The sequence below is a fragment of the Hordeum vulgare genome, chromosome 3H (assembly GCF_904849725.1).
Source record: "Hordeum vulgare subsp. vulgare chromosome 3H, MorexV3_pseudomolecules_assembly, whole genome shotgun sequence".
NCBI lineage: Eukaryota > Viridiplantae > Streptophyta > Magnoliopsida > Poales > Poaceae > Hordeum > Hordeum vulgare.
In genome coordinates this window covers 457,425,440-457,496,037 of record NC_058520.1, presented here as the reverse complement: position 1 = coordinate 457,496,037, position 70,598 = coordinate 457,425,440, and the positions used below count along the sequence as shown (strand labels likewise).

The 70,598-nt window shown below is 48.0% G+C and overlaps 4 protein-coding genes across 5 annotated transcripts; 2 read left to right on the top strand and 2 right to left on the bottom strand.

The window, feature by feature from the left end:
* The first annotated feature begins 15,911 nt into the window (after nucleotides 1-15,911).
* LOC123444241 (probable cytokinin riboside 5'-monophosphate phosphoribohydrolase LOGL1) lies at nucleotides 15,912-18,604 on the top strand. The gene is made up of 7 exons (XM_045120904.1): nucleotides 15,912-16,215; nucleotides 16,306-16,403; nucleotides 16,512-16,542; nucleotides 17,521-17,620; nucleotides 17,765-17,835; nucleotides 18,013-18,156; nucleotides 18,287-18,604. The coding sequence occupies exons 1-7, from the start codon at nucleotides 16,093-16,095 to the stop codon at nucleotides 18,392-18,394; spliced, it is 675 nt and encodes a 224-aa protein (XP_044976839.1). The 5' UTR covers nucleotides 15,912-16,092; the 3' UTR covers nucleotides 18,395-18,604.
* Nucleotides 18,605-19,823: 1,219 nt separating this feature from the next.
* LOC123444240 (casein kinase 1-like protein 2) lies at nucleotides 19,824-24,893 on the bottom strand. 2 transcript variants are annotated; one of them, XM_045120902.1, is made up of 15 exons: nucleotides 24,457-24,893; nucleotides 24,312-24,352; nucleotides 23,571-23,640; nucleotides 23,344-23,492; nucleotides 22,941-23,036; nucleotides 22,772-22,842; nucleotides 22,489-22,550; nucleotides 22,268-22,331; nucleotides 22,020-22,104; nucleotides 21,810-21,936; nucleotides 21,544-21,626; nucleotides 21,390-21,450; nucleotides 21,094-21,230; nucleotides 20,326-20,575; nucleotides 19,824-20,180 (listed from the first exon to the last, which is right to left on the bottom strand). In XM_045120902.1, exons 1-15 carry the CDS (start codon nucleotides 24,530-24,532, stop codon nucleotides 20,158-20,160), a joined length of 1,395 nt encoding a protein of 464 aa, XP_044976837.1. In that variant the 5' UTR covers nucleotides 24,533-24,893; the 3' UTR covers nucleotides 19,824-20,157. The 2 variants fall into 2 exon arrangements, with proteins under 2 accessions (XP_044976837.1, XP_044976836.1); XM_045120901.1 differs by having other exon boundaries at nucleotides 19,824-20,575.
* A 13,778-nt stretch (nucleotides 24,894-38,671) lies between these two features.
* On the bottom strand, nucleotides 38,672-44,751 carry LOC123444239 (probable magnesium transporter NIPA9). The gene is made up of 9 exons (XM_045120900.1): nucleotides 44,430-44,751; nucleotides 44,215-44,313; nucleotides 43,971-44,100; nucleotides 43,743-43,831; nucleotides 43,257-43,313; nucleotides 43,129-43,187; nucleotides 42,750-42,870; nucleotides 40,462-40,610; nucleotides 38,672-39,167 (listed from the first exon to the last, which is right to left on the bottom strand). Exons 1-9 carry the CDS (start codon nucleotides 44,538-44,540, stop codon nucleotides 38,951-38,953), a joined length of 1,032 nt encoding a protein of 343 aa, XP_044976835.1. The 5' UTR covers nucleotides 44,541-44,751; the 3' UTR covers nucleotides 38,672-38,950.
* Nucleotides 44,752-44,960: 209 nt separating this feature from the next.
* Nucleotides 44,961-47,640, top strand: LOC123440160 (acyl transferase 5-like). The gene is made up of 2 exons (XM_045116732.1): nucleotides 44,961-45,413; nucleotides 46,616-47,640. The coding sequence occupies exons 1-2, from the start codon at nucleotides 44,979-44,981 to the stop codon at nucleotides 47,453-47,455; spliced, it is 1,275 nt and encodes a 424-aa protein (XP_044972667.1). The 5' UTR covers nucleotides 44,961-44,978; the 3' UTR covers nucleotides 47,456-47,640.
* The last annotated feature ends 22,958 nt before the right edge of the window (nucleotides 47,641-70,598 follow it).

Below are 70,598 nucleotides of genomic sequence, written 5' to 3'. Positions count from 1 at the left end.
CGGCAAGCCTGTTGCCAATCCAATGAAGAAACCCAAAGCTGGACCTAAGCCTGAAACAGAGTGTTACTATTGCAAGGGTATGGGTCACTGGAAGCGCAATTGCCGCAAGTATCTGGCTGATAAGAAGGCGGCCAAAGAAAAATCAGGTATATTCGATATACATGTTATTGATGTGTACTTAACCGTATCTCGTAGTAGTGCCTGGGTATTCGATACCGGTTCTGTTGCTCATATTTGCAACTCGAAACAGGAACTGCGGAATAGACGAAGGCTGGCGAAAGATGAAGTGACGATGCGCGTAGGAAATGGTTCCAAGGTTGATGCAATCGCCGTCGGCACAGTTTCACTTCAGTTACCATTAGGATTAGTTATGAACTTGAATCATTGTTATTTAGTGCCTGCGTTGAGCATGAACATTATATCTGGATCTTGTTTATTGCGAGACGGTTACTCTTTCAAGTGAGAGAATAATGGTTGTTCTATTTCTATGAGTAACAACTTTTATGGGCATGCACCCAATGTGAGAGGATTGTTCATATTGAATCTTGATAGCGATACACACATACATAACATTGAGACCAAAAGAGTTAGAGTTAACAATGATAGCGCCATATTTTTGTGGCACTGCCGCTTAGGTCATATTGGTGTAAAGCGCATGAAGAAACTCCATGCCGATGGACTTTTGGAGTCACTTGACTTCCATTCACTTGACACGTGCGAACCATGCCTCATGGGCAAGATGACTAAAACTCCGTTCTCCGGAACAATGGAGCGTGCAAGTGACTTGTTGGAAATCATACATACTGATGTGTGTGGTCCGATGAGCGTAGAGGCACGCGGCGGATATCGTTATTTTCTCACCTTCACTGACGATTTGAGTAGATATGGTTATGTCTACTTAATGAAGCACAAGTCTGAAACATTTGAAAAGTTCAAGCAATTTCAGAGTGAAGTTGAAAATCATCATAACAAGAAGATCAAGTTCCTACGGTCTGATCATGGGGGTGAATATCTGAGTTTCGAGTTTGGTGCTCACTTAAGACAATGTGGAATTGTTTCACAGTTGACACCGCCTGGAACACCACAGCGTAATGGTGTGTCTGAACGTCGTAATCATACTTTATTGGAGATGGTGCGATCTATAATGTCTCTTACCGATTTGCCGTTATCGTTTTGGGGTTATGCATTAGAAACAGCTGCATTCACTTTAAATAGGGCACCATCAAAATCCGTTGAGACAACACCATACGAACTGTGGTATGGCAAAAGGCCAAAGTTGTCGTTTCTTAAAGTTTGGGGATGTGATGCTTATGTCAAAAAGCTTCAGCCTGAAAAGCTGGAACCCAAAGCGGAAAAGTGCATCTTCATAGGTTACCCAAAAGAGACAGTTGGGTACACCTTCTATCTCAAATCCGAGGGAAAAGTGTTTGTTGCTAAAAACGGAGCTTTTCTCGAGGAGTTTCTCTCGAAAGAATTGAGTGGGAGGAAGATAGAACTTGACGAGGTTGTCGAACCTCTCATCCCTCTGGATGGTGGCGCAGGGCAAGGGGAAACCTCTGTCGTTGCGACGCCAGTTGAGGAGGAAGTTAATGATGATGATCATGAAACTCCGGTTCAAGTTTCTGTCGAACCACGTAGGTCGACGAGACCACGTGCTGCTCCAGAGTGGTACGGTAATCCCGTCTTGTCAATCATGTTGTTAGAAAACAATGAACCTACAAATTATGAAGAAGCAATGGTGGGCCCAGATTCCAACAAATGGCTAGAAGCCATGAAGTCCGAGATAGGATCCATGTATGAGAACAAAGTGTGGACCTTGGAAGTACTACCTGAGGGCCGCAAGGCTATTTAGAGCAAATGGATTTTTAAGAGGAAGACGAACGCTGACGGCAATGTGACCGTTTATAAAGCTCGACTTGTGGCAAAGGGTTTTTCACAAGTTCAAGGAGTTGACTACGATGAGACATTCTCACCCGTAGCGATGCTTAAGTCCGTCAGAATCATGTTAGCAATAGCTGCATTTTTCGATTATGAAATCTAGCAGATGGATGTCAAAACGGCGTTCCTTAATGGTTTCCTTAAGGAAGAGTTGTATATGATGCAACCCGAAGGTTTTGTCAATCCTAAGAATGCTAACAAGATGTCCAAGCTCCAGCGATCCATTTATGGACTGGTGCAAGCATCTCGGAGTTGGAACAAACGCTTTGATGAGGTGATCAAAGCATTTGGGTTTATACAAGTGGTTGGAGAATCTTGTATTTACAAGAAAGTGAGTGGGAGCTGTGTGGCGTTTCTAATATTATATGTGGATGACATATTGCTGATTGGAAACAACGTAGAGTTTTTGGAGAGCATAAAGGATTACTTGAATAAAAGTTTCTCTATGAAGGACCTAGGAGAAGCTACTTACATTCTAGGCATTAAGATCTACAGGGATAGATCAAAACACCTGATAGGACTTTCACAAAGCACATACCTTGATAAAGTTTTGAAGAGGTTCAAAATGAAACAGTCCAAGAAAAGGTTCTTGCCAGTTTTACAAGGTACGAGATTGAGTAAGACTCAGTGCCCAGCAACTGATGAGGATAGAGAGCATATGCGCACCGTCCCCTATGCTTCAGCCATAGGTTCTATCATGTATGTAATGTTGTGCACTAGACCGGACGTTAGCCTGGGCATTATGGCAGGTAGGTTCCAGAGTAATCCAGGAGTGGATCACTGGACGGCATTCAAGAATATCCTGAAGTACCTCAAAAGGACTAAGGAGATGTTTCTCGTGTATGGAGGTGACGAAGAGCTCGCCGTAAAAGGTTACGTCGATGCAAGCTTTGACACAGATCCGGACGACTCTAAGTCGCGAACCGGATATGTATTTATTTTTAATGGGGGTGCGGTAAGCTGGTGCAGTTCCAAGCAAAGCGTCGTAGAAGATTCTACATGTGAAGCGGAGTACATGGCTGCCTCGGAGGCGGCTAAGGAGGGTTTGGAGGTAGTCCCACGATCTAGTGCCGAACGGACGGCACCTCCGCGGTCAGCACACGTACAGCTCGACGATGATCTCGGCCTTCTTGATCCAGCAAGAGAGACGGAGAGGTAGAAGAGTTCTCTGGCAGCATGACGGCGCTCCGGAGGTTGGTGATGATCTTGTCTCAGCAGGGCTCCGCCCGAGCTCCGCAGAAACGCGATCTAGAGGAAAAACCGTGGAGGTATGTGGTCGGGCTGCCGTGGAAAAGTCGTCTCAAATCAGCCCTAAAACCTCCGTATATATAGGGGGAAGAGGGGGAGCCTTGCCTTGGGGTCCAAGGACCCCTAAGGGTTTCGGCCGAGCCAAGGGGGGAAGGTCTCCCCTTCCAAAACGAATCCAACTTGGTTTGGAAGGTGGAGTCCTTCTTCCCTTTCCCACCTCCTCCTTTTTTTTCTTTTCTCTTTGATTTTCTTCCTATGGCGCATAGGGCCTTCTTGGGCTGTCCCACCAGCCCACTAAGGGCTGGTGTGCCACCCCCAAGGCCTATGGGCTTCCCCGGAGTGGGTTGCCCCCCGGTGAACTCCCGGAACCCATTCGTCATTCCCGGTACATTCCCGGTAACTCCGAAAACCTTCCGGTAACCAAATGAGGTCATCCTATATATCAATCCTCGTTTCCGGACCATTCCGGAAACCCTCGTGACGTCCGTGATCTCATCCGGGACTCCGAACAACATTCGGTAACCAACCATATAACTCAAATACGCATAAAACAACGTCGAACCTTAAGTGTGCAGACCCTGCGGGTTCGAGAACTATGTAGACATGACCCGAGAGACTCCTCGGTCAATATCCAATAGCGGGACCTGGATGCCCATATTGGATCCTACATATTCTACGAAGATCTTATCGTTTGAACCTCAGTGCCATGGATTCGTATAATCCCGTATGTCATTCCCTTTGTCCTTCGGTATGTTACTTGCCCGAGATTCGATCGTCGGTATCCGCATACCTATTTCAATCTCGTTTACCGGCAAGTCTCTTTACTCGTTCCGTAACACAAGATCCCGCAACTTACACTAAGTTACATTGCTTGCAAGGCTTGTGTGTGATGTTGTATTACCGAGTGGGCCCCGAGATACCTCTCCGTCATACGGAGTGACAAATCCCAGTCTTGATCCATACTAACTCAACTAACACCTTCGGAGATACCTGTAGAGCATCTTTATAGTCACCCAGTTACGTTGCGACGTTTGATACACACAAAGCATTCCTCCGGTGTCAGTGAGTTATATGATCTCATGGTCATAGGAATAAATACTTGACACGCAGAAAACAGTAGCAACAAAATGACACGATCAACATGCTACGTCTATTAGTTTGGGTCTAGTCCATCACGTGATTCTCCTAATGACGTGATCCAGTTATCAAGCAACAACACCTTGTTCATAATCAGAAGACACTGACTATCATCGATCAACTGGCTAGCCAACTAGAGGCATGCTAGGGACGGTGTTTTGTCTATGTATCCACACATGTAAATGAGTCTTCATTCAATACAATTATAGCATGGATAATAAACTATTATCTTGATACAGGAATTATAATAATAACTATACATTTATTATTGCCTCTAGGGCATAATTCCAACAAGAAATTCATATTCTTTGAGGATCTTAAATGGCTGAGATACAGAATGAAGCACAAATACATTGATCAATTCCCACCTTGGGTAGAAGCAACTATATAATTTCAGCTTAGTCTAGATTAAGGTTTTTCCATTCTTCTTCTCTTTATTTCTTTCTTTTCTCTGATTTTTTTGTTCTTTTGTTTAGTAGTTTTTTCTTTATTTTCTAGACTCTGTTCTTTTTTAATTAATAAAAAATGCAGTGGGGGTTTTACCCTACTGTTTATAGTCAAAAAAATCCTATCACCCAAATTCCCTCTCTTGGCGCTCACATTGGGGGAATGCGGATGAGTGCTGCTAACAGTTTTAGTGCGGTTGCTCCGATTTGAACAGTCGATCTTGGCAGCACCATTGGCAGCGCCACCATGACGACGGTCACCACAGAGCACTTGCCTAAGTTCATTAGGAGGTCGATGTACTACAGATGCAAGTTATCTTGTCAGGTCCCAATCATTCCTCATCTTTTTAGCATATCCAAAGCAAGCAGCTCACTCAATCCGTCCTAAATTGGACCCCCCCCCCTCTTAGGAAAGCGATCAAATGTTGGATCAGGAGTATGACTCCAGCAAACTCCCACAACATGAGTTTGATTTCGCGTTTTGCGCCATCGAGAAGTACCAAAAGTGAGTCGTGTGCATGGACACACTCCCGCTCGACATGTATGCACGGAGGGATTCGTCCTTGGCAGACGGATTTCTCCGTTGCCCCTTAGAGGTTAGTTATAAGTTCACCCTTTAAGTCTAGTTAATGCCCCTACTCATCTTGATAATTTAACATTCACACGGATATGAGGCATGTGCCTTTGGTAAATAGTTGGATGGAGAATGGCATGGCAGGGATCAGCGTGTTATCAGTATGATTAAGTAAGATTAAGTAAGAAGAAACTGACCCATTTAGAGTGTACAATCAGTATGATTAAGTAAGAAAGAATCAATAATAGGCAACATGTGAAAGCAAGAGACAAGAATAACTAGCATGTGTAGGTGTAGTTGTCGCATTAGCCATCTTCTATGTGTCGTTCGCAATGATTATTAGGAGTTTTATTTGATTATTACTCGCTACATCAAGAAGCAGAGCTCATCTATTGCTTGTTTCACACACGTAGTGTTTCATATAAGCATGTGCGCAGTTAAATAAAGCATCTAGCAAACCGTGTGAATTTCTAAAATGTACCATGTGAAACAGTTGGCATATTGCACATATTTGAATGCTCAAACCTGTGTGCGTAATTATCACATTGAGAACTGTGCAATAGTGGGAATTTAGAGGGATGTGGTACTCATAATTGCGGTTGATTATCTAGTGATTCTAAGCGCCTGCCAAGGTGCCAATATAATCAATCAATCCCCCACTTCAATTGACATTCCTTTTTTCTTCATACCATGCTTCGGTCGCCACCATGTTCATCATCCCGATCGGCCGCTCTACACACTTGAACACACACTGCAATCTCGCTTTCTTGCCGTTCATTTATGTAGCGCAGCCATGTCGAGCGACAACAAGGATGACAGCTCTGCCAGTTTGGTGCCTGATATAGGGTCAACCATGAAATCATCACGCTTGTATTCCATGAGTCCGTCGTCGAGCCTGGCCTCCATTTTATCCAGCTCATGGAAGGGTCGTCGCTGCCCGACTCGTTGACGACAACCAGCCGGGCGAGGATCCGTTAAAAGAATACGAAGATGGCGACTATGAGGATGAGGGGAGCCGCCGAAGGACGGCGACTAGATGGACGAGGAGTTGTCGAAGGACGAAGAAGACAACGTCAATGAGGAGGAGGAGTGATACTCGTAAAATGCGTTGGGATTTTCCCCGAAGAGGAGGGGATGATCGAGCACAATAGACGTGAGTTTTTCCCTCGGTGAGAACCAAGTTTATCAAACCAATAGGAGGACCACGCAATTTCCCGTCTTGAGCGCCTTCATGCAAAAGAGCACACACTTGCACCCAAAGCGGGCAAGAGGGTTGTCAATCCCCTTGAACTTGTTACTTGCAAACGATAAGTAGTGATAGGTAGATAGTTTCATAAATATAAATAGAAAATAAAAAAGGAAATAAATAATAACAGCAAGGTATTTTTAGTTTTTGGAATTTAATTTGTAGAGACCCGGGGGGGCATAGTTTTTGCTAGAGGCTTCTCTCTCGTAGAAAGCATATGGAGGCTTCTCGCCGTCACGCTGCCGGAGAACTCATCTACTTCCCCGTCTCTCTTGCTGGATCAAGAAGGCGGAGATCGTCATCGAGCTGTATGTGTGCTGAACGCGGAGTTGTCGGGCGTTCGGTACTAGATCGGGATGGAGTTCGTGGGACGCTTGCGATTCAGATCGTGAAGACGTTTGACTACATCAACCGCATTTCTTAACGCTTCCTGCTTAGCGATCTACAAGGGTATGTGGATCCGATCTCCCCTCTCGTAGATGATCATCACCATGATAGGTTTTGCGTGTGTGTAGGAAATTTTTTGTTTCCCATGCAACATTCCCCAACACCTTTTTGTATAAAATTTCATCTATCACAAGAGTTTCACAACTCATATCATAATGCTCAAAGATCTCTCGTGCTTCACGTACTATATAGTCAAATTCTTGCATGGGGACAAGCGTGGCCATTTTATTTACTCTAGGTTCTTTTATGACCAGTAAACCATATAAAATCCTTTGCAAAGTAGGGTGAGTGCGCATAAATCTTCGTTCAAGTTTAGAACAAGAGCGGAAATAGCATCGGCATAACTCTTGGTTCGTTTAAGGATTGGAGTATCCTTGCAAGCTAAAGCACCCGTACAATTGAAAAATTCTTGGATAATGCTTATCCCCATGATATTTCCTTTTCCTACAACGAAAACATTCATGTCTCGCTATGGGGGAGTTTCCTCGATGGGGAACTTACTCTCATCATCCTTTTCAATGATAAAGTCACACATGGTAGCAATGTTCAAGCAAACTAGACAGCAAAGATGCAATCTAGTGAAAAGATGAACAAGCAAAGATAAATATGTTTGTGTTTTATTTTATGAGAAAAACTAAATATACCAGCAAATAAAAAGAGGAACAAGTGAATGAAATTTTGTGTGGAGTTACTTGATAGTTGGTGATGATATTCCCCGGCAACGGGCCAGAAATCTTTCTTGACACTTGTGATCTGCATTGGGTTTTCCTGAAGAGGAACGAGTTATCACAGCACAATGCAGGTAAGTATTTCCCTCAGTTATGAAACCAAGGTTTATCGAACCAGTAGGAATATCGACCACAACCGTCTTCAGCGAATGCACACAAAAGAACAATCAGCTTGCACTCAACGCAGGCAAGAGGGTTGTCAATCCCCTTGGTCTCGTTATTTTCAAGCAAATGAGGTGTGTAGATAATTGTAAAATGCAAAATAAAATAAAATAAATGGCAGCAAGGTATTGGAGGTTTTAGCAATATCTTGTGAATAGACCCTGGGGCCATAGTTTTCCCTAATGGCATCTCTCATGAACATAACACACGGTGAGTAAACGAATTAATGTTGGGCAATTGATAGAAGAGCGGATAGTTATGTGATCTTCACTGCAATGATCATGTAAATATAGGCATCATGACCACAAACAAATAGGTTGACTCCTGCATGCACCTATTACTATTAGTTCACTTCAACAACGCTTCTATGCTTGCCTCTCTGCGTATTAAGTTCATGACAAATGAAGTAATGCTTGGAGAAAGATGACATGACATAGACAAAGTAAACTCAAAAAATATGAATAAACCCCATCGTTTTAACCTTAGTAGCAGCAACACAAAGACGCAACTTGTCCTCTTTTGTCACTTGGATATAGAAACTCGCCAGGTTGAACCTACTACGACACTCCTCTCATCAAAGAAATATCAATCTAGTTGGCCAAACTATCTCAATAGATCGGAGAGAATTATGAAGATATCATAATCATGCACGTAAGAATCGTATTATATATCAAGGAGACTAAAATATTTATCATGAATAATTTGAACATAAACCCACAATTCATCGGATCCCAACAAACACTTCATACAAAAGAGTTACATCATATGGATCAAAGTGAAGATGCGACGATCATTGTATTGAAGATCAAAGAGAGAGAGAGATTGTCATCTAGGTACTCGCTATGGACCCGTAGATCTGTGGTTAACTACTCACACATCATCATGAGGGCCGCAAGGTTGATGAAGAAGCCCTCCATGACCGATCCCCCCTCTAGCAGATTGCCAAAACGGAGCTCTAGATGGCCTCCCGTCCGAACAATGTATTGCGGGGGTGTAAAAAGTGTTTCAGGACCTCCCTCGAAGTTTTTAGGGTAGATGGGAACTTATAGGCCACAGAACGGAGTCGGGAGAGCCACGAGGGGGGCACAAGCCATCAGGGCGCCCCCCCCCCACCCCCAGGGTGCGCCCTGTTGGCTTGTGGGGCCCTCGTGCACCCTCATGTCTCCTTTTGATGCTCCATGGCCTTGTTTTGGTTCCAAAAAATCACAAAAAGTTTCAGGTCAATTAGACTTCATTTGGTACTAAAAGCCTGAAAAGTGGAAAAACACACAAAAAAACAACAACTAGCACTCGACACTGGGTCAATAGGTTAGTGCTCAAAATAATGTAAATTGGTTGATAAGTACATAAAAAGTGTTCTAAATGATAACATAATAGCATGGAACAATAAAATATTATAGATACGCTGGAGACGTATCACCATAGTATGAGGAGTTCATGTATTCACTATGTGTTAATGCTTTGTTCCGGTTCTCTATTAAAAGGAGGCCTTAATATCCCTAAGTTTCCAATAGGACCCAGCTGCCACGTGAGGGTAGTACAAAAGATGTCATGTAAGTTCTTATCACAAGCACGTATGACTATATTCGGAATATATGCCTACATTATATTGATAAATTGGAGCTAGTTATGTGTCGCTCTAGTGTGTAACTCTTACATGATTGATGTCATCCATATATTTCCATCGCTGATCCATGTGCCTACGCTTTTACATATATTGAATATTGCTAAGTTACTATTGTTGTTGTTATTGTCACACTTGTTACTCAATCGTTGTTTTTACTGTTGTTACCAAAATTGTAACTCCCCCCGTCCGGAATGACTTGTTATAGAAATGGATGTATCTAGATGTATTTTAATTCTAGATACATCCATTCCTTTTCATTTTGGCGACGGGTAATTTCATATAGAGGGAGTATCATTGTTACTACTACTACTATCATTTGCCGTGCTACTAAACCTTTGTTGCAGAGAGATATCTCACGTGTTGTTGAATTGACAACTGAAATGTCAAGGCCTATAAATATTCTTTGGCTCCCCTTGTTGAACCAATAAATTGGGGTGAAATACTACCCGTGAAGACTGTCGCGATCCCCTATACTTGCGGGTTATCAGTGCCCTATCAAGCACACAATTCAAAACTACAAATAATATGTGTTGTCCAAAATTATCGCTCACAATTTTAATTGCCAACATGTTTGTAGGGTATCACACACACCTTGTTACGCTAAACCGTTTGTGCTCTTTCGGATCAACGCAAACAGTTCATCTGAGCGACATATATTTCGTACATCGCACACACCCGTGTTTTTTAACCGTTTGTGTTATTTTCCACATCAGAGACAGTTTGCAAATGTCATATGTTTGCCATGTATGACACACGCATGTCTTATATGAACCGTGGTTGATGCATCAACCATCACACACAGTTTGCTTCATTTGCGACAAACCTTGAACTGTACCATTTGTGATTCATGCATCGCACACAGTTTCGTCGAAGAGTCTTCGATACAAGTGTCGTGTTAGGACCTTCTTGCAATAGTGTATCTAGCTTGGGTATGCAACCAAACCTCCTTCGACGTCTTTCTAACATAGGATTAGGTCAACTAGTCAATGACTAGATGGTTAGAAGGGCAATGGCACTTCAACCCACCAGAGATCAAACTCCAAATTTGATGTGTTTCGTGTCTCACTAATGCAGATTATTTATTTGGTGGGAGGTGACATTTCCATTGGTAACGAGCGGTCATGATGACTTCATGAAAGTGCGGAAAAAAATTGTGTGTTGTTATTGAGGAATTTTAATCCCAAAACTTCAAGACGAGGACACTAATTGGTCATGTGTGTGTGCGTGTCTATATATATATATAGGTTCACGATGCATTTCCGGGTGAAATCAATATATTGGAATTGGATTAGTCAATCAATTCATAACTGCCTTTTGAGCACAACTAATATATATTAGAACCCCCCCCCTTTACTTGTCGAAGCATTTCTTGGATTTGTCAATTATGCTATGGTCGGAGTCCTACTCATGGTGATCTTGTCGAATTGGGAGAAGCCGTAGGTTCCTAGCCTACCAAGCAAAGTCGATGGCTTCTTGGTCACGACGAGCTAAAACGAAAGTTCCATTAAAGAGTGTTTCCACGTGGCAGAGCCTCCTCAGGGAATATAAGATTTTCATGAGGTTGATCCTCGGCTTCCATCCACACACGAATACCCTCGTTTAAAAGAATATTTTTTGTGTCAAAAGTCTCATATTCAGGATCTTCCGCTGCACAGATTTCCTAGGAAACAAAGTCATAGGCACATAAGTTCAGTGCCAAGCCAATTACGCCAATAGCACTCATCCATAAACCGGTGATGGGTACAAATAGCATAAAGAAATGTGACCAACGTTTACTGGAAAAGCAACACCAAAGATTTGGGACCAAAGGCGGTTAGCAGTGACCATTGAATAAGTTTCTTCAGCTTGAGTTGGGTTAAAAGCATGAAAGGTATTTGCACCATCATCATCCTAAAATAGAGTGTTTTCTAGGTTGCTCCATGAATAGCGCATAGAAGACTCATGCCTAATACTCCGGCAAATCCCATCATATGAAATGGGTACAACTCCCATTATGAAATCCTTGGAAGAAAAGGATGAATCAAAGTATCATTGTTGCGCCAAAACTCAGCGCAAAGAACTAACCAGATTGCCCCAGTGGACAAATAAGGAATACAGAAGCAAAAGTAACAATTGGACCAGAGAATGAGATTGCATTATAAGGTTGCAATTGAACAGACCGAGCAAGTTCAAATTGGTGTAACATGAAACCTATTAGTGTAAAAGCCCTTTGAAGGTTGCGACTTCATCGAGCTCGAGTAATGTGATATCTCACACCGAGTTCAAAGATACTTAACACTTCCTCCTCTTACTAATACCATAGAATGTTCTTGTATGCACAATACCTCGTATAAGTAGTGATTCCAAATCCAGAAGTGAATCGTACTAATTTCCTTTACGTAAGGCAGAATTGGGTTTGGGGGTTTCTAGTGGAAAAGTCAACACAGAAGGATGAGTATGTCCTTGTTTAAATAGGTCCACCAGACCTTAGCTACTTAATTTCATGGTATTTAGCACGGACGATAGAAGATTGGAATGATGGTATCAATGTGCCGCATTGAAATGAGAGTGGCTATATCACCATTAATCAAGGTGGGATAGATCAGCCATCTCCACACATTGCTAGTTTGCTGAAAACAATCTAGCTTCTGCCAAAAGAAAGCCAAACTCTCATCCAAATGCATCTCGATTCACATTTCTATATGATAATATGCACGACTGATTCTCGTATCTGTTGATACAAGAAATTCTTTCAAAAGAAAACCCTTACCCCTAACCCCTGGGTGTGAGAAAGATGGAGACAAGTTGTTGATGCACAAGAGTGAGCAGCAGTCCAGTCAGCCCTTGCTTTCTCAACATGAGCAGGAAACTTCCAACCAAATAGGAGGGAGGGGCACTCTCAAGTAGGAATGTAAACATAAAATGTGTGCTCTTAAATGTCAATTCCTCTTCTAACCAAAATGACTAACAAGCATCCCTTCTATCTGGATACTGAATAATAAGAGAATCGTGGATGTTATCGGAATCGGGGGCTAGAGTCTTTGGCGGAACATCCAAATATGATCGATTCCCTGGGCTAGCAAGTATTGAATTGGAGTGGGGATTAGTTGGCTCGCCCTATGGTATAGATCGATAGATATATTTGATACGTCCTTTAACATGGAGAGTTGATGCCTGACGCCACTTTTTTGTCCTCCAGGGAGGACTACACCATTTTCCCAAGCAAAATGGTGCCATTGCTTCTTTTTTTGAAGAAAACAACCCGCTTTATTTCATATCATAATGTTTTGGGGGATACAAAAGGTTGTATGTAGGACTATTAAACCAAAGATGACGAGATGTAGCTAAGGTAGTGGCCATCCTCGCTAGGTTATGTGCCTCCCTATTACTATCACGCTGCTCATGAACAAACTCGCAGCTCAAGAAGCTCGAACTCCTCTCTTGTATATCTTTTAAGATCATGCAATATTCTCCTCGGTTCCTTTGGCTTTTCAGATCATTGATAACTCTCAAACAGTCGGATGCTATACGCACTTTCATAATGACCATATCTTCTGCCAAAGCGATCGCCTCTCTGCATGCATGGGCCTCCAGCGTTGCAGGATCAGTGACTCCCTGGAAAACCAGCGTCGAAGCCCCAAGAAACAGCCCCTCATCGCTGCGACAGATCATGCCCACAGCCCCAATGTCTGAGGACTTCGCCACAGCCCCGTCAACATTTAGTTTGGACTCACCCGGTGTAGGCGGTAACCATCGTGGCACTGGTATTTTAAAACCTCCCATAGGGTTCTTGATCTTACTCTCCTTGGCTGGCAATTCTCTCAGCTCATGCAAGTAGCGTTCAATGAACAAATGTGTAGACAAGGGGCTCTGGAATTCCTGCTTGTGAATCGCCTTGCGGCGCGCCTACGGTGTAGTTAGAACAGTGAAAAACCTGCCTTCGCTCAAAGTGTTACACAGACCATGTAGCCAGAGCTTCGGGTCGGTTGTCTCATCTCCATATACTGGCAGAATCGAATCATCATCATCGTCTCAGAGAGACCACACACTCTTTGACATGTTACACTCTAGGAGGGCATGTCTCTAGGAATCACACGCGGCTTGGCAGATCAGGCAGCCAGCCTCCCCCGTCATGTGGCGACGCTGCCTTTCTTGACCCGTCGGCAGGGACGCCCGGGCTAGACGCCATGCAAAAAATGTGAAGCTTTGCTGGGACCTGCACACCCCATACTCCCATAGCTTCTTCCAGTTGCTCTCATGTTGGGATGTGTTTGACGGGTCAATTTCTCCATCGAGCCACTTATCCCGCCTCGTTTTCGTTTCCATGACCATCCTGTAATAAGAGCGAACAGAGAACACTCCAGTTTTCTCATAATGCCAGGCATAGAAGTCCGCTTGATTCGTATGGCTGAGTGGAATTTGGCGCACAATTTCAGCATCCATCGGCAGCAGGTGTTCAGTCAAGGCTAGCTCATCCCAGCTTCTGTCCACATGTGATATAAGATATGTGACTTTGTCTGGGGGATTGGAAGACATTACATTGTATGGGCGCATACCGTAATCCCTTGGTAACCAATTATCGTTCCAGATGTTTGTATTCTCACCATCTCCAATGCGCTTGATCAGCCCCGTGAGCAAAATATCCCTTCCTTCGCAGAGAGACCGCCAGATTTGTGATGGGTGGGAACCCACTTGGGATGACAAAATATTGGAATCAGGGAAAAACACCGCCTTAAGTATTCTCGCACTAAGGGTATTAGGATCACAGAGAATCCTCCATACCTGCTTGGCAAGAAGTGACAAGTTAAAAATCTCCATATCTCGAAAACCAAGGCCCCTTTGTATTTCGGCATGCACATTGATTCCCATGAAACCCATGCTACTTTCCTTTCTCATGCCTTGCTACCCCACCAGAATTTTTGTATCAAAGAGGTAATATGCTGACATAATCCCCTAGGTAACTTAAAGAGAGCCATGGAGTATGTGGGTATAGCCTGCACCACTTACTTAATAAGCACCTCTTTGTCACTCCCAGCTAGGCACATTTCCATCCAACCCTGAATATTCTCCCATACTCTGTCCTTAAGATAAGAGAACACACCATTCTTCGCTCGTCCCACATTAGATGGCAGCCCCAAGTATCGCTCACATATGGTCTCTTTTTTGGACTTCAAGAATTCCTTTGATTATCTGCCTCTGCGCCATCAAACATCCCTTTCCAAAGTAAATGGACGATTTATCATGGTTCATACGCTCCCTAGAAGCTTGGCAGTACGAGCTTAGAATCTCTTTCAGTTTCAAAGCATTCTCTGTAGTATTTTTGCTAAAAAGCAAACAGTCATTCGCAAACAAAAGATGGTTGACCTTTTGGGCGGTAGGAGCGATTTGGATACCTTCAAACAGCCCCTCAGAACTTGCTTGCTTTAGCATGCATGAAAGACCCTCAACCGCCAGTAGGAAAAGATAGGGGGAGATGGGATCCCCTTGCCGAATACCTCTAGAGGGTTTGAATTCACTGCTTTGCATTCCATTGAATAGAAGGGAGAACGATACTGAAGTAACACCTCTCATCACCTGGCGCACAAACAGCTCGCAGAAGCCCAGCTTTTTCATGATGGCCTCCAAATATACCCATTCAACACGATCATATGCTTTCATCATATCAAGCTTGACATCACAATGCCCATTCTTCTTGCTCCTGTTACTTTTCACAAAATGTAGACACTCGTATGAAGTGATAACATTATCAGTGATTAGACGACCGGGCACAAAGGCCGATTGCTCCTCTGAGATAATATCCGGAAAAATCTGCTTCACGCGGTTAGCAAGTACTTTGGATGCGATTTTAAAAATCACATTGCACAAGCTAATAGGCCGAAACTGAGACAGTAAAGTGGGGTTTTGTATCTTAGGAATAATGACAATGAACATCCTATTGATCTCCTCACGGGAGTCTTCTCCCTTCAAAACTCGACTCACAACCTTGGTCACCTCTTCACCGCATAAATACTAGTACTTCTGGAAAAAAAATGGATCGGGAAACCATCCGGTCCCGGTGCCTTATTAGGGAACATTTGAAACAGAGCACTCTTCACATCCTCCCCTGTTATCTCCTTTGATAACATGTCATTCATTGAACTCGTAACCTTACAAGGTATATGAGATAACACCTCTTCCATCCCAATGACCCCTTCCGATTCATACAAATTTTCATAAAACTCCACCGCCATTTGTTACAAGGGCGCCATTGCTATACGACGCAAACTGTGAGGGCCAAACCGCGGAAAGAAAGCTGCCTGAGACTTGGGCTCTCCTGGTGCAATATGGGCCGCATGACCCACCAGATAAATCACGACATAATAAAAGGACAGCCGCGTCAGAACTCCTTAACGCCGCCTTCATTTGAAGCTTCTCCCCAAGATACGATCCGAGAGAGAGATAACACACGGCACGGGGGCTAGAAGAACGAACCGAACCCAAACACCTCCCACTCCTCCTCCACGACGACCCCTTAACCCCATCCTCCCGCGCCCGAGCCCGCGAGGAGACAAGCCAAAGCCATGGGCGACACCACCGCGCCCTCGCCGCCGAGGAGGTTCGGCAGGATCTGCGTCTTCTGCGGCAGCAACTCCGGCAACCGCGCCGTGTTCGGCGACGCCGCGCTCGAGCTCGGCCAGGGCCTGGTGAGTGTGTACCAATGCGTCCGAATGCCGAGGCCGCGCCCGCGCGCGCCGAAATTCGACGCTCACGGTGGCGATTTCGCGGCCTTGCAGGTGACGAGGGGGGTCGATCTGGTCTACGGCGGCGGCAGCATCGGGCTGATGGGCCTGATCGCGCAGACGGTTCTCGACGGCGGCTGCCGCGTCCTCGGGTACCTCGCCGCCCCTGCTTATTCCCAAATATAGTACAAAGCCGTGCTCCGCAGCCTTCCTAATGCGGCACCATCTCTCTCTCTCTCTCTGTTTGATTGTTTTTGCAGGGTGATTCCAAGAGCACTCATGCCCCTCGAGGTGCGCACCAAATCCCTCTCTTTCTTCCTCCTCGTGCGTAGAAACGCCGATTGCTAGCTACTCCTACGTCATTGCCGATTGCCTGATTGGTCCGTTCGTTATCGTTAGAGCGAAAGCAAGAAGTTTCTGCCACGCAGTGAAGTGGCAGCACGACTCAGCTCTCTGCCTAAAGCGAAACTTGCTACGGAATTCCGAAGCCGTTCCTGACGGACGGGCCATCTCAATCCTACCATATCCTTTCGCCTGGCCCCGCATGTCGGTGTCGCGGCTTTCCACGATCGCCTATACTAGTGCTATCTATCTCGACTGGTTACCCACTCACCATTTGATTCCCGTTTTCTGTTGGGTCCGGACCGATTCACCTTTGCTTGTGGGGTTACAAATGGGTGGGGTGATCATTGAGGAATTGGACTAGAATATGTAGCGCTGAAACTGCAGGCCGTCCGTTTCAGACCCGTTTCCATACACACAAAAATGGACCGTCAGCTCGGTGGACTTTTGGGCGGTACAACTTGGAGTTATAAAGTCGCCCGCTCGGTGGATGTAATAATAGTGTTCGATTTGCCTGTGCCATGAGGTCGGTCGTCACAAGTTGAGTGAGAAAAGTAAGCAAGCAGTAGGGTTTGAATTGCACCATTATACATATGTTATATTGAGGTGATGTGCAAGTGCTACTGTCCAAATATCTCTGAACTTTGTAGGATGGTGATAGCTAGGGGAAATCTGAAAATGATGTTCCTGCAACTATATACATACTCCCTCCGCTTCCTGAATACAAGTCTTTTTAGGGATTCCATAAAAGGACTATATATGGAGCAAAATGAATGAATCTACACTCAAAAATATGTATATATACATCTGTATGTATGTAATTCTTTGGTGGAACCTCTAAAAAGGCTTATATTAAGGAACGGAGGGAGTATATAGATAGCTTAGGTACTTGGTTGCCCTAACGAAATACCGAAAATCCTCTTTCAGATATCCGGTGCAAGTGTTGGAGAAGTAAAGATTGTCTCCGACATGCATGAGAGGAAAGCTGAGATGGCGCGACAAGCCGATGCATTCATTGCTCTTCCGGGTACGCACGACACGATTCTACACGTTCTTCCTTAATCCTTCTGAATCTGAATGGTCTAATGTTTTACAGTACTACATGGTATGGACAGAATAATGAATGTTCAAACCAACAATGCTTACATGGTTATTACTTTGTGGACACCAGGTGGGTATGGAACAATGGAAGAGCTGTTAGAGATGATCACTTGGTCGCAGCTTGGAATCCATGACAAACCGGTGAGTATTACGATGGCTCCCTTCGATCCATTTTAATTGTCGCTGATTTAGTACAAAGTTGTACATTGTGGATCAGAGGGAGTAGTACATTGTGGGCTATTGCAAGTGACAAATGATTCTGCTACGATCAAGGGCTTTGTAAACTAATCCTGGCACACTGATCATTGACTTGAACAGGTCGGGTTGCTAAACGTCGATGGGTACTATGATCCGTTACTCGCGCTGTTCGACAAGGGCGCGGCGGAAGGGTTTATTAAGGCCGATTGCAGGCAGATAATCGTGTCGGCACCAACTGCCCACGAACTGCTGACAAAAATGGAGGTGAGCTGACCACTTTTAATACATATACGCGTCCTTGTTGAGTTTAAAAACGCCGGGTCTCGTTGACGAGCAGAAGGCGACCTATCATTGTTATTGTTTCTGATTGAATGATTCTCTTGGTTGTGGTCAGCAATACACCCGTTCACACCGGGAGGTGGCCTCGCGGACGAGCTGGGAGATGACCGAGATGGGCTACGGGAAAGCACCGGAGCCGGAGGAGGAGGCGGCGGCATCGTAGCAATGCCTCGCCGATGCGTGTCGTTGTCATCGTCATCGATATCCCTTGGTGCTCAACTGGCCGCTGGGATTGCAATTGCAATAATCTTACGTAGTGCTCTCTTGTGATTTCTTCGTTGTTGGTTGCCTTTCATGTAACCCCGTAGTACGTTGGATTGTGACTTTGATCTGGCGAAGAAGCCTAAGGTATTGTGTGCCTAGTTATTATCTACCCCCGTGAGCAAATGTCGACTGATAACCACCAACGTCGGTCCTCAGGTGAAGTGGACCAATCGGGCAGTCGTTTTCCTGGGTGTGAATGAATTATTGTGCATGCATCTTGCTGGCATCGGTGCCCCTAGGGATGACATTATGGAACTGACACAACAGCGTTAATCTACAAGTTCCTTTCATAACCATCTTGTCAACAATGGCATGTTCAACCATCGCCCGATGGCCGCCTCCTCAAGAAAAAGGGAGGAAAAAACCGCCTCGGCTGGGCTTGCCGCGTAGGCTCGATGCGGCCCAGTGGGGCACCCCAGTCTAGCGGTAGGAAAAAAACATCTTTCAAAACGAAGGCATAAGATTTGTCTCATACATTAATTAAGTAAAGAATAGAGTTTGAGAGTTCTACAATAACCCCAAGAGCACGACATGCCAATTACTTACACCTGACGATATTCCCTAATTGCTTAGTACCCGCGGTAACCTAAAGATTTGCCTCGTCGCGAATCACCCTCAACAGAATTAGTGGTAGAGCGGCAGGAAACTTATTCACATGAACGTGATCCATCCTGCCGCCAAACAAATTGACTGTAACTTGTATAACCCTATCACGAGCATCCCTACCACCAAACAAGTTGATGGTAACTTGTACAACCCTATCGTCAAGGTATCCGACGATAGATGCATACAAGCATTGTATCATATAACTAGATTTTTTTTACGGTATTGACATGTATTCCTATCGTTAAAGGCCTCGACGGTAGACTGGTATACCCTACCGCCGTGAACCCCGGCAATAGGAAAAGGATCAGATTTCAAAAAGTCCTTGAACAAGGCAGATCCAGCCAAACTTTCAAAAAAGGGTCAAAACACCAAATTTTGCCTCCCACCACCTATTAGGCATGCATTTCGTGACACCCAATTTTTCCCCCACCAAATTTGGTCAATTAGGACACATCACGTCAATGCTAAATAAAGGGCATGGTTTGCAATACAACAGTTTCCAAAGAATATATCTAGACTCATGCAAGAACATCAACCAAAAAAATTCTCCATCCCAAACAAGCCAAAAAAAAACATGCATACTAATGCCATGCAATTTGCAAATGCTACAACATGAGAACAATGACAAGAAAATATGGGCTTGCATGTGCAAAAAATATGCACAGCACAGACGTTAAAAGAAATTTCACCTTATGAACACATCTCTAGAAACCCACAAGACATTTTTCGTCCGAAGGCACATTAATAATCAGAGAATGCTAACGGCCAAATTTTGTTCAATGAACCGATGAAAAAGTTCTACATGGTCAAGTTCCAGTTTCCAAAGACAAGTCCTACAAGCTGCACCTGGCTGTGCCAAGACATGGTAACCGGAAGGAATATAAATAATACAACAAACTCGACAAGTGCCACATAATGAATTATAAAGACATTTACAGAACCACCACAACCGCATCACATTAAATTATGAGAGCTACATTCATTCCTTGTGCCTCGGGCTGGCCGCTTATTTACCGTGTCCAGGAGAAGACCATCATCATCTGGCAGTAGCACTCCTCACATCCTCCTCGTGACATCTCCTGTGATCCAAAACTCAACAGGAAATGCTGTGCTTATCTCCAGATTATGATTTTATACAGAGCACATGTAGAAGTAGATTTTTTTTTCTTCGGTGCTACTAGTACTGAGCCCTCTCATCGCCGTCAAAGTTAAGACCTTCAATACCTTTCAGAGCAGACTCGTAGTTCTTCGGGTTAGATGAGTGCCGGGCCGAAGAGGAACGCTGTGCTTCTGCAGAATCAACCGGTGGGCTCCTCTGAGGACCCGAGGTCCTACGGAATGCCCCAGGGCTTGCATCAGTCGTGCGTGATCGTGAAGGCTCAAAAGTGTCACTTGCCACAGCATCCCGGCTGCTTGAAACAGCAGCTCTCCTTGACGACCCGCTTGACCGCCCCAAAAAATTCGAGCCGGATATCTAAACAATAACAACAGCCAGAGTAAGAAGCTTAAAAAACGAGAAATGTTTCTGGGGTTCAAATTCATACTGCAGATTATGAATCATGATGTCATAAAAAACTATGATTGGGAGTCATCAATGAGGAAAACGCAACACTCCCAACCAAATGAGAAACAATAGATACTATGATTACAGAGTGATATTACAAGTTTACAAATAAACACCAGCACTTGCACAATGCTGGAAAGTACACATGACACACTGATCAGGACGCATCAAGTATTCAGCACTATTGATGTGCAGGGTTGCACAACAAGGAAATGGCAGGTTATGATGACCTATGTGGGTCATTTTGTTAATAAGAGCAAGTCAAGGACGCTATTAAGAAAAAATGACTACTGCACACACTGTTCCTATCTTGCACTAGAAACTGAAAAACTGCCCCCCCCCCCCCCCCACACACACACACGCACCCTCTTCCAATCACAATATCAAGTCATATACGACGAACAAAGGGAAATGGGGAGAGTACACACCGCAGGGTCTTTAGAAATAGGAGCATCATTTCCTACAGGGGCTTTCTGCTTATTTAAAGTCCCCACGCTTGCAATAGGGGGTGGGGCACGGCGCCGGTCCATTGCTGACCAACCACTAATCCTCCCTTCAACGACACCTACATCATAACAAAAGGACAAATGAACATGGCTAAGGTCAGCCAATAAATTGTTCAAATATAGAAATCCTATCTAGTTCAATTTAGCCATAGAAGCAAAGGATCAAAATATTGCCTGAAAAACAGTAATACTCATAAGGATCAAAATAAACCAATTACCGGATTGACTATCATTCTGCAATGCAGGTGGTGTCAAACCAGAAGGTCCTGCACCATGGCCCTGTAAAACATATGTAAGGCGTCACAATTTCACATGGATGTCTACGTAAAAATACATATGTTTGGTTGGTGAGTGAATGAGGGAAAGACATACCGCAACACGAGGCGGAGCACTAGCAATTTGAGATTGCTGGTACTTCAGTATTGTCCAGTCAAATACATAGTCAAACTGAAAACCTGAAAGGCATTATTCTGATATGAGCCACACGCCTGTAACCTTAGAAACGTACTACAATAATACACAGAATGCAACAGGTTTCCATCAAGCATGGATGAAGGAAGTTAATATCTTCTGGACTTAAGTATGAGAAGGAAAACAACATTTCTTGATCCTCTTCAAGAATGAAAACAGAATCAAACCTTCACGGATAAAGAGGTCACGGAACAGTCGCTTAAGGTAGGAATAATCAGGCTTGTCATCAAACCGAAGCGAGCGGCAGTAATGGAAATATGATGTGAACTCAGTAGGATACCCACGACACAGAGCCTGAAATAGAATGACAGCATTATAACCAACATGATATACAGAGCGGAGTGCCAACAACCAGTAGCCATTATAACTACAAGTACCTCAATTGATGTTGCAACTTTTTTCTCACTGATTTTTTCATACTTTTGCTTCTTCGTTCCTGCTTTCAGACCTTGCCAGGGAAGGCTGAAAAGAAAACAATGTTACATCCGATTCATTAATACTCCCTCTGTAAACTATTGTACGGCATTTTTGCAGTTCAAAGTGAACTGCAAAACCGTCTTATATTTAGTCACAGAAGTAGTATCTCTTATGCGGCACACAGTAAGAATCCAGAAAATAAACCAACCTTCCCCGTAGGAAGTACATAAGTACATATCCAAGAGATTCCAAGTCATCTCTCCGACTTTGTTCTGATCAACCAAAAAAAAAAAGAATAGAAGTAAATAGTCAGAAAAGAAGATCTGCAGGGCAAGGATTATACGTTCAACTGACAATAGATTGAAGTCCAAACAGGTGGAAATTACAATTAAAAAACAATTATGAACTGGTAGAGTATCATTTTCTCACCAATGCCAAGATGAGTGTTCACGCTTGCATATCTTGCTGTCCCAGTCAAGTTTTTGTTCTCTCTGCAGTATTACCACCAAGTAAGAACAGAAGGCAGAGCCAATGTGGATCAAAAAGAAAAACTGACATAAAAAGGGTGCTCCAACTAAAATGACATCTTCAAGAACAGAACTATTAAAACATAATCTAAATAATCTGGCAGTGTCATTTCCGTATGATGTATGGAAGTAACTTAAGCCGCTATCATACTCTCTAGATACCTTAGTATGTTTATGCGTCATACCTGTATGGGATGTGTTGATGAGTTGAGGTATCCCTGTACTTTTTGGCAAGACCAAAGTCTATAACATAGACCTGAAAAATATAAGAGCACGAATAAAGTGGTAAGAATGAAGACAAGAAGATAAAACAGCAGATCTGAATTAATTACTAAACACTGCATTGCTACCCACCTGATTAGCCCGCCTACCAAGACCCATGAGAAAATTATCTGGCTTAATGTCTCGATGCAGAAATGACTTGGAGTGGACAAATTCCACTCGATTTATCTACAAGTGGGAGAGTGCAGATTACATACAGCTCATAAGCTAGAAAAAAAAACGTACACATAGGACAAATATTAGAAGAGCAAAATCCTAATTCATGTATCACAAAAAAGCAAATGAAGGAATAGTAAAAAATGTGTCTTGTGCAAAAAAGCAAGTGTTGGTGTGGCCAGCAACAATGGAGCTGAGGTCCATGAAAATTAATCAAGGACAGGCACAGAGTTAATTGCTTGCTGATTGCTATATACAAAAAGATTGATGGAGGCGACAAGACGGAATGGCATCAAATGATTGGTGTATGTGTGCGCACCATCTGATCGGCAAGCATAAGTACAGTCTTGAGAGACAATTTTCTGCTGCAAAAATTAAATAGATCCTCCAGACTTGGGCCCAGCAAATCCATAACCAAGACGTTGTAGTCTCCTTCTACACCAAACCACCTGACATTGGGGATTCCAGCTGCCACAACAAAAAATTGTCAAACCACTTGTTCTATCACAGTCGTACAAAATTATGAACCATGTAAAGCTTCCATACTTCCTCCTTGCAAGATCCTGTAAATCTTTGATTCGTAGAGCAACTGAGGATGTTTTGTCTTCACATTTTCCTGCATGAGCAAGAAAGGATAAATGTCCACTTCAAAAATATGTTACAGGCGCTCAAGATGAATAGCCAGCATACTAAATTTAATGATGGTATATAGAAGCGACATGCTAGTACAATACATAATTATGGGCAATGCCCTCTATATCTGCCTGTCAGTCCGGGCTACAGAGTATGTAGCAATATGTTTCACAAGTTACTGCTTCTCATTCCTCTCCTGGATTATTTATTGTATCTGCCGTTCATTTTTTTTATTACCATACATCATCCAATACTCAGTAGCTTTAGCTTAGTTGTCAATCTGCATAGATTAACCGAAAGCACGTAAAAAAGCTAAAGTCCAACCAAGTCAACCACACCGGTCAATTCCCAGGAACATTGACCAATCAACTAGTCCAAATTGTTCATCCATGGAGAACTAAATCTGCCAACGAGGGCAGAGCAGCCATCCAGAGCCGACTCAAAAGCCTGAATTTTGCTTTGAGTCTGAAGAGCAGCATACTAGGAATTATTCTAGAGAAACCCACGCAATCTGACCGACGACGACCGGTACCAGGCATGAGGCGTTCCTCATTCCTCAACTAGTACGGTGTCCAAAGCAGACTAACGCAGCACCAGCAGTGGGAGGCATGAGAAAGATCCAAGCAGTTGAACCGCAGCAACAGGAGCACGTACCAGCTTAATCCCGACCTCCTCGTTGGTCTGGATATTAGTCCCTGCACGCAGAGTGGACAGACAGAAACGCATCAGAAACCGATCAGAATCCCCCGAAAAATGGAATCCGAAATTCGGGGCAAGGGCAAGAGACGCCCGGCCGCACCGAGATAGATCTCCCCGAAGGAACCGCTGCCGATCTTGCGGCCGAGCCGGAACTTGTTCCCAACCCGCGGCTCCATCCCGGCACCGCCCCGAAGGAATGCTCCGCCGAAGCTCGGGAGCTTCCCACCGAGCGCGCGGCCGAAAAGGCAACGGCTGGAGAGGAAGAAAAAAAAAAGACGCGCTTTCCCCTCCGGAGAAACCTGGCGGAGGGGGCTCAGATCGGCGCGGGGCTGGGGCTTAGGGTCCGGCGAGGCGGGGAGGCTCCCGTGGTGGTGGTGGTACCTAGGGTTTGGGGCGGGAGGGGAGGGAGGAGGGGTGGGCGGCCATGGCCGTGCGGGTGCCGCTTGGGATTGTTTTTTCGGTGGGGAGTTGGGGAAGTAGACCAAGCAAGCAAGCGACTAGAGCGAAGCAAGCAGGAGAAAAAAGGAAAAAAGGACCAGTTTGGCCTCCCCGGCCGGACTCTATCCCCAATATCTTCTTCGTCCCTTTTGCATTTTGGTCCTCGCTTTCCCCCCCTGGTGGATGCTTTGAATATTGTTCGGGGTACCCTACTGATCAGCCATGACCCTCTTGATTAGCATTATCTTATTTGTTTATTTTGAATTTTTCATTATCTTATTTACTATTTGGGAGAATCAAAACATATCTTATATTTTGATAAGTGAAAAGATTACATCTCACCTGCTGATCCGGTTGATCCATCCGCCGCCCGCTCGTCCGTTAGATCTCGCCTTGATCACGAACCATTTTCCGAAACTGGCTCGTTGTTTCAGAAACTGAAACAACGGCTGAAGTTGGAGCACTCCAGGTTCCTTGTCGTGGCTCCTCTTCTACCGGGGACGAGCCTGCCGGAGTCCGGCGAACCGCCGCCGCCGTCAGTCCTCGCCAGCTCGCCGGATCCCCACCTCGCCGACGAGATCTAGTCCCTCGTCGGATCCCCACCTCGTCGGATCGCCGGATCCCCACCTCGCGCAACGAACGAGGAGGTGTGCGGCGCGGACGCCGGCGAGCTCCCGCCGCCAGGGAGCTTCTCTGCCTCGCTGGAGATGCGTCCCTGCTCGCGCGCCCGACTCTCCGTTGATCCATCCGCCGCCCGCTCGTCCGTTAGATCTCGCCTTGATCACGAACCATTTCCCGAAACTGGCTCGTTGTTTCAGAAACTGAAACAACGGCTGAAGTTGGAGCACTCCAGGTTCCTTGTCGTGGCTCCTCTTCTACCGGGGACGAGCCTGCCGAAGTCCGGCGAACCGCCGCCGCCGTCAGTCCTCGCCAGCTCGCCGGATCCCCAACTCGCCGACGAGATCCAGTCCCTCGTCGGATCCCCACCTCGTCGGATCGCCGGATCCCCACCTCGCGCAACGAACGAGGAGGTGTGCGGCGCGGACGCCGGCGAGCTCCCGCCGCCAGGGAGCTTCTCTGCCTCGCTGGAGATGCGTCCCTGCTCGCGCGCCCGACTCTCCGTTGATCCATCCGCCGCCCGCTCGTCCGTTAGATCTCGCCTTGATCACGAACCATTTTCCGAAACTGGCTCGTTGTTTCAGAAACTGAAACAACGGCTGAAGTTGGAGCACTCCAGGTTCCTTGTCGTGGCTCCTCTTCTACCGGGGACGAGCCTGCCGGAGTCCGGCGAACCGCCGCCGCCGTCAGTCCTCGCCAGCTCGCCGGATCCCCACCTCGCCGACGAGATCCAGTCCCTCGTCGGATCCCCAACTCGTCGGATCGCCGGATCCCCACCTCGCGCAACGAACGAGGAGGTGTGCGGCGCGGACGCCGGCGAGCTCCCGCCGCCAGGGAGCTTCTCTGCCTCGCTGGAGATGCGTCCCTGCTCGCGCGCCCGACTCTCCGTTGATCCATCCGCCGCCCGCTCGTCCGTTAGATCTCGCCTTGATCACGAACCATTTCCCGAAACTGGCTCGTTGTTTCAGAAACTGAAACAACGGCTGAAGTTGGAGCACTCCAGGTTCCTTGTCGTGGCTCCTCTTCTACCGGGGACGAGCCTGCCGAAGTCCGGCGAACCGCCGCCGCCGTCAGTCCTCGCCAGCTCGCCGGATCCCCACCTCGCCGACGAGATCCAGTCCCTCGTCGGATCCCCACCTCGTCGGATCGCCGGATCCCCACCTCGCGCAACGAACGAGGAGGTGTGCGGCGCGGACGCCGGCGAGCTCCCGCCGCCAGGGAGCTTCTCTGCCTCGCTGGAGATGCGTCCCTGCTCGCGCGCCCGACTCTCCGTTGATCCATCCGCCGCCCGCTCGTCCGTTAGATCTCGCCTTGATCACGAACCATTTCCCGAAACTGGCTCGTTGTTTCAGAAACTGAAACAACGGCTGAAGTTGGAGCACTCCAGGTTCCTTGTCGTGGCTCCTCTTCTACCGGGGACGAGCCTGCCGAAGTCCGGCGAACCGCCGCCGCCGTCAGTCCTCGCCAGCTCGCCGGATCCCCAACTCGCCGACGAGATCCAGTCCCTCGTCGGATCCCCACCTCGTCGGATCGCCGGATCCCCACCTCGCGCAACGAACGAGGAGGTGTGCGGCGCGGACGCCGGCGAGCTCCCGCCGCCAGGGAGCTTCTCTGCCTCGCTGGAGATGCGTCCCTGCTCGCGCGCCCGACTCTCCGTTGATCCATCCGCCGCCCGCTCGTCCGTTAGATCTCGCCTTGATCACGAACCATTTCCCGAAACTGGCTCGTTGTTTCAGAAACTGAAACAACGGCTGAAGTTGGAGCACTCCAGGTTCCTTGTCGTGGCTCCTCTTCTACCGGGGACGAGCCTGCCGGAGTCCGGCGAACCGCCGCCGCCGTCAGTCCTCGCCAGCTCGCCGGATCCCCACCTCGCCGACGAGATCCAGTCTCTCGTCGGATCCCCACCTCGTCGGATCGCCGGATCCCCTCCTCGCGCAACGAACGAGGAGGTGTGCGGCGCGGACGCCGGCGAGCTCCCGCCGCCAGGGAGCTTCTCTGCCTCGCTGGAGATGCGTCCCTGCTCGCGCGCCCGACTCTCCGTTGATCCATCCGCCGCCCGCTCGTCCGTTAGATCTCGCCTTGATCACGAACCATTTCCCGAAACTGGCTCGTTGTTTCAGAAACTGAAACAACGGCTGAAGTTGGAGCACTCCAGGTTCCTTGTCGTGGCTCCTCTTCTACCGGGGACGAGCCTGCCGGAGTCCGGCGAACCGCCGCCGCCGTCAGTCCTCGCCAGCTCGCCGGATCCCCACCTCGCCGACGAGATCCAGTCCCTCGTCGGATCCCCACCTCGTCGGATCGCCGGATCCCCACCTCGCGCAACGAACGAGAAGGTGCGCGGCGCGGACGCCGGCGAGCTCCCGCCGCCAGGGAGCTTCTCTGCCTCGCTGGAGATGCGTCCCTGCTCGCGCGCCCGACTCTCCGTTGATCCATCCGCCGCCCGCTCGTCCGTTAGATCTCGCCTTGATCACGAACCATTTCCCGAAACTGGCTCGTTGTTTCAGAAACTGAAACAACGGCTGAAGTTGGAGCACTCCAGGTTCCTTGTCGTGGCTCCTCTTCTACCGGGGACGAGCCTGCCGAAGTCCGGCGAACCGCCGCCGCCGTCAGTCCTCGCCAGCTCGCCGGATCCCCAACTCGCCGACGAGATCCAGTCCCTCGTCGGATCCCCACCTCGTCGGATCGCCGGATCCCCACCTCGCGCAACGAACGAGGAGGTGTGCGGCGCGGACGCCGGCGAGCTCCCGCCGCCAGGGAGCTTCTCTGCCTCGCTGGAGATGCGTCCCTGCTCGCGCGCCCGACTCTCCGTTGATCCATCCGCCGCCCGCTCGTCCGTTAGATCTCGCCTTGATCACGAACCATTTCCCGAAACTGGCTCGTTGTTTCAGAAACTGAAACAACGGCTGAAGTTGGAGCACTCCAGGTTCCTTGTCGTGGCTCCTCTTCTACCGGGGACGAGCCTGCCGGAGTCCGGCGAACCGCCGCCGCCGTCAGTCCTCGCCAGCTCGCCGGATCCCCACCTCGCCGACGAGATCCAGTCTCTCGTCGGATCCCCACCTCGTCGGATCGCCGGATCCCCTCCTCGCGCAACGAACGAGGAGGTGTGCGGCGCGGACGCCGGCGAGCTCCCGCCGCCAGGGAGCTTCTCTGCCTCGCTGGAGATGCGTCCCTGCTCGCGCGCCCGACTCTCCGTTGATCCATCCGCCGCCCGCTCGTCCGTTAGATCTCGCCTTGATCACGAACCATTTCCCGAAACTGGCTCGTTGTTTCAGAAACTGAAACAACGGCTGAAGTTGGAGCACTCCAGGTTCCTTGTCGTGGCTCCTCTTCTACCGGGGACGAGCCTGCCGGAGTCCGGCGAACCGCCGCCGCCGTCAGTCCTCGCCAGCTCGCCGGATCCCCACCTCGCCGACGAGATCCAGTCCCTCGTCGGATCCCCACCTCGTCGGATCGCCGGATCCCCACCTCGCGCAACGAACGAGAAGGTGCGCGGCGCGGACGCCGGCGAGCTCCCGCCGCCAGGGAGCTTCTCTGCCTCGCTGGAGATGCGTCCCTGCTCGCGCGCCCGACTCTCCGTTGATCCATCCGCCGCCCGCTCGTCCGTTAGATCTCGCCTTGATCACGAACCATTTCCCGAAACTGGCTCGTTGTTTCAGAAACTGAAACAACGGCTGAAGTTGGAGCACTCCAGGTTCCTTGTCGTGGCTCCTCTTCTACCGGGGACGAGCCTGCCGGAGTCCGGCGAACCGCCGCCGCCGTCAGTCCTCGCCAGCTCGCCGGATCCCCACCTCGCCGACGAGATCCAGTCCCTCGTCGGATCCCCACCTCGTCGGATCGCCGGATCCCCACCTCGCGCAACGAACGAGGAGGTGTGCGGCGCGGACGCCGGCGAGCTCCCGCCGCCAGGGAGCTTCTCTGCCTCCCTGGAGATGCGTCCCTGCTCGCGCGCCCGACTCTCCGTTGATCCATCCGCCGCCCGCTCGTCCGTTAGATCTCGCCTTGATCACGAACCATTTCCCGAAACTGGCTCGTTGTTTCAGAAACTGAAACAACGGCTGAAGTTGGAGCACTCCAGGTTCCTTGTCGTGGCTCCTCTTCTACCGGGGACGAGCCTGCCGGAGTCCGGCGAACCGCCGCCGCCGTCAGTCCTCGCCAGCTCGCCGTATCCCCACCTCGCCGACGAGATCCAGTCCCTCGTCGGATCCCCACCTCGTCGGATCGCCGGATCCCCACCTCGCGCAACGAACGAGGAGGTGTGCGGCGCGGACGCCGGCGAGCTCCCGCCGCCAGGGAGCTTCTCTGCCTCGCTGGAGATGCGTCCCTGCTCGCGCGCCCGACTCTCCGTTGATCCATCCGCCGCCCGCTCGTCCGTTAGATCTCGCCTTGATCACGAACCATTTCCCGAAACTGGCTCGTTGTTTCAGAAACTGAAACAACGGCTGAAGTTGGAGCACTCCAGGTTCCTTGTCGTGGCTCCTCTTCTACCGGGGACGAGCCTGCCGGAGTCCGGCGAACCGCCGCCGCCGTCAGTCCTCGCCAGCTCGCCGGATCCCCACCTCGCCGACGAGATCCAGTCCCTCGTCGGATCCCCACCTCGTCGGATCGCCGGATCCCCACCTCGCGCAACGAACGAGGAGGTGTGCGGCGCGGACGCCGGCGAGCTCCCGCCGCCAGGGAGCTTCTCTGCCTCGCTGGAGATGCGTCCCTGCTCGCGCGCCCGACTCTCCGTTGATCCATCCGCCGCCCGCTCGTCCGTTAGATCTCGCCTTGATCACGAACCATTTCCCGAAACTGGCTCGTTGTTTCAGAAACTGAAACAACGGCTGAAGTTGGAGCACTCCAGGTTCCTTGTCGTGGCTCCTCTTCTACCGGGGACGAGCCTGCCGGAGTCCGGCGAACCGCCGCCGCCGTCAGTCCTCGCCAGCTCGCCGGATCCCCACCTCGCCGACGAGATCCAGTCCCTCGTCGGATCCCCACCTCGTCGGATCGCCGGATCCCCACCTCGCGCAACGAACGAGAAGGTGCGCGGCGCGGACGCCGGCGAGCTCCCGCCGCCAGGGAGCTTCTCTGCCTCGCTGGAGATGCGTCCCTGCTCGCGCGCCCGACTCTCCGTTGATCCATCCGCCGCCCGCTCGTCCGTTAGATCTCGCCTTGATCACGAACCATTTCCCGAAACTGGCTCGTTGTTTCAGAAACTGAAACAACGGCTGAAGTTGGAGCACTCCAGGTTCCTTGTCGTGGCTCCTCTTCTACCGGGGACGAGCCTGCCGGAGTCCGGCGAACCGCCGCCGCCGTCAGTCCTCGCCAGCTCGCCGGATCCCCACCTCGCCGACGAGATCCAGTCCCTCGTCGGATCCCCACCTCGTCGGATCGCCGGATCCCCACCTCGCGCAACGAACGAGGAGGTGTGCGGCGCGGACGCCGGCGAGCTCCCGCCGCCAGGGAGCTTCTCTGCCTCCCTGGAGATGCGTCCCTGCTCGCGCGCCCGACTCTCCGTTGATCCATCCGCCGCCCGCTCGTCCGTTAGATCTCGCCTTGATCACGAACCATTTCCCGAAACTGGCTCGTTGTTTCAGAAACTGAAACAACGGCTGAAGTTGGAGCACTCCAGGTTCCTTGTCGTGGCTCCTCTTCTACCGGGGACGAGCCTGCCGGAGTCCGGCGAACCGCCGCCGCCGTCAGTCCTCGCCAGCTCGCCGTATCCCCACCTCGCCGACGAGATCCAGTCCCTCGTCGGATCCCCACCTCGTCGGATCGCCGGATCCCCACCTCGCGCAACGAACGAGGAGGTGTGCGGCGCGGACGCCGGCGAGCTCCCGCCGCCAGGGAGCTTCTCTGCCTCGCTGGAGATGCGTCCCTGCTCGCGCGCCCGACTCTCCGTTGATCCATCCGCCGCCCGCTCGTCCGTTAGATCTCGCCTTGATCACGAACCATTTCCCGAAACTGGCTCGTTGTTTCAGAAACTGAAACAACGGCTGAAGTTGGAGCACTCCAGGTTCCTTGTCGTGGCTCCTCTTCTACCGGGGACGAGCCTGCCGGAGTCCGGCGAACCGCCGCCGCCGTCAGTCCTCGCCAGCTCGCCGGATCCCCACCTCGCCGACGAGATCCAGTCCCTCGTCGGATCCCCACCTCGTCGGATCGCCGGATCCCCACCTCGCGCAACGAACGAGGAGGTGTGCGGCGCGGACGCCGGCGAGCTCCCGCCGCCAGGGAGCTTCTCTGCCTCGCTGGAGATGCGTCCCTGCTCGCGCGCCCGACTCTCCGTTGATCCATCCGCCGCCCGCTCGTCCGTTAGATCTCGCCTTGATCACGAACCATTTCCCGAAACTGGCTCGTTGTTTCAGAAACTGAAACAACGGCTGAAGTTGGAGCACTCCAGGTTCCTTGTCGTGGCTCCTCTGCTACCGGGGACGAGCCTGCCGGAGTCCGGCGAACCGCCGCCGCCGTCAGTCCTCGCCAGCTCGCCGGATCCCCACCTCGCCGACGAGATCCAGTCCCTCATCGGATCCCCACCTCGTCGGATCGCCGGATCCCCACCTCGCGCAACGAACGAGGAGGTGTGCGGCACGGACGCCGGCGAGCTCCCGCCGCCAGGGAGCTTCTCTGCCTCGCTGGAGATGCGTCCCTGCTCGCGCGCCCGACTCTCCGTTGATCCATCCGCCGCCCGCTCGTCCGTTAGATCTCGCCTTGATCACGAACCATTTCCCGAAACTGGCTCGTTGTTTCAGAAACTGAAACAACGGCTGAAGTTGGAGCACTCCACGTTCCTTGTCGTGGCTCCTCTTCTACCGGGGATGAGCCTGCCGAAGTCCGGCGAACCGCCGCCGCCGTCAGTCCTCGCCAGCTCGCCGGATCCCCACCTCGCCGACGAGATCCAGTCCCTCGTCGGATCCCCACCTCGTCGGATCGCCGGATCCCCACCTCGCGCAACGAACGAGGAGGTGTGCGGCGCGGACTCCGGCGAGCTCCCGCCGCCAGGGAGCTTCTCTGCCTCGCTGGAGATGCGTCTCTGCTCGCGCGCCCGACTCTCCGTTGATCCATCCGCCGCCCGCTCGTCCGTTAGATCTCGCCTTGATCACGAACCATTTCCCGAAACTGGCTCGTTGTTTCAGAAACTGAAACAACGGCTGAAGTTGGAGCACTCCAGGTTCCTTGTCGTGGCTCCTCTTCTACCGGGGACGAGCCTGCCGAAGTCCGGCGAACCGCCGCCGCCGTCAGTCCTCGCCAGCTCGCCGGATCCCCACCTCGCCGACGAGATCCAGTCCCTCGTCGGATCCCCACCTCGTCGGATCGCCGGATCCCCACCTCGCGCAACGAATGAGGAGGTGTGCGGCGCGGACTCCGGCGAGCTCCCGCCGCCAGGGAGCTTCTCTGCCTCGCTGGAGATGCGTCCCTGCTCGCGCGCCCGACTCTCCGTTGATCCATCCGCCGCCCGCTCGTCCGTTAGATCTCGCCTTGATCACGAACCATTTCCCGAAACTGGCTCGTTGTTTCAGAAACTGAAACAACGACTGAAGTTGGAGCACTCCAGGTTCCTTGTCGTGGCTCCTCTGCTACCGGGGACGAGCCTGCCGGAGTCCGGCGAACCGCCGCCGCCGTCAGTCCTCGCCAGCTCGCCGGATCCCCACCTCGCCGACGAGATCCAGTCCCTCGTCGGATCCCCACCTCGTCGGATCGCCGGATCCCCACCTCGCGCAACGAACGAGGAGGTGTGCGGCGCGGACGCCGGCGAGCTCCCGCCGCCAGGGAGCTTCTCTGCCTCGCTGGAGATGCGTCCCTGCTCGCGCGCCCGACTCTCCGTTGATCCATCCGCCGCCCGCTCGTCCGTTAGATCTTGCCTTGATCACGAACCATTTCCCGAAACTGGCTCGTTGTTTCAGAAACTGAAACAACGGCTGAAGTTGGAGCACTCCAGGTTCCTTGTCGTGGCTCCTCTGCTACCGGGGACGAGCCTGCCGGAGTCCGGCGAACCGCCGCCGCCGTCAGTCTTCGCCAGCTCGCCGGATCCCCACCTCGCCGACGAGATCCAGTCCCTCATCGGATCCCCACCTCGTCGGATCGCCGGATCCCCACCTCGCGCAACGAACGAGGAGGTGTGCGGCACGGACGCCGGCGAGCTCCCGCCGCCAGGGAGCTTCTCTGCCTCGCTGGAGATGCGTCCCTGCTCGCGCGCCCGACTCTCCGTTGATCCATCCGCCGCCCGCTCGTCCGTTAGATCTCGCCTTGATCACGAACCATTTCCCGAAACTGGCTCGTTGTTTCAGAAACTGAAACAACGGCTGAAGTTGGAGCACTCCAGGTTCCTTGTCGTGGCTCCTCTTCTACCGGGGACGAGCCTGCCGAAGTCCGGCGAACCGCCGCCGCCGTCAGTCCTCGCCAGCTCGCCGGATCCCCACCTCGCCGACGAGATCCAGTCCCTCGTCGGATCCCCACCTCGTCGGATCGCCGGATCCCCACCTCGCGCAACGAACGAGGAGGTGTGCGGCGCGGACTCCGGCGAGCTCCCGCCGCCAGGGAGCTTCTCTGCCTCGCTGGAGATGCGTCCCTGCTCGCGCGCCCGACTCTCCGTTGATCCATCCGCCGCCCGCTCGTCCGTTAGATCTCGCCTTGATCACGAACCATTTCCCGAAACTGGCTCGTTGTTTCAGAAACTGAAACAACGGCTGAAGTTGGAGCACTCCAGGTTCCTTGTCGTGGCTCCTCTTCTACCGGGGACGAGCCTGCCGAAGTCCGGCGAACCGCCGCCGCCGTCAGTCCTCGCCAGCTCGCCGGATCCCCACCTCGCCGACGAGATCCAGTCCCTCGTCGGATCCCCACCTCGTCGGATCGCCGGATCCCCACCTCGCGCAACGAATGAGGAGGTGTGCGGCGCGGACTCCGGCGAGCTCCCGCCGCCAGGGAGCTTCTCTGCCTCGCTGGAGATGCGTCCCTGCTCGCGCGCCCGACTCTCCGTTGATCCATCCGCCGCCCGCTCGTCCGTTAGATCTCGCCTTGATCACGAACCATTTCCCGAAACTGGCTCGTTGTTTCAGAAACTGAAACAACGGCTAAAGTTGGAGCACTCCAGGTTCCTTGTCGTGGCTCCTCTGCTACCGGGGACGAGCCTGCCGGAGTCCGGCGAACCGCCGCCGCCGTCAGTCCTCGCCAGCTCGCCGGATCCCCACCTCGCCGACGAGATCCAGTCCCTCGTCGGATCGCCGGATCCCCACCTCGCGCAACGAACGAGGAGGTGTGCGGCGCGGACGCCGGCGAGCTCCCGCCGCCAGGGAGCTTCTCTGCCTCGCTGGAGATGCGTCCCTGCTCGCGCGCCCGACTCTCCGTTGATCCATCCGCCGCCCGCTCGTCCGTTAGATCTCGCCTTGATCACGAACCATTTCCCGAAACTGGCTCGTTGTTTCAGAAACTGAAACAACGGCTGAAGTTGGAGCACTCCAGGTTCCTTGTCGTGGCTCCTCTTCTACCGGGGACGAGCCTGCCGAAGTCCGGCGAACCGCCGCCGCCGTCAGTCCTCGCCAGCTCGCCGGATCCCCACCTCGCCGACGAGATCCAGTCCCTCGTCGGATCCCCACCTCGTCGGATCGCCGGATCCCCACCTCGCGCAACGAACGAGGAGGTGTGCGGCGCGGACGCCGGCGAGCTCCCGCCGCCAGGGAGCTTCTCTGCCTCGCTGGAGATGCGTCCCTGCTCGCGCGCCCGACTCTCCGTTGATCCATCCGCCGCCCGCTCGTCCGTTAGATCTCGCCTTGATCACGAACCATTTCCCGAAACTGGCTCGTTGTTTCAGAAACTGAAACAACGGCTAAAGTTGGAGCACTCCAGGTTCCTTGTCGTGGCTCCTCTGCTACCGGGGACGAGCCTGCCGGAGTCCGGCGAACCGCCGCCACCGTCAGTCCTCGCCGGATCCCCACCTCGCCGACGAGATCCAGTCCCGCGTCGGATCCCCACCTCGCGCAGCGAACGAGGAGGTGTGCGGCGCGGACGCCGGCGAGCTCCCGCCGCCAGGGAGCTTCTCTGCCTCGCTGGAGATGCGTCCCTGCTCGCGCGTCCGACTCTCCGTTGATCATGGATCCCGACTGCAACGTGACTTTCGTTGCAAAAATTCCTGAAACTCGACCGTTGTTGCAAAAAATTCTTTCGTAAAAATACCTATTTTACAGAAAGACGAAGAAAAAAAATTCTGCAATAAGCAAATTGTTTCTGAAACTCAACCGTTGTTTCAGAAATTAACAGATCCAAAGTTTATTTCTTGCAACAAAGCGAAAGTTTCCGTAACTCGAGCGTCGTTTCAGGAAATAACTACTGACCATGCGGTGGGGATGCTGGGCGTTAGATCAGCATCCGACGGCTAGCTAGGTAACGGATAATTTTTAAAAATCATCCAACGACGCGTTCCCCTTTTGATAAAGAAAGAGAATTTAGTTAGTTAAACCAATGATCCCGAGGTACTTCATGCCCTATACAACCCGCGGGAGGAAGCGCTTGTGATTTTGAAAGTTCGCCTTGCTGAGTTGCTTTCTCTTGGTAGGGTCGTTTTATTTTGCTACAATTAAACGGGATACGACTACACGGTGTGACTACACGGCAGCAACTTAAGCAACAAGCGTGTCTGAAGATAATGTTTCTCTCAACTTGCTACGCGTACTTATTATTGCTTAACCACAAGGTGCCGGCTGAATTGATTGTGACATTGGCATTGCCGTTTCCGTTTGGGATTTATTTTATGTACTGGAGTAGGTGGTTGCTTGTGGACTGTGAGTGTGTATGCCACTTTTGTTGTTTCGCTCCCATTTATGAGTTAATCAGCCGAGAAGGGACATTGTCAATATTGTTTCAATAATTCAAGGCTCCGCGGTTATGCTAGGAGTGCATTTGTCACTTTCCCAGTGTGAAGCATCATGACTTTTAATAAGTAGTATATTTTTGGTGCTTCTTATGATTCTTCAGCAAGATGAAGACATTTAGAAATGTTCAGGCTAGTTGATTAGCATGATGAAAGCTGTGAATTTTTGAAGGTAACATTTGAGCTAAGGTTAAAGCTGGCTACATGAGATGCCAATCAGTAAGTGATTGAGCGCTTAATTTGTTTACAAGGAATGCACCATATGATGCACTCACTAGATATCGCTTTCAAGGAGATCAAAACAGAAAATCAAGCGAAGATTGTCCATCCTGGCCCGGGCGAAGGCGTGTACAAGATCTTGCTTTCTCTTTTATAAAACACTCAGATCCTTTCGAACAGGTAGTACAAATAGCCTTGAAAAATGAAAATGTTACACGGAAGTCCCTGGGATCAATCGTCTTCATCCTTTCGAACAGGTCGATGGCGCGTTGCCGCATGCCACTCCTCGTCAGAACTGGCTTGTCCTTGTTGACTGCGAATGGATAGCCATCGAGGCTACGATCATGTTGGACCAACACCTTGGAGAAGAAATTGTCACTGCTAGAATAGCTGCAGATCCAAGAGTCAAACCTCCATTATTTCTCACAGATTTCACCAAATCAAGCCAAATAAATAAAGGTTCTTCTCTTTGCATTTTAGTCCTCGCTTCCACGATTTCCCTTCCTACTAATCCTGTGCTAGATACTTTGGATATTGCTTGGGGTACTCGGATGTAACCCTCTTGATTAGCATTATCTTCTTTATTCGGGTTGGATGAGATGGTTACACCTATCACACAATCATACAACTAATTTACATTAGAAAAAAAACGCCGAAAAGAAAAAAGATTAAAAACCAATGTGCCGAGTTGCTTTCTCTTGGTAGGGTCGTTTATCTTGGTAATTAAACGGAGTACGACTACACGGCAGCAGGCTTAAGCAGCAAGCATGTCCAAAGATAATGTTTCTGCCAACATGCCACGCGTACTTATTAATGCTAAAAATCACAAGGCGCCAGTCGATCGATCGTGACATCGGCATGCCGTTTCAGTTTGTGTCCTTTATGGATTGGAATTGGAATATGTGGTTGCGTGTGGCCTGTGAGCACGTAGTACCAATTTTTCGCTATCTCGGCATATTTATGGGCTAATTTGATGAGGAAGGACAGTGCCAATATTCTCTCAATAATTCAAGGCTCCACGGTTATGCCAAGAGTACATCCCCGCTTTTTCCCAGTGATGATGAAGCATCATGACTTATAATAAGTGTACTTTTGGCGCTTCAGCAAGATGAGGACATTTAGAAATGTTCAAGCTAGTTGATTAGCATGGTTGAAGCTGTGGATTTGTAAAGGTAAACCTTCAGCTCAGACTAAAGTTGACTACATGAGATGCCAGTCGGTAAAAACCGAGCGCTTAATTTGTCTAGAAGGAATGTACCATATGATGCCCACAAGGAAGATTGGCACCCTAAACCCTGGCTGAAGATCTAGTAGTACAAGAAAGTTGTGGGAGGTGAGCTCAAAATGTTCAAACTCTTTTACCAATTTATTAGCACTGGATGACACTTGTCCAGATGCTGCCTGGCCCAAGGCGACTGATGTAAAATTCTTAAAAAAAAATCGTTATTACGTAATACTGTGCTCACTGTAGTACTCTAGTATAGTACTACATTAGTTGACCTAACCTAGCTAATCAAAATATGGCTGGACAAAAGTGTGCCCACCACCTAACCACACAGAAAGCAAAACCTTTCTTTGTTAATCTTAATCAATCACGGCAGCGTTGGAAAAATCCTGGATAGCTACCCCGCTAGTGGAACAAGCATCTCCTAGCTAATCCTAAATTCCTAACACACTTGGAACTTTTGGGCACAGATAACCACAAACCTCTGATACGTTCTGACTTGGTCACTTGGACCGGCTTGCCACTGGCCACACTTCAATTGGCAGCATGGGAAATGGAGACAGGTGGTAGTATGAGATCATCCTGTTCATTATTTAATTCTAACAAAACAGAAACAGAAAAAAAAAACAGGGTTCATCAGAAATGTTAGGTGTATATACTCCCACGGTTCAGTGGAACCACCAGGGTCGTGGTTCATGATGTATAAGATTGTGCATATCACATATGAAAGTCATATACACTTCAATACTTGTAGTTGCAAAAATTCCAGTTCCTACACATTGTAGGGGCGGCAAATATTTTGCCCACATTTACCACAACCGTGGCAGCTAATTGGAGAAAGTTTCTGTGAAAGAAACAAACCATCAGTAAGGGCCTACCACAAGAATTCTGGATCAAGTAGACCAAAACATCCAATCAGGACATACATGCCCCTTCCCACCAACTCTCAAAGCAAAACATGACGGTGCTGCTAGCAAAGCAGAAACACGCAACCGCGGTTTTTTTAGATTCCAAAGGGAGGAAAACAAACGAATATACCACTTACAACTGACCACAGGAAGATATGTAACTTGACCAAAATTCACAGGTGATTCTCCAGACTTCTGTTAGACCTATATAAGGGCAGTCAGTATATGAGCAACCAGCCCAAATTTCCGAGATGCTACTCTAGACTTGTACATTCCACAGAATGATTTAAACAACGACATGACCCATCAAAGGTGTTAAGACAATCTTGCTCTACCAGCAGCTGTTCTAGGCCTTTTCTTTTCCTGTAGAGGTTAGTATATGTAATGTCGATGCATGGATTGTTGTGCTTTGGTTGGGATCCTTCCCTCGGGCTGATCCAGGCCTCCTGATGCTGTGCGAACGCTCCATGTTACTCTTCAGAAACTTCTGCACAGGCTTAGGTAGGCGCGCAATCACTCGGGTTGAGGTAACAAGAAGTATCACCCCCGTAATAATGAAGAACCTGAAAGGAGAACCAACTCTTTACTGTCCCTCACAGCCAATTCTCAAAAGTGGAGCAGAGGTCAGAGAGCACGAAGAGACAACACATTTGTTCAATCCAGTTTGTCAATAAAGACGATATGACTCCTTACACGGTACAGATTGTTGTTATTGTCCTAATCTATTGCATATCTATTACCCAGTATACAATAGATATTTCAGCAAAGCTGAATTTGCATAATGGTAACCTCACTGGACTGAGAAGGAACTTGATATATTCTCTCATGATCAAAGTTGGCAACAAAGCATACAGAACAAATGGTACATGAATTCCATATATAGTCCCAAGAGATGCACCCTCCCCACTTGCAATTTAGTGAGGTAAATAGCAGCATATCAGGTGGGAATCTGAAAAAAAAGGGCCTATAGCAGCATGATTGCAAGAGATGGCTCAGATTGGCAGGGGATTCCCTGAGCAACTATGCTTTACGGAGTGTCCCAGGTTGGGATCTTTTGTTTGGGTAAAATTAGGGTCGGGGGGGGGGGGGGGGGGCTTCTACGTCACCCCAACCAGTTGGTACTCTGGAAGTCTTCTTCCCGCTACATCAATGCCACCTCACTCACTTTAGACCTGCATGGATAATCCATCGCTGCCTCCCTCTCTGCACATTCCACGAGATGGTGCCTGTGGCTGTACACGGCTAACCTTTCGTCTCCATCACACCAGATCTACCCACATCCGGCTTTCCCGCAGCATAGATGAGGCAGTGACAAACCCCTGAGCTGTGCTGCAAGTGTACAATGCTACGGTGGAGCCCCTTGGGACTTGGATTCATAGCCATCCCCAGATTTGGGCATGGGTGCTCCTACCGCTGCTAGATCTATCAAGGAGATGCTGCCAATAGAACAAGAGGTTCTCTGCCGCCTCCGGTATTGCCTATCATCACTACGTCCACGTCTCCACGATATATGTGAAGTGTTCCACCGCCTGTCACTCCCCACCACGCAGCCCTCCCTTGCGATCACAATCGCAAAAGTTCATAGTTTAGACAGGATATTATGACTATCTCATACATTACCAATGCAATAGCCCTAAAGGTGCAGGCATTGAAAGCAATAAACAATGTACATTATACTCCCTCTGTTCCTAAATATTTGTTGTTGAAGAGAACTGATCTAGTTCTCTCCAACAACAAATATTATGGTACAGAGGTAGTAGTAGCTAGCTACTGAAGCAGGGAGAAGGGAATCAGATCAGTCTTCAAGAATAGCACACAACACAGAAAGAAAAACACGATGTGGTATAATGAAATTACCATCCAAGCAAGAGAAAAAAACGTCCTGAAGGAGCTGTCGGCAGATGTTCGTCGAGTGCAACCATACCAGCCACAACACCAGAAACAATAGATGCCACCGATGTACATGTGGACACAACAATTGCCCTCCCATGCTTGAGACCTCGAGTCTGCACAAGCACGATGTCCCATTAATGGAATAGCACAAGCACGATGTCCCATTAATGGAATAGCACAAGCACGATGTCCCATTAATGGAATACAAAGCGAAACCACAAACCAGAGCAAAAGCATTGAAAGATAACTAGACAAGTCATTATGACAAATGTTAAAAACACAAATATTTCATCAGATGGGTCCAATAAACTAGTGCAATCTGAGAAAACAATTCGTAAATAACTAATTTAATTTTTTTGCAGATCATCAATGTCAATGGAGTATAAAGTACTACTAAAAAATAATTACAAAATCAGTTTCTCTTTTTAGATTTAAAAAATGGTCTCGACGGCAAAAAGGACGAAGCAGTGTGATATGATTTACAATAAGCAAGGTTTATAGCTCAATTTTAGTATCAGCAACCATTATGTGACACCACTATGCGGCTCCATTCAAGGTCACACCCATGTTCCTGCTTCACCAAGACAAAAATACTCCACTCCTCTTTATTCTCATATATGGTGTACCCTAATATTCACATTATGGTGGCGTCATAAGCTTGGCGTAGGAGTTTGATTAACAAGTACTCCCTCCGTCCGAAAATACTTGTCATATGAATGGATGTATCTAGATGTATTTTAATTCTAGATACATTCACTTTTATTCATTTGTGTGACAAGTAATTCCGGACGCAGGGAGTAGTACATGTTTTCAAGAAACATTAAACGAAAACTATGAATAAATTGTTTGAACTAATGCACCTCGGTGGTTAATGTCATCGTGCAGCCTATGTGCACCTATTTGCCATTTTTGACAGATTTGTTCTACTCCGTCAGGATGGGAATATAAGTCGGGCACGGATATTTAGGTCTTTTATTTGATTAGCGAAAATATTTCAATACGTTATAAAATATATATTTTTAGATTCATCATCGAACGAAGTTTCTAGCCATATATCGACAAAGACTTAGCCATGGACAGGGGTGCGTGGAAGTTAGCTATCCACGTTCCAGAGCCATGACTTGGTTTCAAGATCTTATGGGTTTCAACTCTAGCCTACCCCAACTTGTTTGGGACTGAAAGGCTTGGTTGGTTGGTTTTATTATACATGCTTCACTAGTTAAATTGATGGCCTAAGTTCCCGCGCCAGACTTATATTTCCATATTCCCATCTGGAGGGAGTAAGAGGATTTTGGTCGGTGAATTCAACAAAGAGTCATTTAAAGTGAGGTGGGAGATGGCTGCTGCGGGATGAGTCTCTACAGAGCAGGAAAATGTCCTTGAACAAGTAATAGTATCCCATCTCATTCATCTTCCTACCACCACAACTACTGTGTTATCGTCCATACCAAGATGGCCATATTGTTCATTGTGCAATGGCAACTCGATAAGTGGAGTCTCCAAACCTTGTCGGCGTGAGTCCTTGCAAGGGTTGATCTAGAGGTATCTAACCAACAGACTGAGTGGCCACCTGAGTACAGATCAACACTGAACAACCTTTTTTTTCTTTAGTATGGAGATACCTCTAGAACAGCTCCATGCAGGGACTCATGCTGATGAGTGATGGCCATCAAAGAAACTGCTCGCCTGCCACCATGGCACAACGGAAAAAAGATGAATGAAATGATAGACTTGTACTTGTTCAAGAATGTCTTCCAGCTCAAGACAAAGCCCCAACAAGAAGCAACGATCCCTCACGCTATTCCAACAATTTGATGCTTTCCAGGTTCAGAAATCAAGTCTGCTTTAAATGTCTCCGCAATGGCCAACATGTGCAGGTTCTATGAAAGGAATGCAATCAGCTGAAGATTGCTTGAAACAGAAGGATGTGACAGAGATTGTATGACAGCCAAACAATAAATGCATGCACAACAACAGCATTAGTTGAGATTAACAAAGTGCAATAGTCTCAATAGTTCCCATGCACTGTTCAAATGCATAAATCATTAACGAGTGCAACAGCGATGGCAAGTAACACCTCTACGTTTTCTACAAACACTATACACGCACCATATGCATCCCTATCAATGCCAGAGCGCACAAAAAAACAGAGAAATACATCTCCAGAGTATCAGGGCTGCAGTGCGCACTAAGAAGGACATCTCTGTGATGCACACAAGTAGGGAGGCGCATGTGCAGTAAACTAGACATACCTGATAAACAAATCCGACAGCACTGCAGGTCACACTACAAGAAATGGCAGCTGGCACAACAATCTTCGGAAAGCCCATTTCAGACATAACGAATCCCATCTTAGAGATCACTGATGAAATCCTATACATGAAACAAGTTATGAATTGTGAGTCATCCTCCCATATTGTGTCACTGCATAACTGTACACTAAAAAAAAGTTGAAGTAACATTTCTATTTCATGATAAATTTATATACCCAAGTAAATATCATCACGATCGATTGAAATACGGACCAGAGTGGTCAACATTAAGGCCTGAGTTTTAAGTCATAAATGAATTTCTTGAGGTAGAAAAGGCCGTAAACACAATGATAAATGGAAATAGATAAAAGTAAGTTACCCAAACAAAATGCCTGATTCTAAGCCGTATATGACCTCCTCGATCACTTCAGGTCCAGTCTGGATTGATGCAATGTGTCAATATTTGCAATATTTGAAACATGAATCCCAAATTTGAAAGTTGCTCACCAACTCTTGTTCACGCCTTTGCTTTTTGTAGATATGAAGCCAAGTGTTGAGCAGAACCTTAATTGGCATAAACCAAATAAAATCGCCATCAGTCACAGGCTAGAATCTGATCATCAACACTACAATAATACATCCACCATAATATCCTACAATATGATTAGTTCTTTCCCATTGATGTGTTTTTTAATGAAACGGCCAAACGGGAAAAGAGTGAATCCAACAAAAGAGCAGTCTAAACACTTCCCTAAGTCCAGCAAGCAGTTTTGTTGGAGCATAACACAGAACTTGTAGGAGAACATAATTTATATATAGAAATACAAGGGTAATACTTATGCGGTGCACGCCTAAAATTGTGGGTGAGAGTTGGAATATTATAGCAGAATGGGCAAAACAATTTGTGCAAGCGAAAATACACTTGTTTTGGTTTAACTCATACTTACGTGGATGTAATAATAAAACTAATACAACACAGAGTATGGTACCTACAAACAAGATGACAACGGTGAGCACCAGCCAAGGTATACTGAAGAGGGGAATCTCTTCCACTTTCTGCTCCTCCCCTCCGACACCGACTCCTGAATTTACAGAAGGCAGAGTAAAATTCAGTGTGCACTGTAGTAGACTAGTTCCATTCATTAATCCTACAGAGTTCTCTTTGAGCGTCAACATTGCACGTAAAACGTAATGATGGCGGGGTAGTGGCTTGTAGCTCACCTATGGTGCCGAGACCAGCCATTGTGATGGCAATCCAGTCGAGGCCATTCATGACCTCCTTGAGGTAAAAGTGGGAGAAGACGCAGAGTATGGCGAGGCCGCAACCGGCAATCGGCTGCACGACAGAGACCTGAGGAGAAAAGGCAAGCGCCGCATCAGTCAACCCGCGGCGTATCCTGAGCCATTGAGTAACTGCGCGGAATCGGTCGAGAAACAGAAGGGGGTGGGGAAGCAGGCAACGCACCGGCGCCTGCGAGAGCGCGGTGAGCATGAGGGCGGCGCCGCACATGTCGAGGAGGAAGCCGCTGATCCAGAGCCTGTTGAGCGCGTAGCCCCGTATGACCTGCGCGAGAACGAATGGGGCGGCGTCATCCATCTAAACAAGTAGACAGCAGCGCCGGCATCCGGAGGGGACGGATAAGGGTGGGAGGAAGGGGAGAGGGAGGGAGGGAGGGTTGCCTTGAGCTTGAAGGAGAGGGGAGGGAGGATGAGTGTGCCCTTCTTCTGGAGGACCTTGCCGATGCTGTTGCCGGCGGCGCCGGCCAGCGTGAGCGCCACCGACTCCCACATCCCCGATCCGATCCGGCACCAGGCGCGCGCGCGGGGGGGTCTCCCTGGAGCTTTTTGGTGTGGGTGCGGGCGGAGGAGGAGGAGACCACGAGGGGGAGGAGCCGAGCCGAGCCGAGCCGAGGAGGTGGCGTCCGTCCTTTTCTCGTCGTGCCCGAGCGTGCCTGGCGGGCGGTGGCGCCGGTCGTGCCCTCGCTGGTGCCTGCCGGGTCGCGTCGCGTGTGCGGGAGGGACACTCGATTATTTTCTATTCTGCGTGTCCTCGATCGATTTCCTTCTCTTTGGGCCTTGCAGGCTTGGATGGGCCGCCACTCGCACATTCAGCCCAGCCCAGACCTCGCCGTTTATAAATACGCGTCCCGTGCCGCCCCGAACCCTCTCACTCACACACACACACACACACACACACACACACACACAACGGGCACGTAGCCACCCACCATGGTGTCGTCGATCACCCTGGAGAGGAAGTCCCGGTCGTTCGTCGCGCCGGCCGCGCCGGCGTCGGGCGAGACGCTGGAGCTGTCCGCCATCGACCGCGTGCCCGGGCTGCGCCACACCGTGCGGTCGCTGCACGTGTTCCGGCGCGACGGCGCCGACGACGGCGCCAGGCCGGCCGAGGTGATCCGCGCCGCGCTGTCGCGCGCGCTGGTGGAGTACCCCGCGTTCGCCGGCCGCTTCGTCCGCTCGGCGGCGGCGGCTGGCGAGGCCTGCGTCGCGTGCACCGGCGACGGCGCCTGGTTCGTCGAGGCCGCCGCGGGATGCAGCCTCGAGGACGTGAACGGCCTCGACTACCCTCTCATGGTCTGCGAGGAGGAGCTGCTGCCCGCTCCGGAGGACGGTGTTGACCCTACCACTATCCCGGTCATGATGCAGGTATATACGTACGTCATATTTACTTGCAGAAAATGTGTAGGCGGCAGCTAGCTGTTGGTAGCAGCGGCTGACAGGCAGGTCGCTGTTTAAAAATTGTCCTAGACGGTGCATGGTGTATATGCCACGACCACGATGCCCTCCCTCGTTTCACATGCATGCACATGTCCCCTCACGTTTTCTCTCTTAGATGGGCGCTCACTCTCCTGAGGTACACACACACCCTCTCTCTCTCACCTCCACCTGCATGCACAAGCCTCTCCCTCGCTTCATTGAAAAAAGCGTTTCTCTCACGGTTTCTCACTTCTCTAGAAACAAATGGCTGGTCTCGGCACCATTGGTGAGCTACAAGTCACTATACATTGATGTTTCTGTTTCAAGACACTCGGCGCAATGGCTGGTCTAGGCACCATATTTTACAATATTTGAAGAGATAAATCATGCTTTACATGTTGTTGCTTTTCTTTCCGCAATATAGATGTTGTTTCAAGACAGTATTTCTCTAGTGGATTTGTTTCTCAGACCAGTGTATGTCTGCACACAGTCAAGGCCCTTTTTCGCGACCAGAGAGAGTAGCTCCCAAAGGAACCAACCAACACTACATAACAGAGTGGTTGAACTGTGACACATATGATACTCCTATCCCCCCCCCCCCCCCCCCCACCCACACACACAAAAAAAACACATCTGATATACACTAACTAGGTGGAACTGTACCACATCCTGTTTTCTTTTTCTATTATCATACTGTACGTCGCGTTGTTGGTAGTGGAAGATAGAAAGTGCCAGCACCACATATTTCCAACAAGTGAAGCACCGACACATCACAATGGTTTAGGTAGTCTAGTACTGCCAGCCTACTATTTGTCTCTTCATTGACTCGAGTTCCATACAACCACTTCATCTGAATAACAGTAACGAACGTTATGGTTTCAGCCATGATATAGAAACTTTTTGCCTTGTCATTTTAACTGATGTTGCATGCATGTGTGCAAACTACTCCCTCCGTTTCTAAATATAAGTCTTTGTAAAGGTTTCACTAGGATACTACATATGGATATATATAGACATATTTTAGAGTGTATGTTTATTCATTTTGCTTCGTGTGTAGTCTTTTATCGGGATCTTAAAAAAAATTATATTTAGGAACACAGGGAGTAGACGCTTCCGTAATACCTTTCTCGTTCTTACTATGTCCATACCAGGTGACGGAATTCACTTGTGGAGGATTTGTCGTGGGCTTGGTAGCGGTCCACACCCTCGCAGACGGGCTTGGCGCAGCACAATTCATTAATGCAATTGCTGACTTTGCCCGCGGCCTCGACAAGCCTACAATGGCTCCTGTATGGGCACGAGCTGTAATCCCGAGCCCACCCAAGATACCTTCGGGGCCACCACCAACGTTCCAGTCATTCGGCTTCCAGCATTTTGTTACAGATGTCAGTTTAGACTGTATCGCCAGTGTCAAGGCTGAATACTTCCGGGCAATGGGTCAGTACTGCTCAACTTTTGATGTCGCCATTGCAAAGGTTTGGCAAGCTCGAACTCGGGCCATCAAGTACAGTCCTGAAGACGAGGTTAAAATATGCTTCTTCGCAAACACGAGACACCTTCTCACACAGGTTCTCCCAAAGGATGGGGGCTTTTATGGCAACTGCTTCTACCCAATTACTGTAACGTCTACAACGAAGGATGTTTCCATGGCGGGGCTACATGACGTGATCAAAATGATTAGGGATGGGAAGGCAAGGCTCCCTTTGGAGTTTGCCAAGTGGGCGTCAGGGGATGTCAAGGTTGATCCATATCAGTTGACATTCGAGCACAATGTGTTGTTTGTGTCGGACTGGACGAGGCTTGGATTATTTGAGGCCGACTACGGGTGGGGCGCCCCTAGCCATATCATACCATTCACCTATGCAGATTACATGGCGGTCGTGGTGCTTGGTGCTCCACCAATGTCAAAGAAGGGCACCCGGATTATGACCCAATGTGTGGAGGGGAAGCATCTAAAGGAGTTCGGGGATGAGATGAAGGATTTCTTTTGAATGTCTAGTTGTTATTATATCAATGGTATGTGTGTATGTTGTGTGGGGATAAATTTATGTCAATCTTTGGAGTCGTGAGAAAATAGTACACTTGCGATGTTGGGAAAAGTAACAAATAATATTGTTGCACGACTATCCATGTAATTCAGGGGTTGGGCTACCCAATAAAGTTTGTGAAAGTTCAATGTGCTCTTTAAATGTTGATTTGGTATTGATGAAAACAAATTAGTGGGACTAATATTCGGCGCTACGTGTTTACTCAGGTTTTAGTCTGAGGTTATCTAGTGACATCAATCGACAACCATTAAAATTCCATGTGTTGCAGCCTCACCAGTTGTCCTAAAAAAGTCACCAAACAGGTTTTTGGTCTTCTTTGCTTCTACTAGCTCTAGACGCTTCTCGTTCAGCCGTAGCCCAAACAAATAGGACATTTGTACGAAAACTTCACTTGCTGAAAGTCTTTGTTCATATTTCTAAAACTTGGCCAATCTACTTTGTAGCCTCACGAGTTGTCCTAAAAAAGTTACCAAACATATTTTTGGTCTTCTCGGCTTCTACCAGCTCTAGACGATTCCCGTCCAGCCGCAACACAAACAAACAAGGTCTTTGTACGGAAACTTCACTTGCCGAAAGTCCTTCTTCGTAATTCTAAAACTTGGCCAATCTACTTTCTGATAGTGCTCTTGACAAATGTGGAATTGTTAATGTTTGTATATGTATTACTCTGACATCTGATTTTAAATGGGAAAACAAAATGAATCTCAAGAAAAAGTGTGCTTCATGAGTCTCAAACCCAAGAGGTGGAGCACGTCGTACGCATTGCATTGCCAGCATGGTACTGATAGGATGTCAATCAAATTGCTAGGAGTGTCGTAGTTATAGTAAAACTAGAGTGTCATCAGAATGGACGTGCTCGTTCTACCCGTATGTGTGTCTCATCTCGTCGCATGTAGATGAATGACTCCTCGCTGATTGCATTGGCTTCCCTCCAAGCTTAAAGGGTGATGTAGCACAGCGATGGTAAGTATTTCCCTCAGTTATGAAAACAAGGTACCAATCCAGTAGGAAGATCGACAAGACTATGTAAGCGGTACATGCACACAAATAAAAAATCCTCGTAACCCAACGCGTGTAGGGGGTGTCGATCCCTCATGTGTAAAATAGAATGGTAAAAGGATAGAATGATAGATGCAAATAAAGTAATGGTAAATAAAACTCAACAAGGTATTTTGGGGATTTTGATAACATAGATATGAAAACCCATCACAAAGCGAATAAAGTGGAAATGGGAATGGCAAAATAGATCTTGCAAATAGATGGTGTGGAATAGACCCGGGGGCCATAGGTTTCATAGTGGCTTCTCTCGAGAAAATAGCAGACGGTGGGTAGACAAATTACTGTTGGGCAACTAATAGAAGAGCGAATAATTATGACGATATCCAAGACAATGATCATGTATAGGCATCACGTCCAAGACAAGTAGACCTACTCCTGCCTGCATATACTACTATTACTCCACACATGGACTGCTATCCAGCATGCATCTAGTGTATTAAGTTCATGGAGAAACGGAGTAATGCTTTAAGACTGATGACATGATGTAGACAAGATCTATTCATGTAGGAATAGGCCCCGTCGTTTTAACCTTAATAGCAATGATACATGCGCGTTACGTCTATTTGTGTTACTGAGATTGGGCACCGCAAGATCAAACCCATCACAAAGCAGCTCTTCCCATTGCAAGATAAAAAATATCAAGTTGGCCAAACAAAACTAAATATCAGAGATGAAATACGAGACTATAATAATCAAGCATGGATATAATTTCATAGATCTGATCATAAACTCACATTTCATCGGATCCCAACAAACACACCGCAAAAGATAGAGTTACATCAAATAGATCTCCAAGAGACCATTTATTGAGAAGCAAAACGAGAGAGAGAGAGAGAGAGAGCCATCTAGCTACTTCCTACGGACTCGTATGTCTGATATGAACTACTCACGCATCATCGGAGGAGCACCAATGAGGATGATGAACCCCTCTGTGACCGTGTTCCCTTCTAGAACGAGCTCTAGATTGGATCTCGTGGCTTCTGGAACTTGCGGTGACTGAAACAATTTTTCGTCTTCTCTTCTACGGTTTCCAGAATATTGGGGTATTTATAAAGCTCAAAGGCGGTGGAGGAGGTGCTTGAGGCCCCCACTACCCACCAGGGCGCGCCCTCGTGCCTAGTGGGCAGTCTAGGCCTACCCGGGTGAGCATCCTTGGTCCTCATGTTTCCTCCTGGTCCAAAACAAATCTCCCAAAAGTTTTGTGGCATTTGCACTTCATCTGATATTGATTTTCTGCGAAGGAAAAAAACAAGCAAAAGAACAACAACTGGCACAGTGCACTGTATCAATAGGATAGTCCCAAAAAATGATATAAAGTTGCTATAAAATGATTATAAAGCATCCAAGAAAGATAATATAACATCATGGGACAACAAAAAATTATAGATACGTTGGATACGTATCAGCATCCCCAAGCTTAATTCATGCTCGTCCTCGAGTAGGTAAATGATAAAAACAGAATTTTTGATGTGGAATGTTGCCTAACATGTTCAACATATTCTTTTCTTTTTAGCATGTACATATGGACTTGTAGACGATGCAAAGCAATAATCTATAATTTGACATGAAAACTTCAATACTCAAGCATATCAACAAGCAGCCAAGTCTTTGAAAATATCAACGCTAAAGAACGCTATCCCTAACCCATCATGCTCCATCATTAATCCACTCATGCAACACACCCAAATATTAGCTACATCCAATGCTCATGTATGATAATAGTGTTCCTGAGTTGGTGCTTTATAAGAGAAGATGGTGACTCAAATTCAAAATAAAAAAAATTCATAAATTAAATAGATGGGCCCTTCGCAGAGAGAAGGAGAGATTTGTAGCGGTGCGAGAGCTCGAAGCGAAAAATTTAGAGATCAAATGTTTTGGGTTGTATGCTTTTCCTATCAACGAAAACGACTAAGAGTTCCCAATATCTTTCATGCTAAACAAATCATAGGCGGTTCCAAACTGAAAATAAAGTTTATTCCTTTTTCCACCATTGTTTCACATTCCACGGCTAGCCACATCCACAGGTACCGTCCATACCAACACTTTCCAAGGAATTTATTATTTGACAACATAAAATAAATTTTCTTTGCATTTCGGGACTGGCCATCCCTATTACCGCCGCGCTCTCATCCAATTATAAGTGAATAAATACTCATCTTGAGAATAACCTATTTAACATGGAAGATATTGGCCACCCCTCACCGCTTCATGAGCGGTACAGGCACACAAAACTGTAGTTTATTTTGAACATTAGAGTTTGCACTTGCAAATTTATTTAGAACGTCGTTGAAATACCGCATATAGGTAGGTATGGTGGACTCATTTGGCATAAATTTGGGTTTAGGATTTGGATTCACAAGCAGTATTCCTGCTTAGTACAAGTGAAGGCTAGCAAATAGATTGAGAAGTGCCCGACCAAGGAACAAAAACCAACATAAGCGAATATTAAACATAACTAACATCGAATAATGCAACACAAGTAGGATGTAATTTCATAGCATAATTATTGACTTCATGTGCATGCATAGGGAATCCCAAACCTTAACAGCAATATTCTTACTAAAGCATAATTACTCATCAACATAACTCACATATCACTATCTTCATATTGCAAAACTATTGCAAAGAGTCAAGTTTAACATCCAATGCCCTTCATGAAAGTTTTTATTATATCTCCCATGGATATCTATCACTTTGGGACTAATTTCATTTAAATCAAATTGCCATTGCAAATAACAAGCTCTCAGACAAATATAAGTGAAGAACGAGAGCACAAGTTTCTTTAAAAATTTCAAATCTCAAAATAATATAAGTGAAGTAAGAGAGGTTTTCTTCAAAATTTCTACTAAATCTCAAAATAATCTAAATGAAGCATGAGAGAAAATTTCTTAAAAATAACAACACCACCGTGCTCAAAAAGATATAAGTGAAGCACTAGAGCAATTCCATGGCTCTAAAAAATTTAAGTGGCGAATAAAGAGCGATTCTTACAAATCATAACATAATTTGGCTCTCTCAAATAGGTGTGCCCAGCAAGGTTTATTATGACAAACTAACAAGCAAAGCAAGTAAAGAATCATATAATACAAGACGCTCCAAGCAAAACTCATGATATGTGACGAATAAAAATGTAGCTCCAAGTAAAATTACCGATGATTGTTAGAAGAAAGAGGGGATGCCTTCTTGGGCATCGCCAAGCTTAGTTGCTTGGTACTCTTTGGATATTACCTTGGGGTGCCATGGGGCATGCCCAAGCTTAGGCTTTTATCACTCCTTATTCCTTCATCCATCGTGATCTCACCCAAAACTTGAAAACTTCAATCACACAAAACACAAGAAAACTTTCATGAGATCCATTAGTATAAAAAATCAAACTTTACTTTAGGTACTGTTGAAAACATATTCCAATTTTGTTTTTGCATTATACCTACTGTATTCTAACTTTACCATGGCTTATACCCCCCGATACAAACCATAGAATCATCAAAATAAGCACACAACACAAAGAAAATAGAATCTGTCAAAAAACAGAACAACTTGTAAAGACTCGAATTGTATTCATACTTCTGCAAATCCAAAGATTCTAAAAAAATTAGGACAACGTAGGGATTTTTTATATCAATCTTTTGTAAAAATAAATAGATACTTTCGTCGCTTCTGTGATTTTTAAAATTTCTACTACTGGATGCAAAAGTTTCTATTTTCCAACAAGATCAAAGCAACTATTACCCAGCATGATCCTACAGGCTTTACTTAGCACAAACACTAATTAAAACATGAAATACCGCATATAGGTAGGTATGGTGGATTCATTTGGCACAACTTTGGCTTTAGGATTTGTATGCACAAGCAGTATTCCCGCTTAGTGCAAGTGAAGGCTAGCAAATAGATTGAGAAGCGTCCAACCCAAGGAACAAAAAACCATCATAAGCGAACATTAAACATAACTAACACGGAACAATGCAACACAAGTAGGATGTAATTTCATAGCATAATTATTGACTTCATGTGCATGCATAGGGAAACACAAACCTTAACACCGATATTCTTACTAAAGCATAATTACTCATCAACATAACTCACATATCACTATCTTCATATCGCAAAACTATTGCAAAGAATCAAGTTCAACATCCAATGATCTCCATGAAACTTTTTATTATATCTCCCCTCGATATCTATCACTTTGAGACTAATTTCATTTAAAGCAAATTGCCATTGCAAATAACAAGCTCTCAAACAAATATAAGTGAAGAACGAGAGCACAAGTTTCTTTAAAATTTTCAACTCTCAAAATAATATAAGTGAAGCAAGAGAGGGTTTCTTCAAAATTACAGCACCATCGTGCTCAAAAAGATATGAGTGAAGCATTATAGCAATTCATGGCTCTAAAAAATTTAAGTGAAGCATAAAGAGCGACTCTAAAAAATCATAGCACAATTTGGCTCTCTGAAATGGGTGTGTCCAGCAAGGTTTATTATGACAAACTAACAAGCAAAGCAAGCAAAGACTCATATAATACAAGATTCTCCAAGCAAAACTCATGGTATGTGATGAATAAAAATATAGCTCCAAGTAAAATTATCGATGGTTGTTAGAAGAAAGAGGGGATGCCTTCCAGGGCATCCCCAAGCTTAGTTGCTTGGTACTGTTTGGATATCACCTTGTGTTTCCATGGGGCATCCCCAAGCTTAGGCTTTTATCACTCCTTATTCCTTCGTCCATCGTGATCTCAACCAAAACTTGAAAACTTCAATCATACAAAACTCAACAAAACTTTCGTGAGATCCGTTAGTATAACAAATACAAACTTTACTTTAGCTACTATTGAAAACCTAATCCAATTTTGTTTTTGCATTAAACCTACTGCATTCTAACTTTACCATGGCTTATACCCCCCGATACAAACCATAGAGTCATCAAAATAAGCACACAATGCAAAGAAAACAGAATCTTTCAAAAACAAAACAATGTGTAAAGACTCGAATTTTACACAAACTTTCGTAACTCCAAAAAATTCTGAAAAATTATGAAAACGTAGGGAATTTGTATATCAATCTTTTTTAAAAAACGCTGACACTTTTTATGCTTTCGTGAATTTTCGAAATTCTATTACTAGACACAAAAGTTTCCGTTTTCCAACAAGATCAAAGCAACTATCACCCTACATGATCCTAAAGGCTATACTTAGCACAAACACTAATTAAAACATGAAAAACACAATCATAGCACTATAATAATTGTGCAAAAACTCAAGAATAGAAACAAAAAGTAAAAAATAAATTTTATTCATTGGGTTGCCTCCCAATAAGCGCTATCGTTTTACGCCCCTAGCTAGTCATAAAGCACATGTTTCAAGTATTGTTATCTTTGTTGGTTGATCCATAGGTTTCTCTCATGATTGATTCATATGGTAATTTAATATTAGTTATAGGTAAGTGTTCCATACCATTCCTTAGTGGAAACTGAAATTTAATATTCTCTTCTTTCATATCAATCACGACCCCTATAGTGCGCAAGAACGGTCCACCAAGAATTATTGGACAAGACGGATTGCAATCAATATCAATAATAATTAAATCTGTGGGCACATAATTTATATTTTTAAGAATAATAACATCATTAATTATCACCATGGGATTTTTAATAGTAGAATCTGCAAATGCAAACTGAGAGAACATTCCTCAATATTGGTAAGACCAAGCACATCACAAAGAGATTTCGAAATTGCGGGAACACTCGCATCCAAATAACATAATGCATGTCACTAAAAAAATTAATCTTGATCTTAATGGTGGGTTCCCATTCATCATATAATTTTCTAAGAATTTAAATCTCTAGTTCTAACATTTCTTCCAAGGATTTTATTACCGCTTCCGAAATATGTTCAGTGAAAGATTTATTTTGTTCATGGGCATTGGGTGAATTTATCATAGATTTCAACATAGAAATACACTCAATCAAAGAGCAATTATCAAAATAAAGTATTTGAAATCCGAAATAGTGGGTGCATCACTAGATAAAGTTTTGACCTCTTCAATCCCACTTTTATCAAAATTTTCAAAAATATTTTCACCCTCCAAATCATGAGAATGCCTTCTAGATAAAGTTGAGACTTCTTCAGCCCCCTCATAATTAGTTTTAACATTACTAAACAAGGATCGATAGAAGAAACACCAATCATTTTAATTTCTTCATCATTTTTATAAAAGCAATCGGGAAACGCTCTTTCTAGAAATTCTCTTTTAGCTCTAAGCATAGCGGTTCTTTTCTTACTTTCATCTATAGAAACATAGAAAGCTTTAATGGATTTGCTAATATCAACCTTAGGAAAAAAATTATTCTTGAGATTTTCTACATCATGCTAAGTTCAATCAGTGCTTCTAGACATATCATCAACCTTATTCAACTTTTCTTCTATCATAGTATTGAAAGCTTTTTGCCCGTTGATAAATTCCTTAATATTATTATCAAGATTAGAGGGCATACTAGCATTATCATTATGAGAATTACCATAGGAATTACCATAATTGTTTGAAGAACTTCCATGACACAGCCTAGGATTAAAATTGCTCCAATAAGCATTATTATTAAAGATGTTTAGCGAGAAATAATTCACATCTACGGGAACGTTATTTTACTCAATCAAAGTAGACAAAGGCACATCATCGGGATCAATAGGAGCATGTTTACTAGCAACCAATTTCATAAGAGCATCAACTTTATCACTCAAAGCATCGATTTCTTCAATAGAATTAACCTTTTTTTATAGTAGGAGCTCTTTCAGTATGACATTGTGAATAATTAGCCATAATATTATCAAGGAATTTAGTAGCATAACCCAAAGTAATTTCCGTAAAAGTACCACTCGCGGCGGAATCTAAAAGATTTCTAGAAACAAATTTCAATCCAACATAAAAAAAATGTATGATCATCCACAAATTCAAACCATGATGTTAGAGCATATTTCTCCATATGTGGTTTTGGTAATTGATGACAATCCCTATGGACTAATGGTTGCCTTAAGTTATATTTGAAGGATTTGTCCATAGGCATTTCTTGAAGCCCATCTGTTGGGGATATTGCTTATTAAGTGACCCGCCCAATATGGGCCGGGTTACTAGTAAGGCGATTCATCCTTTGGGCTATTTGGGCCTCAGCCTGGGCGGTTCAAGGCCGCGGGACGGTTATGATTTATGAAAGGTCTTTGGGTTTTTGCAAGACGGCGACTTAGAGACCGCGGTGGTCACGATTTGTAAGGAGGAAGGGACTCTTGTAAAACCCTAAGGCCTCGACCTATATATAAAGGCGAGTCTGAAGGGGGAGAGGCAGGTTAGAAATCATCGAGTGCGAGGTTAGGCAAGTTACGCCTCCCTTGTAATCAAATCCACATCAATACACGCAAAGCAGGACGTAGGCTATTACCTCCACACGAGGGGCCGAACCTGGGTAACCCGTCGTGTTCCTCCCGTTAATCCCTTTGAGTCCCCACCAAGGTGCGATGGCTCCCATACTAAGTCCTTTCACGAGGACATCTGCCGTGACAAAACCACGACAGTTGGCGCCCACCGTGGGGCCTACGCACGGTGGAGTTGAGTTCTCAAAGGGAGCCTTACCAGGGTTCGGGAGCTACGCGACGGCGCTCATGACTCGGAGCCGCCGCGGGATAACCTACATCGACAACCAATGATGGGGACCTGAAGCGAATTCTCTCGAATCAGGCTACAGGGTCCCCTTCGGCAAGATCAACGTCTTCATCGGCATGATCGGATCATCTGTTCCTGAGCCGGACATCTCCACCGACATCGTCGAGCCGACCAGGTATGTCCGCCCAGTCATAACACAGCATCTGACTCGCCCGGTCTTTGTGGGATTCACGCAGGGGTCGGAGGAGCCGGAACACGTGGCGGCTCAGGAGGTCACCCCGGTCAACTCCGACGATGAGTCATCCATGGGCGATTCAGATTCCATCCAGTCCCTCCATGGGGACGGTCTCGGAGGCTTGTCGCTGGCCATGGATCCGGAAATCCTTGATCGAACCCGCCGCCAGATCGCCATCTACATGGCCGGGGCAACCCAACCCGCACAGAACCCCACCGGAGGTGATGGGACCGGCGGAACATCCAGAAGTGCGTCTGCGGTCCTGGTGGACTTGGCGGCGGAAATCACGAGGCTAATGTCAACTCCGCTCACGCTAGAGAACCAAGGGGAGATAAACGCAGAGCTAGCAAAGCTGAGGGAGGCGATGGCGAAGGCCCATCAGGATGCTGAGATGGAGTCCGCCAGGATTGAGACTCGACAAGCCCAGATCACGGCCGAAAGGATGCGATTGAACACCGACAACTGGCGGCTCGAAAGACAGCAGCGCGCGTCCGACGCCGTCCATCAGCGGAGACACCAGGGTCGCCTGCCCCATGACCTCAACCCGACTCACCTGTTCGACACTCCCCAAACACCCGGGACGGGAGCCGCCCCAGCAGGAGGACCGGGCCGCCCGCCTAACCCGCCGATTCAGCCGACTGAGGGTCAAATTCCTCGTTTCCGTACCCCTCGAGGCCACTTCTCCAACCCGGTGGATAACGTGCTTGCCGCAACTCGCCATCTGGGGTCTCTTCCGATCCACGGCAACACCCCAGCTGAGATTGAAGCAAGGAACGCCATCGAGATGTTGAAAACGGCGGTGGTTCAAAACGCGCAGTTCTCGCACAGCCCTGAGAGATTGCACTCTACCCCTCAGGCGAGCTACACCAGGAGTAGGCCGGAGGATCAGCCAGCCGTAAACAGTGCCCCGCGACACTTCCCGCAGGACAACCCGCCCGAACGGAACCCGACGGGCAGAGATCCCCCCAACATTCAAGAGGCCCAGACTCCCCTCGCGGGGACCGGAGGGCGAGTTGGGGTGCCCTGCTTGTCCCTAGCCCTTCGGAACGAAAGAATGCCCAAGGATTTCAAAGGACCAAGAAAGGTGCCTAATTACACACCAGATCTCGAACCAACATCATGGATCGAGGGCTATGAGATCGCCATCGACATGCTCGACGTAAACGAGGCGGTTTGCGCCAGATACTTCACCATGATGCTCGAGGGATCGACGCGCACTTGGTTGAAAAACTTACCTCCCAATTCTATCCAGTCCTGGGCCGAGCTGAAAGAGCGTTTCATCAAAAACTTCCGGGGAACCTGTAAACGGCCGATGACGATCGTCGACTTACAACACTGCGTACAACGCCCGGATGAGTCGGCGCACCATTGGTCGCGGCGAGTCGCGGAAATTATCCATTCATCAGATGGCATCACGGCAGCGCAAGCTGTGCTTATCCTCGAGCACAACTGCCACTATGAACCGCTGGTCCAGAAATTGGGGCGACTCAAACGGAAAGTTCAGGATATGGGCGAACTGATGGACACCCTCACTAGGTACGCCGAGGCCGATGATACCAAGGATCCCGGCGAGGATGGTAAGGGTAACTCGCCCAAGAAGGGCGATTCGACCAAAAACCACACCCGCCTCCAAGGCCGCAACCGTCACAACCAGGGGACCAACGGCAAGCGTAGGCCACAGGAGGAGCCCTCGGATTTGGTTGCCAACACCAACGCCAATGACGGCAAAAAGAAGAATCGAGGCTTCAGTGGGAAAAGGCCGCGTAATTACGAAGAGCTACTCAAAGGCCCTTGCCCGCACCACGCCACGGCCGACGGCCCGGCGGGCCACTCTTGGGAGAACTGTTTCGTGATGCGAGAATTTCGGGCCGAGGCAATCAAGAAGAGCCAAAGCGAAGATCCGAACCGTCGCCAGGACCAACTCGCCGCGCCCAACCAAAGGCACAACCCCTTCGGCGGGTTTCCCGAACAGGAGGCTTAGGGAGGCCCGCAACCAGGCGGCGGCCAGTACCCGATGCACCACCAGCGGCGATACAACCCGCCGGGAGTTTTCCAGCAGCCACCCCCACAGGGGGCTCCACAGGACCAGGATGACAACGGGGGCTTCCGCAACAATCCCAAACAGCTAAGTAATGGGCAGTACCACGTTTTCACCACTAATGCTTGCAGGCGTGATAAAAAGGTAAATCACCGGGCGTACAACGTAGCTGAGCCTGCGATTCCCAGGTATCTCCATTGGTCCGAGCAGACCATAACGTGGAGTAGAGAGGATCACCCGCCAAGAATAGATAACCCGGGCGACCTGGCATTAGTCGTGGCTCCCCAAGTGGGGGGTTACACCTTGTCAAAGGTATTAATGGATGGTGGAAGCAGCATTAATATCCTATACTTCGACACCTTTCGGAGGATGAATCTATTGGAAAAAGACTTGATGCCTTCAACCACGGTTTTCCATGGCATTGTCCTGGGCAAGTCGGCTTATCCCATAGGCCGGGTCAGGCTCTCAGTAGCATTTGGAACTGCGCAGAATTACAGGTCGGAATCCCTAATCTTCAAGGTGGTCAAACTGAAAAGCCCATACCACGCGCTGTTCGGACGACCGGCTTACGCCCGCTTCATGGCCCGCCCGTGCTACGTCTACCTCAAACTAAAAATGCCGGGTCCCAAAGGACCCATCACGATCGATGGAGATAGAAGAATCGCAAAGGAGTGCGAGGAAGGGGACGCGGCTTATGCGGAGGTCGCCTGTGCGGCGGAAGAGCTCAAACACCATCGGGCCAATGTTGACCCGGCAGACATGTCACCACTCAAGAAGCCGACTACAGATTCTGAGTCGCCCCTAAAATTCAAGCCGACGAAGGATACTAAGACAATCGATTTCATTCCTGGCGACTCATCCAAGCAGTTCACCATTGGGACGGGTCTGGATCCCAAATAGGAAAGCGCGCTCATCGAATTCATCCATGAGAATCGGGACATCTTCGCATGGAAGCCCTCTAACATGCCGGGTGTACCGAGAGAATTCGCTGAGCACCATCTTAATATTGACCCAAAATGCAAACCTGTCCAACAATACCTTCGCAGGTTTAACGAGGAGCGACGGAAGGCGATTGGAGAGGAAGTCGCCCGTCTTTTAGCCGCCGGGTTCATCGTGGAAGTCTTTCACCCCAAATGGCTGGCTAACCCGGTGTTAGTACTCAAGAAGAATGGCACGTTCCGTATGTGTATTGACTATACAGACCTCAACAGAGCTTGTCCCAAGGATCCTTTCGCTCTTCCCCGCATCGACCAAATCATTGACTCGGTGGCGGGATGCGAACGATTGTCCTTTTTGGACGCCTATTCAGGTTATCATCAGATCAAAATGGCTGTGGAAGATCAGGAGAAGACGGCCTTCATAACCCCCTTCGGGGCCTTTTGCTATGTGTCCATGCCGTTCGGGCTCAAGAGCGCAGGGGCGACTTATCAACGCTGCATCCAGAATTGTCTTCATAACCAAATTGGCCGCAACGTCCATGCTTATGTTGACGACATTGTGATCAAGACCCGCCGGGAGGAGACACTTCTGGAAGACCTTAAGGAAACCTTTGACAATTTACGGGTATATCAGATGAAGCTAAATCCTACCAAGTGCGTTTTCGGCGTACCTGCGGGAAAACTACTGGGTTTCTTGGTATCGGAGCGCGGCATCGAGGCTAACCCGGACAAAATTGAAGCGGTTACTTCCCTCGGCAAGCCGACGAATGTTAATCAAGTTCAGCGATTGGCGGGTCGCATTGCGGCTCTAAGTCGTTTCGTGAGCCGCCTCGGAGAAAAGGCGATTCCTCTTTATCAATTATTGAGAAAATCCGACCGATTCGTATGGACAGAGGAGGCAGACGAGGCGCTTCAGGCCTTGAAGCATCAATTGGTTAACCCGCCGGTCCTGGCAGCCCCAACTGAAAAGGAGCCTATGCTCCTGTATATCGCCGCAAATTCCAAAGCGGTCAGCGTGGCTGTGGTCGTCGAAAGAAAGGAGGAAGGAAAGGAATACCTGGTGCAACGCCCGGTGTACTTTATCAGTGAGGTGTTAACTCTTTCCAAACAGCGATACCCACATTGGCAGAAACTGGTCTATGGGGTGTTCATGGCGAGTCGAAAGCTTAAACATTATTTCCAGGAGCACCCGATCACTATGGTCAGTTCCGCACCCCTCGGTGACGTCATCCAAAATCGGGAGGCAACAGGGCGAATCGCCAAATGGGCAATAGAGCTTGGGTCTCATCACATACAATATACCCCCCGCACGGCCATCAAGTCCCAGGCACTAGTTGATTTCATTAACGATTGGACGGAGCTTCAGGCTCCGGAAGATCGGCCTGACCTTACCTATTGGACTATTTACTTTGATGGATCCAGGCAGTTGGAGGGCTCGGGGGCTGGTGTGGTGTTGATATCCCCTCAAGGAGATAAGTTCTGCTATGTTCTCCGGCTGATGTTCCCCTGCACAAATAATGCGGCGGAATATGAAGCTCTGCTTCATGATTTGCGACTGGCAAAAGAGATGAACCTAACCCGAGTTAGATGCTTTGGGGATTCAGATTTGGTGGCGCAACAGGTTTCGGGTACCTGGGACTCTCGGGATCCTATGATGGCGGCTTACAGGCGAGCTGTATCTGACATGGCGGGCTATTTCCATGGGTACCAGGTTGATCATGTTGACCGGCGACTCAACGAAGCAGCTGATGCCCTCTCGCGACTCGGCTCATAGAGAAAACCGGTCCCCCCTAATGTTTTCTTGGATGTCTTGCATAAACCGTCTGTGACTATACCCACGAAGGAGGAATTGTCGATACTAGATCCCGAGTCGCAGCTTGTGGCGGCTCTCCACGCCACTCCGGATTGGGCTCTTCCTTATCTGGCTTATCTCACTCGTGGCGAGTTACCCACCGACGAAGTTTTGGCTCGCCAGATCGTTCGACGTAGCAAATCCCTGGTCATCATTAATGGCGAGTTATATAAACGAAGTGCTTCAGGGGTCTTTCAGCGGTGCGTTTCTTCCGAGGAAGGATGCGTAATCCTAAATGACATTCATTCTGGGGACTGCGGGCATCACGCCGGGTCACGTTCTTTGGTATCAAAAGCTTTTCGACATGGTTTCTTCTGGTTGACGGCTCATGCAGATGCAGAAGATATAGTACGGCGGTGCGAGGGGTGCCAACGATATGGGAGACAAGCTCATGTGCCGGCTCAAGAATTGAGGATGATTCCCATTACTTGGCCTTTCGCGGTCTGGGGGCTGGACATGGTCGGTCCCTTTAAAATGTCCTCTAACAAGAAAACTCACTTATTGGTGGCAGTTGATAAGTTCACTAAATGGGTTGAAGCGAAACCTGTTGGAGCTTGCGATGCGGAAACCGCGGTCAAATTTCTGAAAAAGCTAATTTTTCGTTTTGGATATCCGCACGGTATTATCACGGACAATGGTACTAACTTGTCCCAAGGAGCGATGCTGGATTTTTGTCGTCGAGAGCATATCCAGCTTGATGTTTGTGCAGTTGCTCACCCGCAGTCCAACGGGCAGGCAGAGCGGGCGAATCAAGAAGTCTTGCGAGGGATCAAACCTCAGCTCATGGTTCCCCTAGAAAGAACTCCAGGGTGTTGGGTTGAGGAACTACCTTCGGTATTATGGAGCATCCGGACCACCCCGAATCGATCCACGGGGTTCACCCCCTTCTTTTTGGTCTATGGAGTAGAAGCTGTCCTTCCTACTGACATAAGACATGATTCTCTTAGAGTCGCCGCATATGTGGAGCAAGATAATGAGTTGGCGCGTCAGGATTCCTTGGACGCCCTGGAAGAGGCGCGTGACTTAGCGGCAGCTCGTTCGGCTATCTATCAGCAAGATCTGCGTCGTTATCATAGTCGCCGGGTTAAGAGTCGGACCTTTCAGGAGGGCGACTTTGTACTTCGTCTGATACAGGATCGGGCAGGCATGCATAAGCTCTCGCCCCCTTGGGAAGGGCCTTTCGTCGTCAGCAAGAACCTCCGCAATGGCTCTTACTATTTGATGGATCTTCGGCCTGACCGACCGACTACAGAGGCTCAGTCAACTCGCCCCTGGAATATTGCTCATTTCCGGCCTTACTACGCTTGAGCTCTTAAAACTCCATGCAATGTAAGTTTTTCAGTTTCATTATGAAGTAATAAAATATCTCCGACTTGGGGGCTTCTTCCTTAAAAAGAAAGCAATTTGTGTCATCCTGTTGCGACCTTATGAGCCGACAGAACATGCATTTAGGGTGGGTACACGAGCTTTTGACTCGCCTCCCCCTGTCGCGACCGTATGAGCTGACGAAACCTGCATTTAGGGTGGGTGCACGAGCTTTCTGACTCGCCTCCCCCTGTCGCGACCGTATGAGCCGACGAAACCTGCATTTAGGGTGGGTGCACGAGCTTTTTGACTCGCCTCCCCCTGTCGCGACCGTATGAGCCGACGAAACCTGCATTTAGGGTGGGTGCACGAGCTTTCTGACTCGCCTCCCCCTGTCCCGACCGTATGAGCCGACGAAACCTGCATTTAGGGTGGGTGCACGAGCTTTTTGACTCGCCTCCCCCTGTCGCGACCGTATGAGCCGACGAAACCTGCATTTAGGGTGGGTGCCCGAGCTTTCTGACTCGCCTCCCCCTGTCGCGACCGTATGAGCCGACGAAACCTGCATTTAGGGTGGGTACACGAGCTTTTGACTCGCCTCCCCCTGTCGCGACCGTATGAGCCGACGAAACCTGCATTTAGGGTGGGTGCACGAGCTTTTTGACTCGCCTCCCCCTGTCGCGACCGTATGAGCCGACGAAACCTGCATTTAGGGTGGGTGCACGAGCTTTTTGACTCGCCTCCCCCTGTCGCGACCGTATGAGCCAACGAAACCTGCATTTAGGGTGGGTGCACGAGCTTTCTGACTCGCCTCCCCCTGTCGCGACCATATGAGCCGACGAAACCTGCATTTAGGGTGGGTGCACGAGCTTTCTGACTCGCCTCCCCCTGTCGCGACCGTATGAGCCGACGAAATTACTCTTATTATGGTTTAATGTTGAGACTATTCGTAGTTCATTTGTTTTCACAGATGATGTGTTCAAAGCTTAAAACAGGAGGGTGCTTAGATTTGTTTCATCCTTGGCGGATTAAGCATTGTAGGAGATTCTTATAAAGGCGGACCAAATATTTCAAATCGCCTCAAAAAGCGATATAAGGGTTTTTCTTGCAGATGTCATCAAAAAATAGTACTGGCTATTACATGGCTCACAGGCCAAATTCAGGAAAGTCTACTTCGCTAAGTCCTGGCGTGAGCTCTGACCAACCTCGATTTGTAAATCGCCCAAGACCCAATTGCATCTGGCCAAGGCAGCAAAGTCGTCTTCGTCGGTCAAAATTGAGGCCAAGTCTGCTTCCCAGTCGAAGGGATTCTTGGGTCGCCGAGGAATTAGGTTGGTCACCACGAAGGTTGGCGGGCTGACTTTCTTATTCTTACTGTCATAAGCCGCCTGATACTTCGTTAAATCAAGACTTGCAGCGAGTCGAGTTGCAGCCAACCGAGAATCCTTGACAACTTTTTGGTAATCTTCTTCAACGAACTCCGATCCATCGTCTTTAAGCTGAGGGAAGCCAGCGGCTACTTCTTCCAAATTAATCTCCGGGGCATACGCTAAGCAGCGACTCAGGGCCGTTAGGACGCCTTTCCGGGCGGCTGACCGAGTTAACTCGCCGATCTGGGGAGGAAGCGTGGACAGACATCCAAGTACCTTCTTGATGGAAGTAATCGGCTCTTTTGCACCCATTACAGCTTTGACGGTCAACACACTGCCTGTGTATAGTTGCTCTGTCAGCGTATAAACCGCCTTCAGCATCAACACACAGTCTTCTTGCAGGTTGGCGACTCTTGGACCTGGAATTTGATAACTGGTAACTTAACATCAGAAATTTGGCCCAAAAGAGGGGACAAGGTTGGAGATTTAGGTAAGGCTTACCAAAGATGGCTTGCGTCATGTTAGAGATATGACGTTTTAAGCTGGATAATTCCTGTTGAACAGTCGCCAGCTTCGCTTCAGCTTTCTCTGCTCTCTTCAAAGCCGCGTTTTGGTCAGCTTGAGTTTTTTCTAACTCGGCTTTGAGTTTTTCCAGTTCAACCAGAGCCAATTTATATTTATCTTCCGACTGAGTTCGGGCGTCTTGTTGATCAGCCAAGTTTTTCCTTAAATCGCTCAGCGCCAGTTCGGTCTGGGCAAGGTTTTCCTATTTGAAAGTTTAAAATAAAGACAAGTCTCAGAATTATTGCAAGGCAATACCCCTGACACTTTGGGGCTAATGTATAATTTCTCAAGGAAAATTATACAGAAATCAAGACCCGGCTCATCTTTTTACTGATGACCCGGCCCTTGGGGGTTATTGATCGCGAAGCTTTTTCTAATTTTTTTAAGACCCGGCTCATCTTTTTACTGATGACCCGACCCTTGGGGGTTACTGGGAATAGTATAGAGTATAAAGTTTACCTCATGTTTGTTGTTTAACATCTTTAGCAGATTTTTCTCCATCTCATAGCTCGCTTCCAGGCGACTTGCGAAGCCAGAACAGAGTTCTTTAAACTCCAGATTTGCATAGTCGGAAAGCTTCGCCTTGGAGAGCCCAGACTCGGGGATTGCTTGAGAGGAGGATGCTACGTGTTTGGACAGAACTGTCGCCGCCGGCTTGGAAAAGCCCGAACCAGTAATGACTACAACATCTGGGTCATCCGCTGTCGCCAATACGTTCGGCGATTTAGGGGCGTCCGCTGTTCCTTTCGGCGACTCAGGAAGATCCACTTGAATTGCCGGCTCAGCTTGACCCGGATCTTCTTGAGTCGGAGTTGATTTCCTTGGAAGTTCAGAAGTTGCATCAGGGATTGATCCACTGGTTTTCCTTTTTTTGGCTTGTGCCCTAACAAAAGGAGATAAGCGTGTTAAGGAATTGAAAAGATCGTTGTTCTCAAAAGTCAAGGCAAAAGACTTACCCCGGAACTCGAATCATTGGTGGAAGTGTTGACATCACTGAGTCGCCGGAAGTGGGGGGAGAATTTTGCAGGAATTATACATCAATAATACAGGCGGGTTGCAGATGTAATCCAAAGCAGCACGAACAATGGTTGCTCATATAAAAAAAAGAGGTACCTCGCTTGGTTTTCTTTTGTTTGTTGCTCGCAAGCCAGATATCAGGTCGCTAGAGTGACTTCGTGTCTTCCGGTTTGAGGCGTGTTGTGTTTTCTTTAGTAATAAATTTGGGTCCAAATGGGCATTTGGATGTGAGAAGGGGACTTTCCCACATATTCGCCGGGCCGGCTTAGGTGGAGAAGGAGATGAATCGGAGGAAACAGAAATTACCTCAACAGAGTCTTCTTGGCTTTCGTTATCTTCATTCTATTACAAGAAGAGTGAGAGATATAAATAAAAGGTCAAAAGTAATAGGTGGCGAGTGAAAAAGAGGACGGATTGGTACCTCTGAAAGTGCGTCGCCGACTTGAGATTCGTCGACTTCAGATGGCTCAGCCGCAGCAGATTTACCTTTGCCTTTGTTTTTCTTAGAGGGCGGTTTGGCAGTTTTCATGGCTTGCTTTTTAGGTCTCCTGGACCAGAACTTGTCGCCTTTCTGGAAAGGTATATGGTATGAAGTCATGATGGCAATAAAACATAAGGAATTAAAATCAAGGGCGGGTCAGCTTTGGTTACCTTGGGCGCCGGGTTAATCTTGCAGAAGGGCTTTAGGCCGATTTGGCCGCACTTTCATGCGGGCTCGCCGGTCAGCTTTTTGATGATGGCAACAATGTCTTTCTCCGTTAATGCTGTGTGAAAGTAGCATTGGGGATGATCCAGAGTGCCGTCAAATTCACACATTAGACCATCTCGGCGGCTCAGAGGAAGAATCCGCCATTCGACCCAGCAGCGGATCAGGTCAACCCCGGTAAGACCATTGTTCGTCAGGGATCTCAGTTCAGAAAATATTGGGATGAACTCCGACTCTTCTTCCTCGGTGAGCTTGTCGGGGAGCTTGAAGTTAACCGGAAGGCGGGTTGGCCTGTAGCCCAGAAGCTTGTTCTCACCAGTAGGGGACGTTTCTTGACAATAAAACCAAGATTCGCCCCAGCCCTTGGGATGGCTAGGCATGGTGAGTGAAGGAAACAGACTATCCCTACGGCGCTGGACGTTGACACCGCCGAGTTCCAAACTGGGGTCGTTGTGGAATTCTGTCTGGCGATTCAGATGGAAAAAGTGCCAGAACAGAGGAACGGAAGGCTCGATCCGCAGATAAGCTTCGCAAAGGACTTGGAACTGGCTCAAGTTGCTTATGGAATTGGGTCCCAAATCCTGGAGTCGGACGTTCATGAAGGTCAAAGCGTCCCTAAGAAATTTGGATCCGGGCGGCTTAAAACCCCGTTCCAAGTGTTCCACAAAGACTACTATTTCCCCTTCTTTGGGGTTGGGGAGATCTTCTCCCAACCCGGTGCGCCATCCAATGACATCTTGAGGATCCAGACAGCCCGCTTTCACGTAATTAGCTAAGACATCATCATCAACTTTGGTAGGAAGCCAATCGCTCTTGAAAACGGCACCCATGCTACAAATAGGTAGAAGTATGGCATTACATGTCTTGGACATCTACTATATGAATTGGGATCAGTTCATGTTAACCCGCCAGACTAAGGGGTCGGGTTGGATTGATATGGCGACTTATGGAAGCAGGGCTATTTCCAAAGGCTGTGTTACTGTGGATGGTAAAATCTATTCGTTCCGAAGCACTAAGGGGGGGATGAAGGTTACAAACAATTTTTTACAAACAGTGAATGAGGAATGGATCTGCCGAACAGATATAAAAACCTACGAATATGGCTGGGTATGAACAATGTATTATTAGGTGACGCCCCTCGTTTGGAGAAGACATTGTATTCAGAGATTCGCAAGTACAGCGGATGGTTAAAATTATTCAAGGCACTGGCTACCCTAGCGGCGCTTGGACTAATCAATTCGAGGGAAATGAATGACTATGAGCGGAAAGCTTCAAAGCTACGGCAATGGCGGAAATACAAGCAAGGAATAAACCTACTCCTAAGAGGGGGAACGAGGGCCTAACCTGATGCTCTCGATCAAAGAAGACCGGCGGTGACGGAGATCGCTGGAGAAGCGCGGGGGTCCCGACGAACGAAGAGGCCTTCGGCGGCGGCGGTGCTCGGGGCGAGCAACAAGGTTGCCGGTGATGATGCGATGGACAATGACGGCGGACGGATCGACCGAGGTGCGAGGCTTGACGACGTCGACGGCTTGCGGGCGGCACCGAAGCTCCTCGAACGGGGGCGGAAGTTGCGGCCGGCGGCGGAGCCCTCGGGAAGCAATGCGGTCTTTTTCTGCGATAATGGGGGGGACTGACGAGACTGGTAGGTGGCCAGCGCCAGCCCTGTCCCTTCCGCCTATTTATCAGGACGGGCGCTGGAATCGAGGCGCCGTGAGCGGGAACCGTTGGGGAATAAAAGATTCGCCATGATGACGTCCGAAAATTTTGGGATAATGATGCACTAAAAGATCCGTTGGGATTATGTTAAATTTCCCGAAGATCGAGGGATAAGGAAGGAGCTGACGGGAAATGGATTGGCGACTCAAAGATTTTTCCGGTACCGGTTGGCGAGTTAAAATTTCTGGCGTATGGAGGAAAACGAAGGAGTGAATCACCTTCAACTAAAGCGGAAGCCTTGGCATGAAAATTCAAGTCAATTTGGGGCCTAATGTTGGGGATATTGCTTATTAAGTGACCCGCCCAATATGGGCCGGGTTACTAGTAAGGCGATTCATCCTTTGGGCTGTTTGGACCTCAGCCTGGGCGGTTCAAGGCCGCGGGACGGTTATGATTTATGAAAGGTCTTTGGGTTTTTGCAAGACGGCGACTTAGAGACCGCGGTGGTCACGATTTGTAAGGAGGAAGGGACTCTTGTAAAACCCTAAGGCCTCGACCTATATATAAAGGCGAGTCTGAAGGGGGAGAGGCAGGTTATAAATCATCGAGTGCGAGGTTAGGCAAGTTACGCCTCCCTTGTAATCAAATCCACATCAATACACGCAAAGCAGGACGTAGGCTATTACATACACACGAGGGGCCGAACCTGGGTAACCCGCCGTGTTCCTCCCGTTAACCCCTTTGAGTCGCCACCAAGGTGCGATGGCTCCCATACTAAGTCCTTTCACGAGGACATCTGTCGTGACAAAACCACGACACCATCTGTTGGTTTCAGGGAGTTTATATGATGACCAAGGTGGTATTGAAGGTATTATCCAAATAATGGTCATAAAGACACAAGGTTGATCAAAACTAAGTCAAAGAGCAAATCAAGATGATCAACACACAAAGCGTACAAGATATACCGAGAGGGATCAATTGATCCCATGGTATGGTAAGAATTGTCCATTACGCTTTTGTGTACTAACACATGGTCTTCGTTAGAGTTCTATGTGGGGTTAGGTGTGTTTCCATGGGCTTGCCTCAAGAGGAAGATCTCTTTCAAACCATGAAGGATGACATCAAGTGTTGATCGTCATCAAGATTGTGGTGTGCAAGTTCAAGTGGAGCATCACGAAGATATCATTCTTGAAGCTTGCCGTACATTGTGGTGGCAATGGACTTGTGAAGATGCGTTGAAGAGTGGTTCACCCATAGTGGAGTATGTTGGAATATGCCCTAGAGGCAATAATAAATTGTTTATTATTATGTTTCCTTGTTCATGATAAGTGTCTATTATTCATGCTATAATTGTATTAACCGGAAACTGTAATACATGTTTGAATATATAGATCACAATGTGTCCCTAGCGAGCCTGTAGTTGGCTAGCTCGTTGATCAATAGATGATCATGGATTCCTGATCATGGACATCGGATGTCATTGATAACGGGATCACATCATTAGGATAATGATGTGATGGACAAGACCCAATCCTAAGCATAGCACTAGATCGTATTGTTCGTCTGCTAAAGCTTTTCTAATGTCAAGTATCATTTCCTTAGACCATAAGATTGTGCAACTCCCGGATACCGTAGGAGTACTTTGGGTGTACCAAACGTCACAACGTAACTGGGGATTATAAAGGTGCACTACAGGTATCTCCGAAAGTGTCTATTGGGTTGGTACGAATCGAGACTTGGATTTGTCACTCCGTGTGACGGAGAGGTATCTCTTGGCCCACTCGGTAATTCATCATCATATTGCGCTCAATGTGACTAAGGAGTTAGCCAGGGATGATGTGTTACAGAACAAGTAAAGAGACTTGTCGGTAACGAGATTGAACAAGGTATAGGGATATCGACGATCAAATCTCGGGCAAGTATCATACCATTAAACAAAGGGAATTGCATATGGGATTGAGAAAATCTCCGACATCGTGGTTCATCCGATGAGATCATCGTGGAACAAGTGGGAGCCAACATGGATATCCAGACCCCGTTGTTGGTTATTGACCGGCACTCCCGGTACACTACCGATCAGCCCAAAACTTTTCCGGTGACCAAAACAGGACTTCCTATATATCAATATTTACCTCTAGACCATCCCGGAGCTCCTCGTGACATATGGGATCTCATCCGGGACTCCGAACAACCTTCAGTAACCACGTACACTATTTCCCTATAACCCTAGCGTCATCGAACCTTAGATGTGTAGAGCCTACGGGTTCGGGAGACATGCAGACATGACCGAGACATCTCTCCGACCTATAACCAACAACGGGGTCTGGATATCCATATTGGTTCCCACATGTTCCACGATGATCTCATCGGATGAACCACGATGTCAAGGATTCAATCAATCCCGTATGCAATTCCCTTTGTCTATCGGTGTGATACTTGCCCGAGATTCGACCGTCTGTATCTCTATACCTTGTTCAATCTCGTTACCGGCAAGTCTCTTTACTCGTTCCATAACACATCATCACGTGGATAACTCCTTAGTCACATTGAGCGCAATATGATGATGAATTACCGAGTGGGCCCAGAGATACCTCTCCATCACACGGAGTGACAAATCCCAGTCTCGATTCGTACAACCCAACAGACACTTCCGGAGATACCTGTAGTGCACCTTTATAATCATCCAGTTACGTTGTG

What these genes read in the sequence shown, in the direction of transcription:
- LOC123440160 (XM_045116732.1), top strand. Translation starts at nt 44,979, where the DNA reads ATGGTGTCGTCGATCACCCTGGAGAGGAAGTCCCGGTCGTTCGTCGCG. An exon ending in CTATCCCGGTCATGATGCAG is followed by an intron (nt 45,414 to 46,615) that starts GTATATACGTAC and finishes TGTCCATACCAG; the next exon opens with GTGACGGAATTCACTTGTGG.
- LOC123444240 (XM_045120901.1), bottom strand. Translation starts at nt 24,532, where the DNA reads ATGGAGCCGCGGGTTGGGAACAAGTTCCGGCTCGGCCGCAAGATCGGC. An exon ending in CAGGATCTTGCAAGGAGGAA is followed by an intron (nt 23,493 to 23,570) that starts GTATGGAAGCTT and finishes TTGTTGTGGCAG; the next exon opens with CTGGAATCCCCAATGTCAGG. An exon ending in GTGCTCCGCCTCGTGTTGCG is followed by an intron (nt 21,451 to 21,543) that starts GTATGTCTTTCC and finishes TATGTTTTACAG; the next exon opens with GGCCATGGTGCAGGACCTTC.
- LOC123444239 (XM_045120900.1), bottom strand. Translation starts at nt 44,540, where the DNA reads ATGTGGGAGTCGGTGGCGCTCACGCTGGCCGGCGCCGCCGGCAACAGC. An exon ending in AAAGGCGTGAACAAGAGTTG is followed by an intron (nt 43,188 to 43,256) that starts GTGAGCAACTTT and finishes GCATCAATCCAG; the next exon opens with ACTGGACCTGAAGTGATCGA. An exon ending in GAATCAGGCATTTTGTTTGG is followed by an intron (nt 42,871 to 43,128) that starts GTAACTTACTTT and finishes TTTCATGTATAG; the next exon opens with GATTTCATCAGTGATCTCTA.
- LOC123444241 (XM_045120904.1), top strand. Translation starts at nt 16,093, where the DNA reads ATGGGCGACACCACCGCGCCCTCGCCGCCGAGGAGGTTCGGCAGGATC. An exon ending in TCGAGCTCGGCCAGGGCCTG is followed by an intron (nt 16,216 to 16,305) that starts GTGAGTGTGTAC and finishes GCGGCCTTGCAG; the next exon opens with GTGACGAGGGGGGTCGATCT. An exon ending in GGCGGCTGCCGCGTCCTCGG is followed by an intron (nt 16,404 to 16,511) that starts GTACCTCGCCGC and finishes TTGTTTTTGCAG; the next exon opens with GGTGATTCCAAGAGCACTCA.